The sequence below is a fragment of the Solanum stenotomum genome, chromosome 7 (assembly GCF_019186545.1).
Source record: "Solanum stenotomum isolate F172 chromosome 7, ASM1918654v1, whole genome shotgun sequence".
Lineage (NCBI taxonomy): Eukaryota > Viridiplantae > Streptophyta > Magnoliopsida > Solanales > Solanaceae > Solanum > Solanum stenotomum.
The window spans coordinates 6,663,722-6,735,810 of record NC_064288.1 but is presented as its reverse complement, the minus strand read 5'-3'; the positions used below and the strand labels follow the sequence as shown (position 1 = coordinate 6,735,810).

General features: G+C 32.5%; 5 protein-coding genes and 1 long non-coding RNA gene across 12 annotated transcripts in view; 3 read left to right on the top strand and 3 right to left on the bottom strand.

Moving 5' to 3' along the window:
- Window positions 1-2,725: 2,725 nt before the first annotated feature.
- Window positions 2,726-7,197, top strand: LOC125870516 (vicilin Cor a 11.0101-like). The gene is made up of 6 exons (XM_049550965.1): window positions 2,726-3,164; window positions 5,079-5,254; window positions 5,350-5,433; window positions 5,728-5,994; window positions 6,282-6,597; window positions 6,929-7,197. The coding sequence occupies exons 1-6, from the start codon at window positions 2,726-2,728 to the stop codon at window positions 7,081-7,083; spliced, it is 1,437 nt and encodes a 478-aa protein (XP_049406922.1). The 3' UTR covers window positions 7,084-7,197.
- An 8,962-nt stretch (window positions 7,198-16,159) lies between these two features.
- LOC125870513 (type I inositol polyphosphate 5-phosphatase 4) lies at window positions 16,160-20,719 on the bottom strand. Of its 4 annotated transcripts, none has more exons than XM_049550963.1 (14): window positions 20,215-20,719; window positions 20,039-20,126; window positions 19,564-19,632; window positions 19,308-19,395; window positions 19,105-19,209; window positions 18,386-19,013; window positions 18,111-18,304; window positions 17,853-17,961; window positions 17,592-17,740; window positions 17,189-17,460; window positions 17,024-17,105; window positions 16,867-16,944; window positions 16,532-16,700; window positions 16,160-16,406 (listed from the first exon to the last, which is right to left on the bottom strand). In XM_049550963.1, exons 1-10 carry the CDS (start codon window positions 20,242-20,244, stop codon window positions 17,238-17,240), a joined length of 1,683 nt encoding a protein of 560 aa, XP_049406920.1. In that variant the 5' UTR covers window positions 20,245-20,719; the 3' UTR covers window positions 16,160-16,406; window positions 16,532-16,700; window positions 16,867-16,944; window positions 17,024-17,105; window positions 17,189-17,237. The 4 variants fall into 4 exon arrangements, with proteins under 4 accessions (XP_049406920.1, XP_049406919.1, XP_049406917.1 ...); XM_049550962.1 differs by having other exon boundaries at window positions 17,024-17,102; XM_049550960.1 differs by having other exon boundaries at window positions 17,024-17,099; window positions 20,215-20,718.
- Window positions 20,720-31,297: 10,578 nt separating this feature from the next.
- LOC125870544 (uncharacterized) lies at window positions 31,298-40,931 on the bottom strand. The gene is made up of 5 exons (XR_007446907.1): window positions 40,785-40,931; window positions 39,804-39,946; window positions 34,756-34,858; window positions 34,121-34,514; window positions 31,298-31,342 (listed from the first exon to the last, which is right to left on the bottom strand). It is a non-coding gene; the product is annotated as an uncharacterized LOC125870544 (long non-coding RNA).
- A 3,790-nt stretch (window positions 40,932-44,721) lies between these two features.
- On the top strand, window positions 44,722-47,195 carry LOC125870533 (uncharacterized). The gene is made up of 3 exons (XM_049550991.1): window positions 44,722-44,822; window positions 44,910-45,072; window positions 46,748-47,195. Exons 2-3 carry the CDS (start codon window positions 44,922-44,924, stop codon window positions 47,128-47,130), a joined length of 534 nt encoding a protein of 177 aa, XP_049406948.1. The 5' UTR covers window positions 44,722-44,822; window positions 44,910-44,921; the 3' UTR covers window positions 47,131-47,195.
- A 626-nt stretch (window positions 47,196-47,821) lies between these two features.
- LOC125870520 (homocysteine S-methyltransferase 2) lies at window positions 47,822-58,322 on the bottom strand. Of its 3 annotated transcripts, none has more exons than XM_049550975.1 (7): window positions 57,847-58,322; window positions 55,900-55,956; window positions 55,539-55,768; window positions 54,477-54,606; window positions 54,020-54,223; window positions 49,346-49,417; window positions 47,822-48,353 (listed from the first exon to the last, which is right to left on the bottom strand). In XM_049550975.1, exons 1-7 carry the CDS (start codon window positions 58,033-58,035, stop codon window positions 48,204-48,206), a joined length of 1,032 nt encoding a protein of 343 aa, XP_049406932.1. In that variant the 5' UTR covers window positions 58,036-58,322; the 3' UTR covers window positions 47,822-48,203. The 3 variants fall into 3 exon arrangements, with proteins under 3 accessions (XP_049406932.1, XP_049406933.1, XP_049406934.1); XM_049550976.1 differs by having other exon boundaries at window positions 49,349-49,417; window positions 57,847-58,224; XM_049550977.1 differs by having other exon boundaries at window positions 48,187-48,436; window positions 57,847-58,225.
- Window positions 58,323-71,221: 12,899 nt separating this feature from the next.
- The window catches only part of LOC125870512 (methylcrotonoyl-CoA carboxylase subunit alpha, mitochondrial), a 14,671-nt gene continuing 13,803 nt past the window's right edge, over window positions 71,222-72,089 (top strand). The window contains exon 1 of one of the 2 annotated variants that reach the window (XR_007446902.1): window positions 71,222-71,608. Coding sequence is in view for 1 of the 2 variants with exons in the window: in XM_049550959.1 (XP_049406916.1) it covers window positions 71,270-71,608 (339 nt within the window). In the remaining variant the exon portion in view is untranslated. The remainder of the gene's footprint in view (window positions 71,609-72,089) is intronic. The other variant, XM_049550959.1, reaches the window with a different exon arrangement.

The window sequence follows — 72,089 nt, the reverse complement described above, 5'->3', positions numbered from 1 at the left end:
ACATTTGTTCATGAAACACGACTCTTATGAAAAGTCATATGTTCATGAAAAAACATGAGTCTTATGAAGAGTCATCTCTTAAGTCCTATAAATATATAGACTCTCTAGAAGTAGCCGAAGAAAAATCTGCATGTATAAACAAAAGACTTTATTGTATCTTTGAAGAGAATTATTTTTATTTACCCCAATATGTATATTGGCCAATATCTCTTTAAAGAAAGTGATTACACGCCTCAAAGTTATCTTTTTCTTTTATATTTCCTACTATTATTTTTCTAACTATTTTAAAGAAATATTGGGTTTGAAGAAGATAAACGAGACGAAATCTTTGAATTCTTGAGGATGTGAGGCAATAAGAAAAAAATATTTGAGTGATCTAAAGTAGGATTCTAAGGCACCAAGTCATATGCAAAAGTGAATCAACAATGGATCGCGAAGGAAATGATATATATTGGGTTCTGCTTTCTTAACTTCTCTTATTATTTATCCTTTGAAATTTTGAGAAATGATTTTTCATAATGTTAGAATAAATAATTCACTTGTAATGATCTTGAAATGTATTTTAAATAAGTTTTGAAATAACACATTTGATATACTTATTATAAATTTGTTATTTGAGCCAAAGAAAATCATTACGATATAATTGTGTTGCATAAAGATCATGTGAATTTTAATTTCATGTTATGGGATGATATATATGAATTCCTTTATTTTGATGGATAATATTTATACTTGAAAGTTATTAGAATAATTTGATATGAAGAGAAATGATCATTTTTGTTAGATCATTTTGCGTTCTGTAAAGGTTGAAAAGTTTGTATGCTTATTGAATGCTAATGTATTATAGTATTGAAACGCAATAAACTTGACAAAAAATAATTTATTGATGTTAATTAGATATTCAAACGAGTTACAAAAGGATGTTTGAAGCATTTAAAGTGTGGGGTGATTGGATTATGATTAATAATTAATAATATTTGAAAAAGTTTAATATATAAATTATTTCTTCATTACCTACAAGATATATCTTGGATGTATTTGATAAGGTGGCTATATTTATAACTTGACAATTTTAGCAATAGCTAGTTGATTACACTACTAATGTGACAATCAGGCTATAAGCCTTGATACAAATACTGTGTAATTTCGTGAAGTAGTACCATTTGAAATGCTACGACTTTTCATGAAAAAAAAAAGTATTTGTTGTAAGATAACTTTTTGTATAGACATGATCATTGATACATATAGGAATTGGTGTGTTGGTCTATAAATAGTAAATCTTCTAATGATAATGATAAAATTCATAAAAGTTAGATTTGTTACAAGCATGAAGGTACCATAAATTTTGCACCAAAATAGGCTTGAATTACATAGTGGAATAAGAATATACTTAGCGTATAAATGCTTGAAAAGAAATGAAATGAAATGGTTGCAAAATATGATTTTGAAATGTTGTGGTCACAACTGATGTAACCATTCTAAGCTATTCAAATAATGATGATAATTGATATCTATGATATGCCTAAGTAAAAGATTTGTTTATAATTTATATTATTCTTGTAAAATTTATTTTTAAAAGATGTAGTATAATAAATGTGTGAATGATTAAGGCTAAAATCCTTAAACTAAGCACAAGTGATGGGAACTCAACTTTGAGTTAGTATACACTCTAATAATACAGGTTCAACGGGTAATAAGAAGCTACTTTGTGTTGCTAAAACACGAGTCTTCTTTTTAGAGCCTTGATTCAAGTGTATTGCATGTTGTTACGTGAGAAGTTAAGGAGTTGTTATATGCTTGAAATAACAGGAGCATAGTAACAAACTCCATAGTGTAGACTGTTACATGAAAGTTAAATTAATTCTTAATGAAATAGTAAATGTCTACAATAACAGGGACATAGAAGCAAATTAATTTCACCTATATGTATATTGAAGTGGTGTCGCTTCAAGAAAAATCTAAAGAGCTGGTCTTGTAAATATCATGAAATCAAGATGAGCACATGGCAATATATAAACGTGCTAAAGTAAATACTGAGGTTTCTAAGCTATAAATAATATTATGTATGTGATATTTTCAATTATGACACAAAGAGTTGTAGTTCATATCTTTTAAGATACTCTCTCATATGCATGATATTTTGAGAAATATTACATGTTAAAATAAAATAAAAATTCCACCCATATAAACTTGAAGAGACTATATATTATTGATAGATGTGGTTACTTTTTTCTTAACTAAAAATTTTAAATTTAGGTATAAAAATTTTTAGATAGAAAGTATTTTTTCCTTAAATAAAACTATATACGATAGAAATTTAAAATAGTCATATATATGACGAGAGGGAGTTGCTCGGATGGTAAGCACCTCTCACTTTCAATCCAAAGGTTGCGAGTTTGAGTCACCAAGAAAGCAAAAGGGATGGAAGCTCCTAGGAAGGGTAAAAAAAAAAAATTTTAAAAAAAATCATATATCAGTATATTGGACATCAAATGAAAAAAAAATAGGCAATATTTGTTCTCCTCCTTTCTCACTTGTTGCGTTACGCGGCAATAAATCACTTCTTCTATTACCACGTAAGTTGTACCCAATTTGACACCCGTCTTCATGCATGTCTTTCTATCAAAATTTTCATCTCTATCTTCTTCAAACATTACACTATATATAATAATAATCCCTAGTCATGTTTCCATTCATATTAGATAGGAAAAAAAATTACAAAAAAATGATGGTAAGAGCAAAAGTATTACCTTTCTTATTTTGCTTAGTGGTTGTAGCTTTTGGTACCAAAGAATCGGACCTAAAACAATGTAAGCATCAATGCAAGGTGTTACAACAAATAGAAGAATATCAAAGGGAAAAATGTTATGAAATATGTGAGAAATTGTATCATGGTGAGAAACAGGAAAAAGAAGAAGAAGAAATTAATTCCTATGAAGGAAAAGAAGAGGGGAAAAATAATCCTTATGTATTTAACGAAGAGCATTTTATTACGGGAATTAAGACTGAACACGGTCGAATTCGTGTTCTTCCTAAGTTTAGTGAGAGGTCTAAGTTGCTTAAAGGAATTGAGAATTATCGTTTTGCAATTCTTGAAGCAAATCCAAAGACCTTTGTTGTTCCTAACCATTGGGATGCTGATGCTGTCTTGTTTGTTGCTCAAGGTATAATATAATTCTTTAATTTGTGTGTATTTTTAGACTATACAATTGTTTAAAATTATGTTGTAAATAATCATAAGCTATAACTACTTAAAATATTATGTTGATTGGTAAATTTTTAAAACCAAGTAATTTGGGTTAATTATCATTTCGATTTAGTGGGACATTTCTTATGTTGGGTACCATCTAGAGGTAGAGGCTCTGTGTTTGTTCATTTAAATGTTAGGGTAAATATACTAATTAGATTCTTAATAAATTATTTGAGTTTGATCAAATAAACTTGTTCCCTTCCTTTCATTGATGATCTTACTAAACAATAATTATTAGTTGTTTCATATTAATTGTCTACCTTACCAAGGATATGTTTGGATTGGCTTAAAAGTCATTTTAAGCTTTTGAAAGTATTTGATAAGGTTAAAAATAGTTTAAAATGACTTTAGAAAAGCTAAAAATTAAAAATAGGTCTATTTTTTTATTTTTTGACTTAAAAGTCATTTAAGTTGATTTTTTATTTTTTACCTTTTAAGGTACTTTTTTAAGTCAATCTAAATGGTTCTAAATCAAGAAATTATTAATTGAATTTATAATATGATAGATATGATCATTTTACTAAAAATTAATTGTTCCATATTAATTAGCTGTCTATCTTATTAAAGCATTAATTAAACTTTTCTTATATTATTCTTGCAATTAAAAAGTGTTCATATTTGTTTTTAAAAAGTTTTAAAAGGGGAATTAGTAAAATTAGTTTTTTGCTTATGATTTTTTAACATGTGTATAAAAAGAAAAATAATCAAGTAATATGAAACGGAGGGATCTAACAAGGGATAGATAGTACATCTATTAAGTGGAGTTGGAGTTTTGACCAAACAAACTTAGTTATAATTGGTACATTAATAATTTAATTTTAAATATTTTATTTTATTTTATTAGAAAAAATTCGAACAATGATATCAGAATAGACTTGTCGCTCGTTGAATTAACTTATTATTTGGGTGTTTATATGACTTTCAGTTTTGGACCTTTTTGGGAAGGTTATAAAATGTAGTATCCACTTTTAAAAGTTTTAAAATAAGTCATAAGTCAGAAGTAAGAAGTCAGAAAGAATATGATTACATCTATTTATGACTTTAATTTTTAACTTATAAGTTACTTTTATAAGCTCAATCAAACAAGTCGAATATACTTCATGTCTTGACTCCAAAGTCAATCCTCTGACTACTGAGGAAGCAAAGTTTTGACTTAAATTTTTAACTTATAAGTTACTTTTTATAAGTTCATTCAAACAAATCGAATATACGATATGTCTTGACTCCAAAGTCAATCCTCTGACCACTGAGGAAGCAAAGTTTTAAAATAAGTCAAAAGTCAAAAATAGGATTACATCTACTTATGATTTTTACTTTTGACTTATAGCTTATTTTTTATAAGCTTATTTAAACCGATCGAATATACTATTTGTCTATGACTCTTAACCCTCTGACCACAGAGGAAGCAACTCTGCTCCGTAGGGATGAAGTAAGAATTTGAAATTTAATGGGTTAAAAATTTTGAACTCTTTTTAAGTTGCTGGATTTCAAATTAATAAGCTATACACATTCAGTGAATTTTTCCTGCAAATTTGGAGTTCAAGTTGGACCTCTAGAGTTTGAACAGAACTCGGAGTTCAAACTCTGGCTTCGCCCTACCTATAGTGGGGTAACTTTTTTCCTTCACAATAATAAGAATTAATTGGAACAAAATTAATTTTTTTGTTTTATTACATGATCGAACAGGGCTAGAATAGGAAGGATATGCGCTATGCTATGATTTTGAATTAGAAATAATATGAATTCCAAATATGATTTGTTTTAAACCACAATTACAAAGTCTTTCATCCATTATTAGACTATATACTAAATTAGTAACATTGTGCAGGGAGAGGAACGTTGAGCTTGGTTCGTAAGGGGAAGAGGAATAGCTTCAATATTGGACGTGGGGATGTTATCAAGGTTTGTGCTGGAACAACTGCTTACTTGATCAACAGGGACGATAATGAAAAACTTCTCATAGCCAAGCTTCTCCGCCCTGTCTCCACTCCCGGACAATTTGAGGTACCCAACTCTCCGAATTATTGAGTGCTTAAGATGAAGTATTCAATTCTTCCACTAGACACCGTGAATAATGTCTATTCGTTTGATGCATGCAGCACTTCTTTGGGCCAGGAGGACGAGAAAATCCAGAATCTTTTTATAGCGCCTTTAGCTCGGAAATACTTGAAGCCGCACTCAATGTGAGCTAATATTTCATTCAGATATATACATACTCCCTTCATTCCGATTATTGTACTATCATTTTTCACACTTCCTGGAGTCGATTTGAAGCTTGGAGATTGGATTAAATTAATTTAATATTATTAAGACATACATTTGAAAATGTGTGAAACTTGTACCATTTGAATCTCGAAAAATAGAAAGTAAAGTAGACATCAATTACAACATAGTGAGTAGTTTAATTTAGGGATTGACATACAATCGGTATTATTTTGGTATGTTTTGACTATTAATTAAATATTTTGTTGAAACAGACTAGGAAGGATAGATTGCAGAGGCTGTTCGGGCAGCCGAGGGAAGGCGTGATAATAAGAGCTTCAGAAGAGCAAATCAGGGTAATGAGCCAGCACGAAGAAGGCGGAATTTGGCCTTTTCGAGGAGAATCAAAGGGCTCCGTCAATATTTATAAGCAACGGCCATTGCAATCCAACCAGTATGGACAATTCTATCAAGTAGATGATAGCAACTACAAGCAACTAGAGGACCTTGATATTTCCCTCAATTTCGCCAACATCACCGAGGTGAGCAAATTATACCAAATATAACATGTGTTTTACTAATTTTGTTCAATTTTATACTAGTTTAAGTGTCTATTTATGCACTTGAGAATATAGTATCGATTATGATTAAATATATATTACCACTTTTACACTATCAAAGTTACTTTTTGTATTTTTAGGTTTTACTTATTTTGATTCTCTTTTTGATAGTTACTTCACGGAGATTAATTTTTTCCATATATATAGTTGATTACTACTCGGCATGCAAGCTGACAATTCTCCTCTGCTTGTTCAATTTGTATACATAGGGTGGCATGTTAGGTCCAATTTACAGCTCAAGGGCAACAAAGATAGCAGTAGTTGTGGAGGGTGAAGGTTACTTTGAGATGGCATGCCCACACTTGGCGTCCGAGTCCGAGTCCGAGTCGGGTAGACGCCAAGGAAGCAAAGAAACGGAAACGAGAATTGGACCTTACCAAAAGGTACATTCAAAGTTGAGGCGTGGGATGGTGCTGGTCATCCCTGCTGGCCATCCATTCGTCGCTGTAGCTTCCACCAATCAGAATTTGCAAATCGTTGGCTTCAACGTCAATGCCCGCAACAACGAAATTGTCCCTCTTGCAGGTGATTTTATGCATAAGAATTTAACTCGGTGGGTTACGGTTACAAACATATTATATATATTTGATTAACTTGCGCGGTAACAAATAATTTTAGATTTATATTCACTGTAATTGATCTTACCATCAGGTTGATTTTCACACACAAGGTAAGGTAACACATTGAGTAAAGTATCATTATAAATATGTTAAACGATAATTGACCAAATATGTAATGATACTCCCTAATTCATATCAATACATATTTGTTTCTGATTTTAATTTGACACAAAGTTAAAAAGAGTCGATTTCTTATGAGTGGAGTCAAAATTATTCATCTCATTTGTATTTGTTAGGGAGGAACAATGTGATGAGTCAACTGGAGAGGGAAGCACTGGAGTTGGGTTTCGGGCTACCAGCAAGAGAAGTGGAGCAAATATTCCAGAGCCAACAGGAGGAGTTCTTCTTCCAGGGACCTGGTGGTCGACAGAGTGGCCGAGCCGCTGCATGAATGGCGGGCTGTGGCTGATTCGACTCCAATGCGGGTTTATGTTGGCTACAAGAGATGGTGACAACAATGTTGTAGTTTTTGCACTAGTAATGTTGCTACTACTTCCTATCATGTAAATGGTTAATAAGTGAGTGATTATAAATAAGTAGTAGTGGCTTAGTTGGGTGCTGCTAATAAGACTTACCAACTTTAGTTGGGTTATGGCATATGAGGAAATGTAACATTATGGAGACAAAACTGCCAACAAGAATGAATAAAAGCGGTTTAGGTGATTAGTTATCTGAACTTTAATTTTATTTTGTTGACTATAAGGGTTCGATTTTCATTATTGTAATCCAAAAAAAAAAAAAAAAAATTGCAGAAATTCTGTCTTTTAGTTTACTTATTACCATTATCCCCTATAAGTTCAAATTTCCAAAATCTCTAATTTTCACACATCAGATTAGTGTATCTCGCGCGTCACATAGTGTATCATCAGATTAGTGTATCTCGCGCGTCACATAGTGTATCATGTATAAAATGTACATCAGATTAGTGTATCTCGCACATCAGATTAGTGTATCTCGTGCATCAGATAGTGTATCATATATAAAATGTATATCAGATTAGTGTATCATCTATAAAATGTAATGTATCTTACTTAATGACTACTGTATCTCGCACATCAGATTAATGAATCAGCGCTTATATTATTGTATCCGTTTTGAGAGATTTCTGTAATTAAAAAAAGTAATTAAAAAAAAGGACAAATTACTTAACTACACTCCTTTACTTACCTTAATATTCATTTATCCCTACTTATTTCAAAAATTTCGAAAATCCCTTATTTTATTTATGTATCCCGTGCACAACGCTATGTATCTCGCTATGTGGAATGTATCAAACGCTATGTATCCCGTGCACAACACTATGTATTCCGTGCACAACGCTATGTATCCCGCTATATGGAATGCATCAAACCTAATGTATCCCGTGCACAACGCTATGTATCCCGCTATGTGGAATGTGTCAAATCTAATGTATTCCGTGCACAATGCTATGTATCCTGCAAACATCATTTTTAAGGGATTTTTGATAAATAGAAAACTAGAAGGGATAGAATGTTATTTAGTACTTATAATATGTGGTTCCTATAATTTATACTAAAAAAAATAGAGGTGCATGCAAGCGATCCACTTAACATTTAGTCATGTGGGCTTTGATCTATGGCATGTGTCACTTGAAGGAGTCCAATTTTGTGACGTCCAAGTCTAGATTCCCAATTGAATTGTGTTTAAAAGCCCACAATAATCCATGTCGAAAGCCCAAAAAGAGAGAGTTGCTGAAAAGGTGTTTGAACCAATTGGCCAACTATGGTAACTTGTTTTCAGGCAACAAACTCTTCACTAATTTAATGAGTGGTGGTAAATAATAATATGTGGCAGGCCAAAACTTAGAAGTTGAGTAAGGGGGTGGAGCTTGAAGAGTGAAACGATATGAACTTTCCGACCATGTGGAATGAATTTATATTTATGTAATTTTACATAAATTTCATAGTGTTAAGAGCTAATTACACTGTATCTCTATTTTAAATTTTTTTTATAAAAATCGCTTAAAATTTAAGGATTTTTGATTTATTACTCAACGTTCCGATACAACGCATCTTGACTTCAGATACATCACTCAACGTTTTGATACATTGTGTTTCGATTTTGGATACATTATTCAACGTTCCGATACATCGCGTTTCGATTTTGGATACATCACTCAATGTCTGATATATCACTTTCCAATACATTACCTTTAATTTGTTGATGCAAGACACACATGTCTCGATACATCGCTCAATGTACCGATACATCGCATTTTGATATTTTACTTTTGTTGATACAAGACACACTTGTCCCAATATATCGCGTTCTGATATATCGTGTAAGAGTGATATATCCGAGAATAGGACAGAGTAGAAATTTTTATAATTTTTTTCAAATGATAGGGAATTTTAGAGAATATGGTAAAATAAATTATGTATTTAGGTAATTTTTCTCTATATTTAAACACAAAATTATTGGCTTTTAGATCATAAATTTCAAAAATCTTTCTTTCTTTCTTAAATTTTGTGTCAAATTAAACTAACTCACGTAAAATAAAATGAGACAGATGAGATAGTATTTAAAAAATATATATACACGTTTATATAGGCGCCCGTGAGGTAATGGCTCCGCCATGTGATTGATGTAGCATTGGTAGACTGGTAAGCTAAGGCAGTGGGAAAGAGTGGATCTTTCACCAAAATAAACCTATCGTAAGAAACGACATAATATGCATTTACTAATACTTACTCTTTATTTAATGATCTTCACTATATATCTCACCTCTGACACCACAGTTTACTACCACTTCTTTGTACTTATTACTACAAAATCATTATCTACTTTGAAACGCTATCACGCCCTAGGATATTAGTTGTGAGTTTTTTTAAAAAATATAGTATTGGCGTTAAGTAACTTTGTTCATTAAGATTGAGACACAATAGTGGATTCTAAAATATTTGGGTTTTCATGCTTATTAACTAACGTGCAATAATTGTTGGTGATGCATCTGTTATCTTCAAATTCTGGGTTTCGCCAAGACACGAAAAAAAATCACATAATATTTTTGTTTAAGTTGGAATTAGAACCCAAGACCTCATGGTTTTCTATCCACTTTATTGATTACTAGGTCACATCCATGGATTTTAGTTTGGAGGAGTTAAACTGGATAACAATCACCAGACTCCCAAAAGAATACAATTTTTCTAATCACGATTTTTCTTAAAATATTTTGTCTTAATTAAATATATCATTACATTTTTATTGTTATAAAAATATGTCATTAAGTTTAAATATAAAGTCTAAATTTAAAAAATTCAAATATAATATGTCATCCCATTTCTATATATTTGTAATTAAGAAGAAAAAAATGTCATAGGAGTAGTATTCTTACCAATGTGGATGCTTTAAGTAACTTTTAAATATGTAAACAATTTCATGGTTCAAATTTTCATCTTTTTCTTTGATAGCAACGGGTCAATTTAAGTGCACTCCACTATTCAATTAGACGTACATATCTTTTTCACGTATACAAGTACATTGTATATATAGAAACATAAAATTCACTTATTAGATTATTTCTATATTTCCTTATGAATTTAGGGATCATTTAGCTGGAAACAAGTTATTTCAGTATTAATTATCATAGAATTAGGTATTCTGAAATAAGTTATCACACTATGTATATATGATAATTTATCTCATTACTATGATATAAATGGTGAGATAAATTATCTCAAACTTGACAATCAAACAAAACACCAAAATTTTATCTCTCATATCAAACGATAGTATTATTTGTTTTTTTTATTATGTACAGATGATGCTAGAGAATGACATGAGAAATAGGTAGACCAAAGTGGAAATATAAATTAATTTTGTTGTGTAGTAGTTGACAAGAGGAATCATAGAGTCAAGCGTCTGTCTGCGTCAATGATGCTCGTGTGCTAAACGTTATTTGTGAGTCAGTACATATCTGATCACTCTGACGTTTTTACTTGCTTAACAAGACATCCAACCCTTTTTTTTAAATTCACCGGTATCTCAATTTACGTGACATTATTTGAATTTCAAGAGTTAAACTTTTATGAATTTAGATAAGTATTTTAAGTCGTAATAATTAACAATTTAAAATATATAAATAACATATTCTTATCAAAGAAAAACGTGTTTGACTCTCAAAGGATATCACATACATTAAGATGGGTAGAGTACCTTTTTGCGTTATTTCTTTTGTGATACACTTTTCTTTCTTAATTGGTTAAAAAGAGACATATTTTAAAATTTTGAAAAAGTAATTAAATATGTTTCACATTTTACCTTTAATTAAAAAGTTTTTATAATTATACACATGTTAATAATGTCATATTTCAAGTTACAATTTTTTATTAAAAAAATAGTTTTTTTTAATTGAACCCTATGTAAATAGAGTACTTCTTAAAAAAGAAATTGAGGGTACGAAAAGGGAAAATAAGAAGAAGGAATTACAAGATGAGAATAATCTTACCGTAAAAAAAATGAAAGTTCATGTAAATAATCAACTGATCGTATATTTATTTATATTTATATTAGATGAAAGAATCCCATGTGGTATGGTTGGTCTCCTCTTAATTACTGCACTTGAATTGTACTACTCATGTACTGTCAATTCCTGGGGTCTCTCTTATCTACGCTGATGTAATTGTAATATAAATGATTCCTTCTAATAATTCAACCACAAAAAAAAAAAAAAGATAAAAATCCAATTATTGATTTACGCAAAATTAATTTTTCAAGCAAATATTATTATTTTTTGGTGTATGTTTGATTTAAAACGAAAACATTTATTTTATGTCTCACACACCACTAACAATTCGTGTGGTATCTTTTTCTCTCACAAGCAAGTGGACCCAAAAAATATATATAAGATTTGAGTCTATTTAAAAACACTGAATTAGCTATGGAATTTGTTGGTAGTTCCTAGTTATCCGTAGCTATATAGATCCTAGCTAAATGAATTGTCTTATAATCCGTAGCTAAATCGGATTAGCATGGGATTATTGTTATATAGCTAGGGAAGTTTGTCCGTCGCTAATTCCTTATTTTCTAATAGCCGTAACTCTTACGTACATAACCTACACATCCAGAATAATGTATTGTTTTTACACGATAAATGATTGACTAATACAGATGAACATTTAGAAACATGGACAACATTATGTTACACTAGTATATCTTTCAAATAATTAACAAAGAAAATTAGTACTTAGTAATTCAACTAGAGTATAAAGGCAAAATTCATTTATATTGAATATGAATTGTGTATGTGGTGATAGTATCATGTAGGAAGTTATGTTTTGGCAAATATCAAGTGGACATGTTATGCTGAGATTGAGCATGTGTGATAACAGAGAAATCAGAGCAAGTGAAATTAATCATTGTGTAATGAATATTAATGTAATAGCAAATAGGAAGACAACATTATTTATCTTCCAAAAATATGGTACTCTTCCAAATGGACTATCAGATTCAACTATCTATTATGTATATATATAGTAACGGCAGAATCAAAATTTTCATTAAGAGGTATTAGTGATTGTTATAAAAAAAAATTATTATGAGACTAGCAAAGCTAAAACAATACGTGGCCTCAAGAAATTTTGTGACCCCTTAACCAGTGAACTAAATCTTCAATGGTAACCAAATATTTCCAAGGGTCATCCTCTTCTTTGGCTCCTCTCTGTACAATCAAGTAGTATTAAAGAAGGAGTTACTTGAAGTTCAGGAATTTTGATGTGAAAACAAATAATCTAGGCTACAAGATTTATTTAATTATTAATATGCATTATTGTCCTTAACAAGCTTATTTAACTACATATTTATATTTACTTGATTAATAACAAAATTACAAGTTGAGTTGATTCGTCTATTCTTGATCTCATATCAAATTCAATTGTACCGATTTTCAAATAAATAGATCATTAAGAAATCCTTTTCCAAAAAAGACACGCCCAAAACATTAAACCGAAAACTATTAAATTTATTTAACAAGAAATAATAATAATTATAATAATAAAAAAGTACTTTCTTTAGTTTATATCAAGTGAAATATTGGAGCGTTTTTCATATTTACTCTTAATTTAACTAGGTTCTTAATTACTTTATATTTTTTAAGAGAATAATCAAAAGAGTGTAATAGTGAAAAATAATTTTTAAAAGAATATATTATATGAAATATAAGGACAAAAGGTGTTGTATTATTAAATTAAATTAAATAATGCTCAAAAGAGTAGGCAAATCAATTTGATGCTGCAGAAAAAGGAACAGCTTGGACATCCCTCCACTTTCTTAATTTCTTCGGATTCTGTCTCTCTCTTTTTGTTTTTTTAATTTGAAAAACTTTTATTTGCATTTCAGAATGCACATGTCTATAATCAGATTTTTAAAAAAAATAAAAATAAAAAAATAAGATAAATAAATTAAAATGAAAGAAATATTGTATAGCCTCTTGAATCATAATTATCGAATATGCAATTGAGCCATGATGACTCAGATGTAAAAAGGCGACGAAAAATATATTTTACGTAATCTTTTGATAACTATTTATTTATTTAGTTATTGATATATAATAAATAAATAAATTATTATAAATGATTTGCAAATATTATGAGAACAATTTTTTTTTTACATAATTTACAGAATGAAATCAGGAGTAGGATCAATGGGGTAGAGGTGGTGGGGTTGGCGGAGTGTTTGGGTGAGAAAATTACTTGAAAAAATCCATCTTATTGCAGAAGAGTTTATTTTGTTGATTTTCAAGGAATATATTTGGAAAATATTTTTGAAAAATCAAACAAGAATTATTGTTTCCATACCAAATACATCATAAGTACTAACCTGGAATATATATATATATATGCCATACGATTTTAAATAACTATGTATCTATCACGAAATATAAATTAAAGGGATTCAAATTTAATATCAATGGTATTTTTTAAGAAAAACAAATGAAGGCCAGGGAAAGGGAAATGGGGAGGGGGTATTGCAAGGTGGAAAATTAAATCTCATTAACAATAAGATGAAAGTTTAGATAATCAAAAACAATTAATTTGAGGTCGCCCTAGAAAATCTCATTTTGAAAACTCCAATACTTCCTACTATCACAACTAGAAACAAAAGCTTTTTCCACCTCAAATTAACGGAAAATGTATGTTACAAAACATGATTTTTACCATCTCATTCTCGTCGAATCAATTCACTTAAGAAAATGCATGGTAAAAAATTGATTCTCGTTGAAATATTGGGAATAGCTAATGAACTTTTTTTTCTTTTTCACCGATCTAATCAAAATATCTATGGGAATAGCTGAATATTTTTTTTTGGAGAAACTACCTTATTATCCATACTATATATATTAATTCTACTTATACTTTCAATTAGTTACATATTTTACTTTTAATTAAGAATTTTCTACCATATATTGAAAAAATTCACCTAGATACATGTATTTTTTATGTCAGATACACTAAAATAGAGAAGGAGGCAAGCGAGATAGTCATGTATCCCAGATACATGCAAATTATACTAGATATTATGTATCTGGTGTGATTCGCATGTCTGAGATACCAAATACATAGGAAAATGGCGAGTGAGATTTGTTATGTATCCTATATACATGTGAATTCACTTGAAGACAATGTATCTAGAACAAAGTACACTTAAATTTGACTCATGTATCCTGAGATACATATATCTAGATGTATCTGAGCTCACCAAAATCTTATAAAATTCGTAATATTGCAAACTAGAATCTATCTCAATAATTAGCTCTTATACTAGTGAAATTTCTATAAGTTTCTCGTATTTTTTTCTGGAGTTCAAATCAAAAGATCACTACAAATAGTCATATAACATTTTTCATTAGAAAATTTCAATGAAAAAAATAGTGTTTGTTAGTAGTACAACAACTAATGTATTTTTTTCAAGGCTCAAACTCAAGAATTTTAATTGAAAATGAAGGAATACACTTATCACTCCACCATATCTTTGGGCATGTTTGAAAAAATAGGAATGTTGTAGAGACAGCGAAAAATGGCGAAAATGTCTCTTAGATTCTACGAACAACAATAAAAATAAAAAAAGGATGAATATATCTCCAAACTATCGTAAATGGTATGCAGATACCCTCTGTCATACTTTTGGAATATTAGTGCCTCTGCCATCTAAAAACTAGAGAATATATGTCCTTCACTCTAACGGAAGACTAAATAGGGACGCGTGACACTATCTTATTCATCGATCTGATATTTAATAAATGTCAAATCAATGAATAAAATTATGACACGTGTATGTCCGTATAAAGGTACAACAATAAAATAGAAAAACTTTGACTCGCCAAGAGAAAAAAAACAAGAAAAGAAAAGATGAGAATTCACAATTTCCCATGCAAAGTGAAAATTGACTAAAATGTGACGTGCGGTCTCTGCATGAAATGGACCTTGGCGTTTTGTAAGGATTCCCATACACTACTCTCAACACATTCAAACAAAGAATGATCCAAATATATATTAAAGTAAGAAAACTTACGTAAAGTTAAAGATAACATTAAACAAACTACTCCTACTATTTAGGTTTCCATTCTCCCTTCAATAAACCTATTTTCTAGATTTAGCTCTATTTTCCAAAATTCACACTTGCAATTCCATTAGTTAATATTTAAGAACAAAACTGAGTTTACATATGACAATAAAGAAGCAGTAGATAGACACAGAATTATCAAATAATGAATTTCCATGTTCTTAGTCTATGAAAAGAAATCAAGCTCGTATGTGAGTTTTGACAGAAAATTACACTATATATACAAGATTAGAATAATTATATGTATATAAAGTAGATGTTGAATCCACTTAGCTTTTTCGTGTGTTTACTTTCTCATATTTGAACCATCATATAGAATATTCTGGCTCCACCACTGACCTAAATGGCTTGCCAAAGACATAATTAAGTACATAGAAGAATGTTGTTTCTAATAGTTCAAGTTTTTAGATGAGATGATCACGCAGTTCAACATTACACGCACTTCAAATAGGAAGTGGAAACTAAAGATATATACAGAGCATGGACATGTCAATTTAGAGTGCTCCAATTCCGTATGTAATTACTGCTGCATTCCTTTATATGATGGCATTCCAATAAAGAAGCTGACAATTAATGCATATATGTGAGAGAAAGCACAAGTACTTCTGCTTTGTGCTTTCCACAGAAATTCAATAGTACTTGGTTTTTAAGTTGTAATCAACACTTGCTACCCTTTTGCCTTACTGAGCACAATCCACAAACATACAAACTCATGAATATTGAACAAAGAAAAAAAAGAGAACAGTAAAAAAAAGATATGTAGAGCAACAACAATAAGCATCCAAGCAAACTGTGATTCCTTTTTCTTTTCAGGAATTTTTTTTACTTTTCAGTAATGTCATTGATGTTTGATGCCCACNCCCCCCCCCCCCCCCCCCCAACAACTCAACATATCTTATTTGTCTGTGACAATGAGCACAAACCAAAGTTTCTTTTTCTCCAAATAGAACATAAAGGTCCACAAAAAATAAAGAGTGGAAGGACTCAATGCATCAACTTTCATCATTTTTTTGTATCAGGGTGTTCCTTTTAGTCCTCAAAAGAGATGAAGAACCTTGAGAAAGTTGATTTGCATCGGAGCGAATTCTTTGCTTAGCCATACCACCTTCTCAAGAGTTTCTCTCTGTGTGTCACCTGTATGAAAATGAATCAAGAGAAGAGTGAATAACGATAAAGTCTTTCGATTGTGAATCAAAATATTGAGAACTAGTGAATCATATTGATCGTGTATTACGTTCATTTTGTTACAGAATCATCACCTGATATATATAACCACATCCTTGTATTAAGAGTTATAACAACTGATCGATGCTGCATTTTGGAATAAGAAACCGGTCTCAACATTTCTAACAGCTCTGAATCTTTGCGTAATTACTTCTTGCTTGTCTGTAACCACATTATATCTGGCAGAACTGCTCTGCTCCACTCCTGAAATTATTTTCTAAGCAAATTAGCCTAGGATTCTTCAAATTTGAACATAAGTTCTTTCCATTACTCATACTACTGACACGACTGCATTGATCAGTTAAATTTTACACTCATGCGGCAGCACAAATGTAACATTATCTCAGCAAGATTCGGTATGAGGTTTTACCTGACTCGAGGCAGAAGAACTGCAGATATATCATATAGCAAAATTATCCCTTCTGAAGTCCTCTCATTTTGCAGTGTCCTGTTCAGCAGAGTTGAGCTTCAATTTTAAGTACTAAAACGAAAATTATCTCCATGTAAACTCAATTAAACAAACTCACTTGCTAAGAATTTTCCTCTAAATTTTGCAGCATAAAGTCCAAAACTCCAAGTCTTGACTTCCTGACCTAAAGGCATCTGCTGCTTCAGAAAGAGTAGATATGTTAGCTAATGGAAAATATTTAGTATGAAATCTAACAATCAGAATCCCGAATACAGAAGCATACCTGAATATGGAGTTCTGTGGATAGGATTCTTCATTGAAGATCTACATTCTTAGTAATAATATCCATCATATCCATATGAAGGGGGCAATAACTCTTCAACTTCAACCCTAGAGCTAGCACAACTCAAATTTTTCTTTATACGATGGCGGTTGATGGACTCGACCTCAGCCAAGAGTATACTATAAACTGGTCTATGATCCGAGAATCTGGACTCTCCACGAACATAAGATATTTGATATAGGCCTTGACCATACCATAATATGCGATCACACCTTCATTCACAAGTCATAAGTTTTAGATGTCCAACTATGTAACATGAACAAGATATGTATAACCATGCGAAAGGAGGGAACTTGTGCATAATGAACATAAAAACACAATGTGTTATTGTTAGAAAGATTACCAAGCAGGGGTTCTTCGTTTCTCTTTTGGGTGTGTATCCTCTCCTGCATATCTGTCTGAATTACTTGAGTACTTGTATGTCGGAGGGAAGTATATTCTTCCTTCACTCCATCCATTAAAAACACGTCCCATCATCTGCTCTATCCGTAGCTGTGACAAAAAAGACAAAGGTTACAATTGATGATTTGGTGTGACTTCAAAATTTGGTAAATAAGAAAATGAAGGAAAGAAGAAAAGGGCTTGTGGAATATGAATAACATACCTGATCATTTTCTAACAGCACCCTCCAATTGCGCATCTCCACCAGTGCCTTGGCAGTTCGGTAAGACAAGGCAATCCGATAGTTCAAATCCCCAAGCCATATAATCCGACTTCACAAGCGCAAAATCAAAGTTAGGACATAAAATAAGACAAGAACCAACTTCAGAGCAATGAACATCATCTTAAATATAAATAACAGGTCAGGTAGACTATGGTCAATATTAAAAATCAATGTAGATTTTATAAGCAAGGGTTTTACTCATGCTCAAGGATTGTTTGAGGAGAGTTGTCATCCCCAATGCCATGAACCCTTGGAAACCTTGTTTTCTTTAGAATCTCCAAGACATCAGAGTTTCTCCGTAGCTCATCTCCCTCTTTCTGTCCAGATGTTAAATGACTACAAATGAAGCAGAAGCTTGTTTGGTGCAGTGACATGCTAACTGAGATTGAGCCCTGCAAATACAGTGGGGATTAGGACTTCTGCACATATGCAAGCAATTAAAGCTTTTACAAGATACCGTAGAAGGAAAATACCTTGTTCCCAAGATAACCCATCAATCCTCTGCCAACACAAGATACTTTCAGGTTGCGAACATCGTCCCTTAGATCACTTCTAATCCAAATAGTAAGAAATATTCCCACCATTTGCTTACTCGCGACGAGACAATATCTTGATTTCGATGGCTGTCTGTCTTTGTCCTCTAAAGTGATGGAACCACTGTACGAAATTGGGGAATAGTGGGTTGTAACCGGTGAATAATCATCTGGACAATTTTCATCATCAGAGGAACCACCCCATTGCGCATATGGGTCATAATCACTTGGCCTTCCCCCAAAGACACCTCTATCACAAACACTAAATCGCCGATCAAGTTGAGCCCGTGGCATTGACATTTCACTCTCCATTGCTCTCATGCTACGGCTTAGCGTCTGAAATGAGCGGCGGTGGAAGAAAGATGGAGCTTCTTCTCTTACCGATCCCTCAAAGTCAGCATCTAGCTCAACAACAGGATTAGGAACTGGAGAGGGCGTACGATAACCCCCACTTGCTCCAGGAAGACTGTTCAGAGTTTTTCGAATGAGTGCTAGCCATTTTCTAGCTGGACCATTATCTTCTGTCCCCAAAACATTACCAGCATTCAAAGGAACAATTTCTTGAAACCTAACAACTCACCAAATAAGACTCATAAGTATAATCATTCTCAACGTAAAAGTATTTGTCTAAACATGACGATTAATCGGTTGTTACTCACCCCAGAACATAGATGTCAGCAGGAGGTGAGGTATGAAGCCAATCATCAAGACTTAAATTACTAGGTGGAGATTTTCCGGCCACATTCCATGTTGCTACAAAGACCCTGTGCAGGAAACAAATAAACATACATCCAGAGTTATGCAGACTTCATAAAAAGACAGCTCTCAATAAAACTGAACAGATTAAAAAAAAAAAACTTACCGGTAGTTATTCACATCTGTAACTTCTGAAGTGTCAAGGTCAATCTTACTTCGATGAAAACGATCAGCATTCCTTCTACTTGACTTATCTATAAGTTTTTTTCAATTAACCAAAACAAAAACACAAAATATACGATTCAGAAGACGGACAGCCAACCAGCAAAAAGAGGAAAATAAAATCATTGATTCCTTGCTTATGTTGTACAAAAACAAGTGGTTCGAAGAGTGTTGTGGTCCAAAGGGTAATTCTACTGAACCTGTTTTGCTTTTCTTAATAGTGGATGCCTGCCTCTCTGATAAGTTGTTCCTCCATTCATCATCAACACCTGAAAAAGCATGGACATAAAGTGGTTAAAGCTGTGCCATTTTGCTGTTACAGCATATAACTCACATATTTTGAAAAATGAAGCAAGAAAACACAACCTAAAACCTAGGAAAACAACAGGGAACCAAATTTCAGAAAACAACAAAACAAAGAGTAGATCTCAAAGAAGAACATGAAAATGGCAGACTTATTAGATTCCAAAGACTACTATACAAAAACATGCAGTGATTATTGCAGAATCAACCAACCAATCAACCAGGACAATTACAGTCAGTGAAAGTTTAACTTTAATTAAACCTCCATTACTTTACTTGTTAATTAATTACAAAGTAAAAACTCCAAGAACCTCAAACTCAAAATGCAATTTTTAGATTTAACCCTTCAAAAGTAAAGACTGATTCAATTACCTCCATAGACAATATCATCAGCTTGAAAATCCTCAGCTTTGCTCCTGATATTAAACCATTTCTTCACCAGACTCTTAGGCCACGAGAGCTTCATCAAAAACACACACACTAATTAAGGTAAATTTTGGGAACAAAAAAAATGCAGAAAACATCTTCACATTCTTGAAAAAACAAACCTTGGTTTTCTTAGAGCTTTCATCTCTCATTGTTTCAGAACTTCATACGAGAAGAATGCCCAGTAATTGTGGGTAATAAAGATCAAATCTTTCTGCTTTTTTTTTGTCCAAAAATGGATTTCAATGAGATCAAGAATCAAAACAAATTTCTCCAAGAATCACTCAACTTTGGGATTTTCTTTTCAATTCAATGAAATGGGGTTGTTGGGTATGAGTTTAAAGATCAAGAATCAACAAAAAGAAGCAATCTTGAAGCATAAAAACAAAGAACATTTAGGAGATTATAGTAAAATAGGCCCCAGAAGTAAAGAAAAGAAAATAATTCTGGATAAGGAAGATGTGACAGTTGGTGTGCATTGTATGCAAAGTATAAAAGGAAGCAAGAATCTCAAAGGGGCAAAACACAGAATTAATGACTGTTGGATTCAAGAACCATAGAAGAAGAAAATGTTAGAGAAAGAGAGAGAAGAAGAGGGTCTTTGTGGGGACTAAGTAAAATGTTGTATTTTCTATACCTCGTTCTTGTTAACAAGGCAAATTTGAAGGGGAATAAAGTGCAGGGGAGCAACAACAAAAAAAAAAATACTATTCTTACCAGTCTCTCACTTTAATATAAATCCAATAAAAGTGCCCGGGAAAAAACAGTAAGAAAAAATAGCTCACATTAAAAAGAATTTTTTTAGTTGGAGTGATATAGGAGGTAGTCCTATATATATGAGCTAAAATAGTATTTTTCAACGCATACAAATTAGGGGCGGAGTCACGTAGGATCGATACGGTCGAGGAGTTTCGACTGAATTATCTTTGGTGGAAAATTAAGTTTATATATATGAGCTAAATTAGTATTTTTCAACGGCATACAGACTAGAGGCGGAGTTACGTAGGATCGATAGGGTCGAGGAGTTTCAACTGAATATATTGTTAAAATTATTTTTTATGTGTTTATATAGTAGATGTTAAACCTCCTTCGATTTCTTTGTATGTTTGCTTACCTCTTCATATTTTGATTCTCTAGTGAAAATTCTGATTTTGCTACTAATAAGAAAGGGGCTCCTTATTGGGTCTCGGAGGAACTAAGATAGGCTTTTTTTTTGTCATTTGATTACCTTTGGCAGAAAATTACGTTGTTTATATATTATTAAAATGATTTATTATGTGTATATATAGTAGATGTTAAATCCCCTTCGATTTCTTTGTATGTTTACTTCTCTCATATTTTGACTCTCTTAGATGAAAATTCTAACTCCATTACTGATACTAAAAGGGCTCCTTGTTGGGTCTCGGAGGAGCTAAGATAAGCTTTTTTTTTGTCGTTTGATTACCTTTGGCAAAACATTACGTTGTTTATATATTGTTAAAAAGATTTCTTATGTATATATAGTAGATGTTAAACTCCTTTCAATTTCTTTGTATGTTTACTTCTTCATATTTTGACTCTTTTAGTGAAAATTCTGACTTTGTTTCTTCTACGAAAAGGGCTCTTTATTGGGTTTTGGAGGAGCTAAGATAGGCTTCTTTCCCTATTGTTGGATACTAATATGGGAATTGTTTTGAGTCTCCCATGTTGTTTTTTGGGTTTTAGGAAAATTGAAGAATGTATTTTTTTTTTCTCTCTCTCTCTCAACTTGGTTTATATTAAACTCAACACAAAAGAACAATGTGTTGGTTTGTTGCTTTGTTAAACAAAACCAGAGGGGTATGTATTGGCTCAAACTAAACTTTGTGTCTTGAGAAGCAAAGGCATTTGTCCCTATATTAGGGTCTTTGTTCTTTAAAACATTTCATAGATATAATTGCAAGTTTTTTCTGTTTTTTTTTCTTGTCATTAGATGCATGGACTCGGTAATTTAGATGATTTTTTGTCTAAGTGGTCCATCAATTTTAAGTGATTTATTTTTGTCCAATTTAAGCCATTTGACAATCTTAAATTACACTTATATATGTTGAGTGACAGCAAAAGTAACTTATGTGTTAACTTTTCTACTAAAAGTTAAATTGTGTGTTATATAAAGTTGATAGAATACGATAAATTATTAAATTTGAGTTTACTGATTATATAATCGATATTGACCATAATTCAAATTAGTTTGTAGTCAAAATTACAAATTTACTACCTAAATTTCAATCATAGATTGTTGTACAAAATTTATACGATTATATACATATTTTATATAATTTTTATCCGAGTTTTACTCTTCGAAGTCACTTCCAATTACAAGTAATAATAGTAGTTTTTTCGTATACAAATTAATGGTATTTTTCTTATGCTTTTTTTCCTTTTTATCAGATTTATATTAATTGTGTTCGTTGTCATGACTTTTGATGGAATATGTTCATTATAATAAAATGATGATACAAGTATTGTTAATAATTTTTAGAACTTATGAGCATAACTGTATAAATCATATTTTTTATAAATAAAAAAAAGTCAAAAATTTCTCTCAAAATTTATGGCTAAACTCATGGTGAAATGACTTGCCAAATATATATGAGAATTTGTAGCCAAACACTAGCTACGTAATCTCTTCTCACAAGTTCTACTAAATTACTTCTTATTTGTTGTTGGTGGGAGTTGACAAATATTCCGTGAAATTAATCAAAATATGTGTAAGTTAATCCATACATGAACACTATTAAAAAAAAAAGATACATGAAATCTTTTTAAGTCAATTACTTAAGTCTTTTTTACTTTTTAGTCCTCTTATAATAAAAAATGATGAATCTTGGGAAGTCAGAAGTGATTAGAAGTAGTTGGATATGATTAATTGTTGCAAATCTTGAAGAAAATTAAACAGTTGGTGAGTCTCCATCGTATTAAAATCATGGGAAATTTGCAAGTGATAGTGAAATTAAACTATGAAAAGGTCCCAAGCCAAAGATAAAGTCATAGTTGAACAAGTTTGTACAAAAAAGAAGTTAAGCACGTTGAGGATCTTCCTTGTAGCATGGACAGGTCTACTCTTCCACCATAACTACTTTATCCCATTATTCATCAATTTATTATAACTATATTCTATAGTAGGACTATTTTTATCATATATATATAGGTACATGAAATTTCTTCAATTGATAGTTATATTAAATATTTTACACTCGCTCATTATAGTGTAGATACTCCCATAAAATATTTGTCTCATTTGTTTGTACATAAGGTTTTAATTTTTGTCTTAATTTTTATTTAATTATTCCTTCTTGCTACGAGTTTTCATTTTTTTTCTCTCGTGATAATTCGATCTCACAATTATAGAATTGAAAATGAGGATGTTTATCATTTGAGCAACTCGTTCTCATAATAAATGTCTTGAGTTTAATCTCATTTAAGTCTATTTATTTTTAAACTTGAATCTTAGTAAATACCTTTGTGTTAAATTAAATTTTGCAACCAGTTAATGGGCCTAAATAGATTTGAATGATGAAGATATATATCAATGTCTTAGAATTATGGAGAAACTATCTAATTACACGAATATTCCTACCATATTTATTAATTTTCTCTATAGTTCGAAATAAATACATTATATCTCACTATTTAATAATTTCATACCAGATTTTGAGTCAGATACATGTGAATCACACTAGATACACACTATATATATGTATCTAGGATACCAAATAGCCGAGCGAGTTATGAAAGTGGCGATCGATATGGGAAGGAGGCGAGAGAGGCAAGCAAGATTTGTCTATGTATCCCTGATACATGCGAATCTACTTGGATACAGTATATCTAGAACAAATTACACATAATTTTGACCCTCGTATATTCTAAGATATATGTATTTAGAGTCTAGACACACCAAAATTTTGTAAGATTCGTAATATTGCAAAATAGTGTGTATTTAAGTAATTATCTCCTAAACTAGTGAAATTTCTATAAGTTACCCTAAAATCATTAAAATAATTATTCAAGAATTTCTACAAAGATGACTGTTTATCGTTACTATATCCATTCAATTTGTATCAATCATCATCTCCCACCATAATCAATTATCGCCACCCACCATCTACAACTACCACCACAATTGATACAAATATATTTTGGAGGGTTTTCAGTAACAGTACAAATATAAGAATTGAATATAAGGGACATAGGATAGCAAGATCAAAGACCTTCTCAAGCAAGGAAACTAAGAAGATTTGGGAATGGGAAGTCAATTAGTAACATTTATACAATCAATTGCATATTAGTCTCATACAATTTCAACTAATCAAGGGTCAAATTAAACATGCCTTGGAATCTCAATTATCCATATATATCCTTTGATCGTAGGCAAATATTTCTCAACTAGCTCTTTCGAACCTAGTTAAGTGTCAACAAAAATAATTCAATTATGGCATTGCAAGAATTTTACTATTACAAACTCAAATCTAATAGATGAGGGATTAATCCTCAAATTAGCACAAATCAACCTTTTCCAACCTCAATTAACTATTTTAAGCTAAATCAAAATAGGTGGGCAATTTCTAGGAGTGATCAAATCTTTTGGAAAGCAGTTAAAGCATAAGATTAATTAGATAATTAAAGACTCATTTCATATATAAGAAAATATTCAATCAACTACAAAAGCATAAGACAGAAATTAACAACCCAAATATTATTTATTACCAACATAAAATCCAAATCAACAATTAACAACTACACGTAGTAATATCCATTACAAATCATAGAGTTAAAGAAAGGATGAAAAATAATCACAATTGAGTTATTTTAAGACCTAATGCTCAAACATCAATTAATAGGGGTAATGTGGTAAAATAATCATGTCAATCCTTGTTTTCTTAATAAGTGTTCCAAATCCAAATATGATAAGTAAAAGTGAACGAAAGGAGTATTTACCACTTTTAACATATCAAAAAAATAACTTTTTCATACTTTACCCTTAACGTAACATTAATTACTTATTCCACATATCATATTTCAAGACATATCAATTAATAGGAATAGTATAGTAAAATAGTAATGTTGATTATTATTTCTTAATAAATGTGTTAAATTCAAATATGAAAATGAACAAAATCTACTTCCTATCATAAAAAGTAAAGTGAAATGATAAATACTCCCTTCCCTATTTATATGTCACCATTTTAGATTTCACTTTCCTCAAAAAATTATGTAAGTTTATTATTGTACTCTTATTTAGTGATTTTTTGAAATCAAGTTTTCAATAAATGAACATAAATTAATTTATTTGATTAATTAAACTGGTCAAGGAACATGAATTAATCATTTAGTTTCCTATGTTGGTTAAATTCATACTTTCAGGGCTAATAACGTTCAATGATAAAATAAAAAAAATATTATTTATATTGATTTTATAAAATGACATATATTAATAAATATTTACTTTTAGTGAGGACGACATATAAATATAAACAAAGAAAGCAGTGTTTAGAGGTTGTGTTGAATTGGAACCCATGAGCGTAGCCCACGCGACCTCCTTGATTTTTGAGCCAACTCCATGTTAGTGTCAAGTGAAAATTGGAATCACTTATAAGCTCAAATTTTTATCATTTTGTTCTAAGTATTTGTAGGCCTAGATAAATACCAAATAAAGGGTTGGATTAAGCTCTCAAGGCATTGAAATTAGATTTGACTATTCTTAATACACATGCTACATGTGGGAGACTGTGTCTGTTACCCTACAAACCTCAGTCTTTTGTTTTCAAATTTCTATGTACTTTTTCTATACAATTAATAATACAGACCAGTTCCACTATTTCTTTTCCTTTATTTATCACTTCAACAATTAAACTATTACTCTTTCACAGCAAAACATGCTTATAATAAAATCTAATACTATATATATGCAGAATCCCAAACTCTTTAAACAGTGAAGCTTCCACTACTGCTACCAAATTTAGCCACCTTTTCTATGATTCCTTCTCCCATTCTTCATATCATTAAATTACATGTTCGTATATTGGCAAGCAAAATATATAAATTGAAGTTTTGAAAAATTACTAAATGTATAGATATAGAATTTGTATAAACTTACCCTAGTTATATATTCGCAAGCGAAATATACAAACTGTAACCTCCATAGCAAACAAAACTATAGTTATGAAGCGCAATTATCAAAACTATAGCTATAGAGCCTTCTTATGTCTATTATGTTTGTTATTTCTAAAACTTTCTCTTAAATTAAAGTGTTAATTAATACTAGTATAACTAATTAGAGTTGTGGTGGAGTGATATTTCTACATCCTTAATCAGAGGTATCAGATTTGAATCTCTTGTTTACAAAGTCACCTTTGTTATGGAACGTGTTACCCCCAATAGTACTTTCCGGCACAAATTCGATTTAGTCGGACTCTAATATAGATACCGAACTGAATGGGAAACCAAAATAAATAAATAATAGTACTAGCATTATTTTATTTTATTTTTAACAAAAAGAAGACCAAGATATGATAGGAGGGTGCAAAGTTATCTACTTGACATATCATAGTTTAATTTATTACTCTCATTTCATATAATAAAGTCAATTCTAAAATCAAGAAATGTTTTACGTTACTACTTTATGAAATAAAGTTTAGGTGTTTTACACTATTGGTCTAAAATACCAAGGTTTCGCTACATTATAGGATATGACTGAGTACTTCCAAAAAATTTAACGTTTATCTATATGTTATTAACTGAACTTATAATGGTAATATTAAACTCTCGAATATGTTCAAAGAATCAATATAGAAAAAAAAAAAAAAAAAAGATAGATAATCAAAAAAGCTATTCAACACCAGTAAACTAATCCAATTGAGGCATTTTTAATTTATTAAGACAAAAGGATTCCCTTTTAACCAACCAATGGTACTAAAAATAATATTAGACAAATCTAATAAACGCTGGAAGGCTAATTAGTTGAAGATTAATTATGAGGCTTGTCTAAATCCAAGCTAGTTGGCCAGCTAAAATTTCCATCTTAACACAAGTATTTATTGTACTAAAAACGTACGAAAATGCATATCCCACTAATTAATGAATATGTATTGTGGCCTCCCATTTTGTTAAACAAGAAAGTTGCCAGCAACGACGATTATGGTGGAGTGGTAAGTAATTCTTCATCCTTAATCAGGTTAAGGGGTTTTGGGTTTGAGTCGGGTATGAAGTCGCCTTTGTTAAGAAACGTATTACCCCTAATGTGGTACTTCCTTATGTGAATCTGGATTTCATCAGATTCTAATGTGGATACCGAACACGAATAGAAAAAAAAAGGCTGTCAATTTGTCTAATCAATCATTTGGATAAAATCCAATATAATATTTAATTAGTTGGTACATGTACTTACTCATCAAATAAGGAACCTGCTTTACTTATTGGTATGTTACCCATTTAATAAATGTCGCTTACTTAAAATTTAATGAACTATGAAAAGCAAATTCAAATAATTATTTGTAAAAATTGATGGCGAAATCATGATTTTTATGAAAACAATATAAGATATAATAAATTTATTGATTTAAAGCACTAAATTTTTGATGGGGGTATCATTTGACTTTCCTTTGACAAAGATGAATCCGCGACTAAGAGCATACCAATCAATACATCGCATGTATAAAAAATTATTTTAGACAATCGTATTTTCTTTGTATATAATATAATTATGATAAATTAACCTTTTACAATAAACATCAATCAATAAGATGAGCATCATAAGTTGAACTTCAAAAAATTTACACTATTGCATTTGTATATGTAATTTCAAGAGAATTTTACATTATAAGCGAGACAGTCAACGGATGTAATGGAACGAACCGTGACAATCAGGATTTGTGTGAAAGGAAGACAAAATCCCTAGTTTTATGGGATTATTTGGAGGTGTATATATTTCATAAAGAAACTATTGCTATGTTTTAAAATAAAATAACACCATTAATTATAGTAATTAGGATCCTATTTTATAATATTTAGGAAATTATTCCCAAAAGAAGCTGCAATATATTGAGAAAGGATAGGGTCCATTTACGAACCTTGGTCAAGTCTTTTCCCCCAAACAATAAGTGCAAGAATGTGGACAATACAACAATTGTTACTATTATTAAAGCTTCCTAAATATACATTAAATTACATTCAATAAGAACAAATGTTCTTCTCATAATTTCGAGACAAGCACTAAGCTAATCAAACAACAAAGTTTCTTATTTTAATTACCATTAATCGTGTCTTATATACCGACCATAATTAATAACCTAAGGCAAAATATCTGTATTCCGTTAATTATTTTTTTTATCTTTTCTGGATGATCATTTAAGATCGTAGGTATAAATAAGGTCATGAAAAAAATAATACTGGACGAATTAAACTTTTGTATATATATCCAAATTATTCAACCCTGCCAAATTTATCAGAAAAATTTCTAGCTTCATGCCAAGCACGTTCTACAACAATGGCCCATCTACCAGTTTTATAATTTGAAAAAACTATATTGTACAAGTCGCTATAATTAACCTTGAAACTTGAGTAAAATACATTTAGCCTTAGTATTCAATATGCTTCAACAAATTTTGTTATAGGATGATAAAAATCAGTAGTTTGTTAAACAATTTACTCGTTTTATATTTACACCAAATTATAATACATATTTTCGATACAAAATAATATATGTATTTAACTATCGAAAGTAATTATTTTGATCGACTGATTAGTATGTTTTGATATCTCTATGAGATCTGCACATCGGACTGGTTAAATAATAACTAATAAAACAAGAAATGGCAATATAATATGGTACGAATAGAATATAGTTTAGTTATCATAAAAGGATAAGGTCACCACGAATATGCTAACAAGTCAGCAAAATGGAAATTCTTTGTAAATTGTTACGACACTATAAGTTTCGCGTCTTATTTTTTTATTGTTGCGTGTCTAGTATTTATTTAGGTGCAGAGGCAGAGCAAAGTACATTTGGCCTTAGTATTCAATATGCTTCAATAAATTTTGTTAGTATATGATACTAAACATGAGTAATTTATTAAACAATGCACTCGCTCGGTATTTACGTTAAATTATATAAATTTATCATAGCTAAGGAAAACTAGTATGAGAAAATTACTTGAATTGACTTTGGTTGAGTGATAAAAATATATGTTAAAGACAAATATCATGCATTCATTTGTTGTTTGATGTGATTATCAATTTTTTAATATAAAAAAAAATTCCTTTTTTCCGTTTCTTTTCCGGCTTGCCAAATTTATAAATAAGCAAGTTGTTAACTATAACTAGATTCAATTCATAATCAAAGGCACTATATTGGAGATGGAATCGTAATGACCATACGTTTATGGTCTATCACACATTGTACGTCTCATAGTAGGTTTTATTCTTCTATCCTTTTCCGAAAGTATATGATTACTCATAGTTATTATCTTGCTATCAAAGAAGAGTAGACGGACTTTCAAATTTTCAAAAATGAGATGATCATGAGCTTAATATTATTTAAATCATGTTAATAAGAGGAACCAAATAAATGAAAAGATAATATGCAATAACAATTATATATCTTTTATTTGTTTTTCATTCAAGTTATTCTCATAGAGGAGGACAAATGAGAATATCATTGTCTTCCTTTATTTTCCAATTTAATTCTTAGATATAGCCTTTATTTCTTAATCAATCACGATGCCTGTCCATTTCGTTGCATTTATGATTTTTACTCTCTTTCAATTAATAACTACTCACAACCTTCCAACTTGAGATGTTGATCATTCATCTAACTTCTCAATCTCCCTTTGCCCCACTAAATGACGGAGCTATGAGCACAAGGGGTTCATATGATCCCCTCGTAGGAAATTTACACTATATATGTTGTCAAAATATTTCTTTAGTATATATAATTGAACGTTGAATCTCCTGCATTTACTTCTTTATATTTTGAATCCCTCTTATTGAAAATCATGACTCTGCGACTACTTATTGGAAGGAACATAAATATACATAATATCCTCATATGTCCATATATATATAAATTTGTAAGCAAGTCGTGATGGAGATGGACATTCTTGTCTTACAAAAGAAATCGACAATTAGTCACTTATCTAATTGATGTTTTTATGCAATAACATTTGATCCCTCATTTATGTTATGCTCAAAATGACTTTTGTCTTAACATTACATTGGTAACCACTAGTGTTCGTGTTTGATACTAAGGTAATTAAATTACAGCATGTTGGCCAAGTATCTAAAAAGTCAAAAGGTGATTAATTAATTTATTTTTACCTTTTTAGTGTTTATTTTAGAGAGTTGAAGCGTTTGGTCAAGTTTTTAGGGGTACAAACTCTCACTCTCCAAAAAAGAAAAAACTTTATCGAACTTGTCATTGTAAGTTGGTGGAGTTATTTTTCTGCATAATAATGTTAACGAACGAGACCTCAACCTACTAGCTAGCTAACTTAATAGGAATCAAATGAATAAACTAGTCAATAAGTTAAATCAATCACACATAATGTACTACGCCACATTGTTCCAATATGTACTCCAGATTTTCCGTCAGACACAATAAGATGAGAAATACTGGTCAATGATCAGAGGCATATATAAAGCAGGTTCTGTGAGTTTAACTGAACCATTACTTTCGACTCAAACAATGTACACACATGACCAAAAAAAGCTCAAAATATATATACATATAATGAGATCACACTTATATCGAACCTACAAACACGATAAATTTGTCAATGTAAATGATCTTAGCAAACAAGGTAAAGTGCACAAACTTGGCAGTAGTACTGGCTCTGTCAATCAGAAATCAAAAGACTCTCATTCCCACCTAAAGCAACACGTTACTCTAAAGAAACTGCAGATTATATTGAAGTTTTCATCTGACTGGTGTTTGCTGTAAAAGGCAAAAAGTCAGAAGAGTACTTACTGAGTGTTTGGCTAATTTTGTGTAAGCTCTTGCATCAGAATTCATCCCAACGTGTGACTTAAATTCACCACCAGTGTCACTAGCAACTTTAACTACATCTCAAAAAAAAAAAAAAAAAAATTAAGAATCAGAATCTTGTACTCACAATATTTGGGTAAATATGTGGACCTGGTATTGCGATTCCAGAATTGGCGTCATGCTCAAAGTTTGATCACCACTTGGCACATTGCACTAGTGAATGCACATCCAAGAGTGATGTGATGACTTCCCTATCAATGAAAACAAAGAATTCAGAGAGACAAAACAAAGAGAAATATTACAAATGGTGCCAAGAATATTACATCAACTTGTAAACTCACAATCGAGTCAGGATGTACTATTCTTTTTTACTTGATCAGGTAGTGCTAGTACCATAAGGTAAAACCCGTATGTAGTTTTTTAAATTTTATAGCCTAGTCAAAATAGCTCACAAGGAAAGAATAATATCAAAGATTAAAAGCGACATGGAGAAGTGAAATCTCTCAATCAAAGTTATTATATGGTTTTTACTTAAGTTTTAATGAGTAAATAATCAAACAGATACAGCTTAACTCCTAACTCAAAACACAACGAAATGAGATCAAACAATATAGGACAACAAGAAAATCCAACCTCTTTTGGCTTTCTTCCTCTCTTTTTTTTTTTATAATTTCCAGTATATTCCAACATCAAATCCAAAGAAACCCGACAATGTTCAGAGCAGCACATTTGAGAGAGTTGCAAAAGAGCTCAAGCGTTTATTAGGGGAAATTAGAAATAACAATAGGAAAGTATATCAAATACTATAGGACACTTATTTTGAGTTGAGGATCTACTAAAAACAACTTCTCTACCCCACAAAGGTCTTTAAGGTCCGCATACATCATACTCTCCCCAAACCCCACTTGTGGAATTACACTACATATGTCATTGTTGTTGAATCACATACTATAGCAGTGCATTTAATTGCACTCTAAGGACCACAGTTGTAGTTCAATTGTACTGCTTCACATGCAGTCACATGGCATGAAAAATGTTGTGTTTATAATGTACAGCCTTCTGGGCTCATAAAATGTAAATATGCTGCCAACCAAAAGACATTTTAGAACACCGATCACCACGTATGAACAGAAAATTTGTAATTCTGGGCAACTCTAAATGAGTTAGAACCACAATAAAACCTCAACTTTGCAACCGAAACATATTTGTCAGTGCTCCAAGCATTCTGTTTCTCCTGCCCCTAACGTTGATATTTAATGTAAAGCAATTGGAAAACTATTCATAAAAAACTAAGGGTACTCTTAATAAGCAAATGTATTGTAAAAATGCATAAACAGGATAATTGTGTGAAGAACAGTTCAAACAGGGAAAGTTGACAGGCATAGACAAAAACATTGTCCGCTCTAATTGTGACCAAACATTCTGCTGAGTCGCGGTCTCCACAACAGAGGAAAAATAAATTCCCGCAGCATAGAAATGTAACTTCAATCTCTGCACATAACTGTGGTCTGTTGTTTCTGAAAAGGATAGCTCAGATCTTCTATGCCTTAGAGAACATGACCCTGTATTAAGAACATCTGAAGAATATTTTTAAGTACACTATTGAATAATACTTTGAACGGGAATAAAGAGGTGCAAAGAGAAGAGGTGAATATTAAAGAATGCAGTTGTCCTAGGATCCACGAGACAAGCAAAGGACAGGCCAGATAACCATGATAGTACCATCCCTCTCTAAATTAATGGAAAGAACTGATGTATACCTCAGAAGAGAAAAATAGTTAAGAGGACGGCTTTGATGATTTAGTCATATAAGATTATACAGGCATCTGCAATTGAAAAGATGGAGTGATAGGCGGACACTTACCCTTTAGAGGAGACAAAGGCATATGAACTTAATTTTTTTGAAAAATAAAACAAAAAAGGTAATGGATGCACAGCAAGAACAAAGTTCAACTCTAACTGGGAAGCTAACAAATCATATTACGGTTTCTATCTCTCAGCCTCGCTGATATATCACAAAACCCAAAGCAGAAACACGGTAAGTTATAGTATTTGATATTTGACACCATTCATTTTTTCTGTGGAAAACGAGGTAGTTAACAGAAAGGGGCATATAGGAACAGAGGTTGCTCCTTGGGCTAGCTTGTTGAACAACAACAGCCGTTACTTTCAGTATTTCTTGTATGCAGCAATTATCTGGCCCATATGCTCACAGTTACAGGTCGAGACTAAAAGTAAAATCGCTATCTATGTTGGTTGCAAAAAATGAAGAGATCAGAGAATTGTATAGCTCAGTGACAATACACCAATGTGAAATGCCGTCCCAAGCAGCACTTGTATTCTCAAGAGCGAGCAAAATAGAAGTTAAAGATTCGCATTAAGTGCAACTTAATCCTTAGGGAGGCTTAGTCTATTATTAGAAAAAATTCTCATCAGAAGCATATGCCAGAAAAGAGCACTATCAGAGCAGTAGAAAACCATTAATACCACTAGAAATACTGCTTAGATGGAAGAACTGCATGTTTCTTACATAATATGACTTGAATGACATTAATACTTGGAACAAAGGAAAAAAATATTTGAAAAGCGTTACCAAAAGTTTGACACTCTCTTTCCCTGAAACAGATTATGATCTACTGTAGAGATTACATATCAGTAAAAAAAGTATAGATCAGAGAAGAACAAAACGCTTGAGGAGATGTTCATTCTAGAACATGTCAATAACATATAACATAGGTGATACAGCTGAGCTCATTAGATTTCAACAAGAAGAGTGAATAAAGAGCACTTCCAGTACATATAAATCCACTGCTTTATCATCTGGAAGTGTTAAGTAATGCTTAGTCAAAAGTCAATCAGTACCCGCAGAAAAAAAAAACTTGGATAGTACCTAATTTTACAAAAGGTGAATGCAGAACATCAGCCTATTCAAAGAGAAGAAAAATGCAAAACAGGAAACAAAGTTGAAAAAAAGACAATTATGAGAATTGAGACACTTATTAAGGATACAGAAACAGAATAATGCTCACTAGCTGATTGGCAGCAAACCTCATCAACATGTTGGATGCCACCAAATCCCATGGACAATGCCACCATTATGTAGTTTTCCAATAGCATCGCCAATCAGTTCATCTGCGATCATTTCTTCAATAATCTCAAGTAAACCAAACCAAGGAATATATTTTCATGAGGGACCTTCAACATACTCAAAAGTGAGATGCATAGCAGCGTCAATAGCATATTGCTTTGAGTATGCACCTGGTCTCCTACTCCGTTATTCAAAATTGTTAGCAGCACAACTTTGAGGTATGAAGAGACTAAAGAATACAACTGCTATCATTTACACCAACCCACTTAAGTCTTCACGAGTAAGCTTTGATTCCACAGTTAGATGCCTGTATTTCTTTGTAAACAATGGACGTCCTACCACAAAGTTGACATGAAAACTCTCAACATTAGATAAATCCCAATGTGAAATAACATCAGCGGAGAGACTAGCATATTATGGTTTGTGATCTTTACAGAGTAAATACATGAAGGAAAATAAACTTGCCGCACAGAGATAGGAGAGAGATAATATAAACACATTTGCAGGAAAGTTCTTTATCAAATGAAAAAACATTTGCAGGGAAGTTAAATGGCACATGAACCTTGGATAACTTACAGCCTCAGCTCCGTGCTTGACTACAACAAAGGATCCATCATTTCTGTCTGCCTTGATTTCCATCATATGAGATCTCCAGATAACTACTGCAACAAATATATACCTGGCAAGGTATCACTCGTGGGTAACCAAATTAGTTTTGATAAAGTAATGTTTCTTCCATAAAGAAGCAGCACACCAAAAAAAATAAAAAACTTACATAAAAACATGATTCTTTGTAAGAGAAACCCCATCTTCTATACAAGCAAGGACCTTATGGGTGCACGAAAAAGTAACTACAGACAAGAGGCTACTCCTCAAATGTACAAAATCATTGTCAACTCTTTCAAATTGTTCTCTTCTTTCTCTATTTTATATACTCACATGAAGGCTAAAAGGGGAAACATCCCATTCCTGGCGTCGTTTCCTTCTTCTAAAGTTCCAACTGTATATAATCTCTTCCTCTTCCCCTAGCAGCTAATATCATCGACCACAGTAATTCAAACCAACAGTACCGAAGGAGGTGACTTGTATATTCTCTCAAACATTTGCACATAAAGCACCAACCTACATGAGTGAATAAGTGATCCTCCTCTCCCTCAGTTCTCAACTCTCACTATCACTTCCTTACTGCCAACCAAACAAATAAGCACACATTCGAAGGAACACCTGCGGACCCAAACCTATAAGTTCAAGAAACCCGACTCTTCCCTTACTACTAGTTTCTAGCAGTATGATTTAACTGAGAAAAAACTAACTCTTCTCGTACTCCATCTTCACGAGTTCGGTAGTATGCGATAAGTTTTTGTAAAGTAGTTCCACCAAGTTTGGAAATCATACATCTCCTGTACATGTAGACTCCTCTTAAACCTCAAGTCACAATGACCTCACCATCTTGTATAATCAGGATCTATCGTACTGNTCTCTCAAACATTTGCACATAAAGCACCAACCTACATAAGTGAATAAGTGATCCTCCTCTCCCTCAGCTCTCAACTCTCACTATCACTTCCTTACTGCCAACCAAACAAATAAGCACACATTCAAAGGAACACCTGCGGACCCAGACCTATAAGTTCAAGAAACACGACTCTTCCCTTACTACTAGTTTCTAGCAGTATGATTTAACTGAGAACAAACTAACTCTTCTCGTACTCCATCTTCACGAGTTCGGTAGTATGCGATAAGTTTTTGTAAAGTAGTTCCACCAAGTTTGGAAATCATACATCTCCTGTACATGTAGACTCCTCTTAAACCTCAAGTCACAATGACCTCACCATCTTGTATAATCAGGATCTATCGTACTGTCATCTCTACTAGCTCAAAACACTACATATGCTATAGCATGCAAGTCACTGTGCATTCTCCTAGTACCACTTGTGAACCTAAAATCAAACATTCGTCCTACTCTGAATAAATGTAGTCATTGAAATCTTCTCATGCCTTCATGATCATCCTCCATAATTCGTACTCCGATGAAAGTGTGATATTTCCAATAATTCATCTTTCATTCACACTTTCACAGTGCCACACTTTTCCACTATCAGCTTTCTCCAAAAAGTCTGTTCCTTCTCCAAATCTCCATAATAGTTTCCCAAGCATGACTATGTCGAACAGTCTAAAGTCTTCCACCAAAATCCTTCAGTAAAACTTCATTCTTCTCTGCTTCCTAGAGTTTAAATCCGAGTTGTAATAAAAAACACACAATGTAGTTACCTCCTCTATATCTATCTTCCTCACATCACATAATAATAGGATGTCTTGCATTCCAAATTGTAGGAATCGAATCATACTTAATCCACCTTTTCCCCCACACACTTCTTACGATTGTGTTAGTTATAAAACTCAATTAGTTTTCTAAAAACACTATATCCACCTTTTATTTGGTCAATTCACTATCTCACATCCTAAGAAAAGATCTTAACATCTATAAACGATATATGATATATCTATCCCTTATCTCTCACCTTCTTCAACACTTCTCTTTCCCTCATGCCGAGCCTTCTACCATACACCACAATATTACCTCTTGCTCCAATCTCTTTTTTTTTTTTTTTTTGGAAACGGGTAACTTGTATTCCACAGCATTAAGGGCTATGCTGGCCACCTCCAAAAAGTATTAACAGAGAAGAGAGGAAAAAAGATGAAAAACCTAAGGATGTAATTACCTAATTGGATTTCCTCTTCTATATTTTGTCTTTTACACCAAAAACCTAAGGATGTAATTACTTTCCATTTAATCTTTTGTATTGAGCATTCTTTTCCTTAAAAAATCCTCTGATTCCTTTCCTTCCAAATATTCCACCAGATACAAGCAGGTACTGTCGTCCACCCACTTCTTTTGACTCTTGCTGCCCTCCCCCCTTCTGATCCAACAACTCAATAAATCTGCCGTGTGTTCTACCATACACCAATTTAGGCTAGCTAAATTGAAGAATAAAGCCCATACTTGTATTGTTACATTACCATGCAAAAATAAGTGCTTGTTGGTTCCAGTGCCTCTTTGCATAGTAAGCACCTAGAGGCTATGTTGATGCCCCAGCTCCAGTCTCTTTTCTCACCCCACCCATCTCGTTCTTTCATCACAACTAACCCTTTTAAACTTGTTCTATGTCAGCTAACAATTCGATGACTTATCTTCCTTTCCATCTCTCCCAAACTTGAAAGTATTTTTTATTTTTTTTTCAATCTCCTCCATCCTTTGGTGATTGCCACACACACAAAACATTTTTTGGTGCCAAGGTTTAAACAATCTTTTACCTAGTTTTTTTGTTTCTTATTCATATATATAGTTTCTTGCTTTTGTTATCTATCTGTTGTTTATCATGTTTAGGTGATTGCACTATTTGGTTGATGTTACTGTTCCTTGTATGTATGTTCTACACTACTTTTCTATTAGTTGTCATGTTTTCTTCACCATCGTTTTTCCTTTTCATTACTTCTTTGTTTTGCTGCAGTTGAGCCGAGAGTCTTTTGGAAAGAGCCTCTCTACCTCTACGAGATAGGGGTAAGGTTCACGTACACTCTATCCATCCCGGATCCCATTTTGTTCCCACACTAGGTATGTTGTTGTTTAGTTTGGTGCACCACCTTGGTCCCCTTCGTGAACATTTCATCTAGTTCCTAAGCCTTTTGGGACGATACCAGAAGTACCGGAGGGATGCAAATCCTTTATTGATATTGGAAAGATGACTAGTGTAATTGGCTCTTCCTTTCTAGCCTTATCTAAGAATTTTGACCACCCACCCACCCTATCTCCTTTAGATGGGAAATTGCCAAAGTTGTTTTTCCTGCCATCTGCTTCATTGGATATATGATGGAAGAAAGCAAGAGCCCTTTACCGTCCCACTCCAATTATGAGTCTAGACTTAAGTTCAAGCCTATTGGTGTTTTAAATCATCGCCTTCTAACTCATTTTCGGTTTTGAAAATGGAGTTTCCGACATCTTGATCACCTACTCAATGACATTGGTTCGATCCGATAGTTATTTACTGGAACATATAATTCAGTAAACTGAATCCAATTTGTTCTCCTACCAAGTTCATTTAAGAGCATCCACCACCTTATTTGTTTGCTTCTTTCCATCATGTTGAATTGCCGGTTGAGCAACCCCTCCTCCTTAGTTATTTCAGACTGCATCACTATTTTTCTGCCCGATCTTTTTTGTTAAGTATCGCACATATGTTGAAGGACAAGTGGTGTACTTATGAGGTCTTAGATAATTCTTGCCTCATGACCAAGCTTCAGGGATTGAATTAGGCCCAAACATAGGACCCATTATGTTATATTGTCAACACTTCTGATGTTCTTCATATCAGTGTGTATAGGTGTGTTAAGTATCTCACATGAGTAATGTTTTCTCTTTATAAGGTATTCAAAATCTTCACCTTCTAAGCTATTTTTGGAGCTGAATTAGGTGCAAGAACCATTTTCTGAAACATTTCCCACTTCATAATAGGCTTTTCCTGTCCCTCTTTTGCCCTTTCTCTTCCCTCCTCCTCATTTCTCCAATCATGTCCTCGTTTCCCAAGTTTCAGGGATAACTTTTGGTGTTAATCTCACCCTGAAACTCATGTCACCCCTCTCTGGTGCTATAGACACTGGCACCCTATTTCTCTTCTTTCACAGACAACCTAACTCTAAACCTGGAAAGTTAAAATCCAATTTAACAAAAAAGTTTCAAGGATAAATTTCAGAGTGTTCCCCGAAACTCATGTCGCCCCTCTCCACTGTTATAGACACTGGCACCCCTTTTCCTCTTCTTTTAGGGACAGCCTAACTCTAGCAAAACTCGGTTAGTTACAATCCACATCAATGAAAATTTACACACTTCCCCTCCTTTTTGAGCAATTCATTACATCATAGATGAGTCAGTACACTGGTGATGTTACCACCACTGCCCCCTCGCTACTTCATTTTTTTTTAGAACATGTTCTCTCAGACCACCTTCCAACCGTCACCTGGTACATGCAATGCTTTCACATCCCTTCACATTAAAGGGGCTACTGACTGGATGATCCCACACTCGTACAAACCTCCCAATCAAATATGTCTTAACTCTTAAGGAACTCCTTCCTCCTCAATATGTGGTCCCCAGATAACCTGAATCCGGGAATAGCACAGTCTCCACTTTCCACATTTCCTAATCATGATCCAAGCTGGCCCGGCCAAAACTTCCTTGAAGGGGTGATTGTTAATGTTCTTTGGTTCTAGAAAGGAGTCTCCCTCTAAAAGCCATTCTCATACAATAAGTAGGTCACTTAAGGAGCTGTTCTATCTTCACTAAACCAAAGTGGTTATTAAGAAAACTATTGAGAAAAGGAAACGAACCAGTCTTGTCAAAGACGGAAATCACTCCAGGTCTATAGGGGCTTTAAGCGCAAAGCGCAATTGAGGTGTGGATTTTAGTTAAAGGCGCAACGAAGAAAAAATAAAGAAGTATATGTAATGCAAGAAAAAAGTAACAACTTTATTCATAATCATATCCTTAATCAGTTTTTTCTTATCAACATCATTATAGTTTAGTCCCACTTTTACAAGATAGAACTTGTGGGCAATGAGTCACACACCTTCGTGCCTTGCATACACTGAAACGCAGCCAAAGTGAAGCGAAGCACCTAGCCTGAGCTTCAAAACTTAAGTGTGTCATAAATGAGCCTTTGACAACACTGAAATGAACACGATTAAAAATGTTTCATTTGACAATCACCTCCTGCAACATCAATACATAAGAGAGCAGTGAGAGTTCAATAAAATATTAAGCATTGTACCCACATTTCAACAAAGAAAATCTACTAATCACTGAAAATACTGAACTTTGTTTAAATGTGTTTTCGGCATAGCTTAATAACTGCAGAAGAAAATCCACGAACAAGTATTCTTAAGCCCATTCGTTCTCTTAGAAGAATGCAATTTTTCTATTCTCATTCTCTTTTTGTTTTCTCAATGATCGAGGAATCCCCGAGGGACCATGGCGCTGAGTTTCGAACTCATGGATAATGGATTCGCCCTGCTACCCTTATCCACTTAAATACCAAACTTCTGTCTACAGTAGGGTCCAAACTCATGACGCACACCTAACTCACACTTCTTATTCTAATTTATTCATTTTAGAGAACCTCTTGTTTCAATTAAAAGACAAGTTATAGTTTAAAATGAGATGGGCTTGATTAATGTGAATCTAATTCATATAACAAGGACTCCAACTAGTTATAATTGAGGATAGTCACTGTTTATCACTAGAACCTCCTAACCAAGAGGACTGAAATATCACCATCCTTCAACAATAAATAAGTACTGTTTATTGTATAAAGGCCAACTTTTTGAGGTTGGGCTGAGTCAATCAAAATCACCAATTTTCACTGTATTGATAGATGCATGATTTTGGGTCAGAAATCATGAAAGAGGGGAACTCCAACCAACTAAAATGTAAAGCAAGATTGATTACAAATGTCAAATCCCTATAAAGATCAAGATTGAAAAGAACAAAAAATAAACAGAAACCTAGAAACGTTAATGCAATTTGTGAGTTGTAAGGGAATCAAAAATACCTTACGGGCACCACAACAAATCGTTACAGCAGCAATTAGTGAAGAAAAAGAGCCACAAACTCAACTTTTATTTGTTTCAGAACAAGAAGAAAAAAATATATGGAGCCAAGAAACTCGCATCAACTACATCTGAACAATTAAAATGAATCTGCATTTGTCATCAAATGCTCAAGAAAATTTCAGGAACAACAAAGATAATAACCATATTAGTACTTGATAGTTAAATTTTTGGTAATGGTGTTATATAGCTATAGTTTTATTTGCTTCCAAGGGCATCTGATTTGTATAGTTCCCGAAATACTTAAATTTGTATACAATTTTTAAAAAAAATAAATTAACTAAAAAGAAGCTAATTTCTGCTACTAAAAAAAGGTAAATAATCTCATAACTCACACATATTATATTTTAATAGGATTTGTTTCATACAATGACTTCTTTAACAACAAGAACATCATTTTAATTTGGTTTATCAAATCGAATAAGCTTGAGCAATACAAACATTAGAGACCAATTTGATTTTCGAGTAAATAACAACAGCTAAATGTATTTAATGCTGGAAATTATTTTGATTTGACTTTTTTCTGAACGAAATTGATGTTTTTATCTGGTGTTTTCAAACTCATATTTGGTTTTGAGCATCCAGAAATTGATTTAATTGTATATTACGATAATATTCTGTAATTATAATTCGAATTGTATATTTTTGGAGTTTTTTATTACATATTTAGTTTTTTGACATTCATAAAGTGTTTGGATTGTAAATTATGATAGTAATCAATGATTTCGTTTTGATTTGTATATTTTTTCTTTTCAATTTGTATATATGAACCAGCAAGGAAATTGTATTATGATTGTTAAATCATTTATACATTACGTGAAATTATATGAATTAATCAGTTCTGTATAAATTTATTTGAACACTTGAACAATTCCTACATGAAATGTTTTAGTTTTTTTTCTATATATATATATATATAAAAAAAAACAATTATTGAATGGAGGCAACAATCAATAAAATGCAAGATAAATTCATTTTTCAAGTATACTCTATAGGCTTTTAAATCAAACATTAAAGGATTCAAAAATTACAAATCGATCATCTCAACAATTCTCATATCTAAAATAAAACTATTACTTAAAAAAAAAAACTCATGCAAACAATAATAATTTGTAGATACTACTTAATTAAATTTAAACCAGCCAAATCAAGCCTAGATTGATTCCACTAGGAATCATCTGTCAAACAAAAATTTAAGAGATATTCGATGTGGAATCCTCTTTGCTAGCCCTTGCTTTCAATATTTCTTTCATTTGTTTGAAATTTTCTCTCACCACGTACAACAAATCGTTGACATCTTTAGGGTCCATGTTAACAGAAAAATCTTCCCTTTTCATTTCATACACCTTAATTGTCAACTCCTTGAACTTGTTCTCTTCTCTTAGCTTTTGAAGTTCCTTCATCTTCTTAATTATTAATTGCTTGGTGACTTCTTCTTGTGTCACCATGTTTTTGGGTTGCTCCTGCACAAATAACTTTCTAAATTTTTCAAAGGTTTTGATAGCAGCAACATGATTTGGATATATCAGAGGTTTTTTGTGGTAATCACTATAGAAGACGCCAGCAATCTCAACACCATGAGAGGCGTTGAGTTCTCAAGCCATTTTGAAAAACTCGTTTCGTGCTTTTTGGTATGCAATTTTTCTTTCAGTGCTCATTTCCTTTGTCATGGAAAAAAAGAAGTAGGAGAATATATTTTAGTAAATATCAAGGCTGATCAAATGGCTTTGTTGAAGTTGTTATTGTGTGTTTCTTTGCCTAGGATTGACTTCTATTTATAGGGGAAATTTAGATTTTAATTATTTTTTTAATAAGTTGAAATAGAAAATGTGTAATTGTCATACATAAATTATTTTGGGATAAAATTAAATTATGATAGATTTGATGCCAAGTTAAGTCTAAAGAGACGTGGAAACAAGGGAGATATTTTACACAACACGGGTGAAGTGTAAATCTTGAAGTACGGGTCGGTTCATATGTCCCATAAACTTATGGGACTTAAATTTCATGTATCTTTAAATTTATAATTTTATTTTTGAGAAAATAAGCAAGAGTTGTAACAACAAAAAATGATAATAGACAAGATGATTGTTAAAATGATTTCATTATTGATTTTAGCATTAGCTAGTCCTTCTCGGCTCAACAAATATTTGCAATTTTTTTTTACATATTTTAAAGGCAAAAAATAAAAACCGTAAGAGCAATAAAACTAAAAAGGTGTCATAAATAGTGACGAATTTAGAATTTTAAATAAAAAGGTTCATTATTTTAAAAAAATGAATTGTAAAAAAAATTGTATTCTTAAAAAAAAATTGTAATTTGAAATGAGCGCATAATACAATTCACTTCTTTAAAATAATATAAACTATAAAATTAAAATTAACAATATATTAAATAAAAGAGAATACATTTACGTTATTTTTAATTTTTTTCTCTCAAAAAATAATAATTAATATGCTAGTGCAAATGGCTTTTAAAGGAAGAAAAGGTATAAAAAGAATAAGAAAATTTGAGAAATAGCAAACATAATAAATATAATAAGGCTCTAAAGTTATAATTTCGATAATTGTGCTCTATAACTATAATTTTGCTTGCTATGGAGGCTACTGTTTGTATATTTCACTTGTAAATATACAAACAGGGTAAATATATTACAAATGGAGATTGTTGTTTGTATATTTCGCTTGTGAATATATACAAATAGGGTAAGTATATACAAATTTTGTAGGAAAAATTACTTGAATAAATACTTTTTTATATATAATTACTGATTTTAGCGATACTTTTTATTTATTACCATTCATAACAATATATAGCAATACTATGATAAATTTGCAATATGTATTAAAAGTGAATTATGTATGCATTATATATGTATTATAAATGTTTCAAAATATATTATGCTTGTTTGGTAAAAAAAAATTGACACATTGTATTATAAGTGTATTAAAATGTGTGATAAATGTATTATTCATCAATAAAACTTATATTATATGTGTTTTATAAATTATTCTCCGTAATTTGTATTAAAACTGTATTATACATGTATTAAAAGTGATCAAGTGAAAAAAAATATTATTTCTAGAAATGATAAATATTTTCTTAATATAGTATATTGATGTAAGTTTTCCAATTTTGTATTTATACATTTGAGAATTTTACAGAACTCCGTTTGTATATTTCGATTGTCAATATACAAACATAGTAATTTATTATGAATTTTTCATAAATCGTATACAAATAGCTAGGGTAAGCATATACAGATTCTGGATTTATACAATCAGAAATCGAATTATACAAATTCTTGATTTATATAATCATGCGAATTATACAAATTATAGATTTATACAATTAGAAAACTAAATAACAAGAATTAAGAAAATTATAGCCGCGAATTACAATTTCCTTAAACTCAAGCTAAAGTACATAATATAGGCTAAAGATTTGCTATTGTACAAAATTTTCCCTCAGAAGACCCACATATTATAGGTTCTTAAACTTTAAACATAAAACAACACACACAAAAAAAAGTTATGTTTTGATGCAATTTTAGGATAAAATGATCAAAATGATCCTTAATGTATAGGAGTTGCTTTATTTTGATCCTTAATATATTATAGGTAATTGAAATAGTCCTTTATATATAACAAAAATGTTCAATTTAGTCATTTATCCTATACTTAATATATTTGTCCCCGAAATCTATTAAATATAACGATTAACCCTATATAACTTACAAAATCTGTCATTTTTACCTTTTTTTATTAGCTCAAAGAAAGAGTTCCCCTTCTATTTTTTTTTTAATTACAAACCCCCACCCCACGCCCTCTCAACCCCCAACCCCCCTTTGAATAATCAACATTGCATATTTACCTGTATATATTGTGAAGACACAAAAGCCCTAACCAATTCAATTATTCAATTCGATTCGATTCCTTTGTGCTTCACTCTCTCGAGTTCGTCCCTGTGAGTGCTACAAGGTAATTCTTTTCCTTAATTAATACCCAAGCTTCGATTAACGTTAAGGCTATTTTGTTAATCAAGATTCTTTTTTGTGGGTTTTGCAGTTTGTTGAGAGGATGAAAAGGGCAATGCCATGGAGTGATGATGAAGAAGACGATTCATCCTCCGATGATGAATCTTCAGCACTTGATACTGATAATGAAGACAATTCGGGGTCTACCAACATCAAACCTAAACTTAATAATGCTTCTTTCTCCAAACATAAAGGTAACTCTTTTCTTTCATTTTGTCTCTCCAAAAATCCATTTTCTTGAAAATATCAACCGCAGTTGTCCAGGCCAACTTGTGAGACCCTCTACTAGATGAAGATGTTTTTGCTATCAAAGAAAAGGTTTAATTTTTTTCACTGCTTACATGGTTAGAAATGTAAAACAGAGAAAGTAATCTGCTATAATTGTTTACCCGATATGGGTAGTTGTGTTTACTGTTAGTTATATAGCTTAAATTGGAAAAGAAGTATGATCATTTGTGTTCATTGGTTTCGATAGAAATAGAATACTGATACTACCACTTGCTTATTACTAGAATTTTTGGTTCCAGTTAGAAGTGTTCCCTGTTCCTTCATTGGGAAGTCTAAGGAATTATGTTTTTTTTTAAAATTCTAGCATAGTTTATTATGGTGATGGAGATCAACATAGATGCATGGAATAAATCCCCAAGGAGTAGGCTTCCCTATGCTGAACTCTATTCCTTAGGTTCGGAGGTTCATAGGTTCGTAGGTGGAGCCTTATGTCGTAGGGCATAGTTTACTATTTTGATGCTTATGCTACTACTGAATTGAATATGATAATATAGTCAAACAAAGGGGCCTTCAAGACCTCCTTCTTCTTACTACTCGCTCCAAGTATTCGACTAGTTGGGTCGGGTACATCAAGAGTTCTTATGCATTTCCACACCCCTTTGAGACTCCGAGAAATGGACAAATTCCTTTTCTTAGGAACACATACAACTTTCATCACTACAAAAAGGATAATTCACCACAATCCATGAATTTAAATTTATAGAGTCTCAAATTCGACCCGGGGATCTTAATTCAAGCCATTTTTTGTATTCTAGCATCAATATAGTTCTGGTTCTATAGCTTATTAAGTCGGTGTATATGGGATGCTACTGTACTTACTGGTTATTTGTGACAATGGGTGCTAAGTAGAGTATAATGTATGATCATTTGGGGATCCTTTGCTTTTGATAGAATACTGTAACTCTAATATGATACTACAGCTTGTTCATGTTCTTAAGTTCTTAGGTACAGTTAGAGTTGCTCCCATATCCGTATTTAGGAATGGTAAGCAATTATCTTGTTGTAGTTCTAATTTATTCTAGCGTCTATCAAAAACAGTTTTTCTCCTATGAGGTAGTAGGGGTAAGGTCTGCGTCCACACTCTATACTCCCCAAACCCCACTTTTTGGGACTACACTATGTTGTTGTAATTTATTCTAGTGATGGAGAACCACAGATTCATGGAATAAATCACAAGACACTCGATGATATCTGTGAATTTGCATAGGCTTAAGTACTAGGATTCAAACAATTAATTTCAAGTGTAGCCTTAATATAGTTCTGGTTTTATAGCTTATTAGGCAGTTTAAGTCGGTGTGTATGAGATACCGCTGTACTTACGAATCATTTGTGACAAATGACAAAGGGTGCAGAGTAAGTATGAACATGCTATATTTTCAAAAGTAATATCAATGTGTATATAAGGTTCAAGCAGAAGGCCACATACTGCTGAAGGCTATATGTAGCACTGTATAAATAACTTAGGATAGTACCTTTGTTGTTGGACTGCTTCCCCCAGTTTTCAAAGTAGTTTGTCGTCCTGTATACCAGCAAAAAATATCAATTACTTGATGCTTAACTGTTAATTTTGCCTAAGCTCAGCTGAATCTGCAAAGCGGAAGAGCAAAGGTGTGGACTTTGACGCTCTAAGCCGCCATGGGTACAGAGGTGGATTATCTGTCTTGAAAGTTCCACCACCCAAGGAACCGGATCAGGAACAGAATTGGTCTTGGTCAAGTGGGAAGGAAACCCGGGAAAAAGAGAAGGAAGAAAGTTATGAGGAGCGTCAGAAGACGAGGGCTGCACTTGCGGAAGCAGAGGAACTTGTTCACGCACGAACTCAAAAAGAGAGGAAGAACTTTTCTTTCTCACAGAAGGAGAAGAGGAAGAGAGATCTTGGTCAGGCTAGTAGAGGGAAGAGTTACGTTGAAGAGGAAAAGAGGCTGCTTAGGGATAATGGTGTTTACTCTGGATTTGATTCTTGATTCACAAGCTGTTCTTTTTAGTAGTGTTATCTAGTAAAAGGTTGTAAAAGTTAGTTATGACTATTGGGCAGACGCTATATCCATTAATATTGTTGTCAGCATCAAAACGAATGTATGATACCTCCATTGTCATTGCACGAGTATCAACAGATAAATCTAATCAAACTTGATGGTCCAATATCCATCTCATGTTCAAGATGTTGTACTTTTTCCAGTGGCTTTGCCTTTGCTTGTTAAGTTCTCAAGTCCTAAGTTTTGAAAAATATGTTAATGCTAACTTCCTATAGTTTACCTATTATACGCAAAAATGTGTTCATGCCAAAGTATTCTTCAAAAATAGCTACTCCCTTGGCTCAATTTGTATAATACTGCTCTTTTCATTTCGAAACAACTGTTTCCCCTAAAGCAGTATTTTCTGACTAGCATTTTTGGGCATCTTATATTATTAGACAATTAACATCATTTTAATGTTCACAAATGAAGTTACATTCTTTAAATCTGATACGGTATCTTTCTGCTAAACTGACTTTCTAACAATTATTTTAATATTTTTCACCACTACTGCTACAATATAATCAAGTTAAAAGGTTTTAACAATCCCAGCTCCGTCACTGCGTACAATGGAGCATTTTGTTTCACAAGTACAGAAGGTAACAGTTGCCATGGTGGCCATAACTCATAGTTGGTAAGATTAAGGTTCAAATCTCAGAACTTCCAATTTGGAAAATTGAAGTTCTAAACACAACAGCAAATACTTAAATAGCTATGGTTCCGTGGTTGGTGGTAAAATAGAGAACCCACAAACTACAATGTGGCGTAATACTAAAAAGTTCTCAAAAACCAAAAATTTCATAGATTTTTCGTACATCTCCACGTACCAAAAATATGATACACCACCAATAAACAGCCTAGGTTGATCAGTAGATCCTCTCTTGCCCTGAACTCCAGTCAAGCAGAAACCTCTTCTGAAACGTAGGCCATCCAGGTTTACAAGAGACGGAAACAATCCTTTCGACCCAGGCACAAAATCTTGTCTCGTTTTTAAGTTAGATGCCCCTATTTTGTTCTCCAGATTAGACAGTACGTTTTCCGGAGAGTGATTTGTGAATTGCTCTGATGGTATTTGGAGTAGTTCTGCAGCAACCTCCTACCAGGGATGCTCCTGCCTCACACCATTTATTAACATAAGGAACAAAATCTTCATCTGTCACCCCGGTATTACTCTGCAACATAGAAAAAAAGACTATTAGGAGGATAGATTTGAAGTAATTAGTCCTTAATCTTCATCTGTTATCCCAGTATTACTCTGCAACATAGAGAAAACCAATATTAGGAGGATAAATTTGAAGTAATTACAGCATGGATATTAGTAAGAACATCTTAAAACCACAGGACTACACAGCTGATGATTAATATTTCTAGATTTAATTAACTATACACAGGGCACAAAGTACTTTAAAATTCCTGGTTGTATTAAGCCCAAGGGCCTAAGCTGTTTTGTTTTGCTTTCCTCTTTTCTAAGGGAAAAAACACTGAAACTGAAGTGGCTCTTCTCCAGTTATTTCATGAGCAGAACATTAACTTCTAATTTCGGTTTACTTCATATTCAGTATTTAAATATCTTTTGCTGTCTTGAAATGACTTTCTTTTGTGCTTCAGGCAACATCTTTAGCTACCACATAAAGTAGAAATGGAATTTTTTCACATAAATGCTTGAATGTTGAGAATTACAAAGGTTGTAGACCATCATATTGATTAGCAAATGTGGAGCCTAAAGCAAAAGATGAAAGTGACTTTTTTCGAGTTCGTGTGTGAACAACTATCGCAGGGGTTAGCACAATTGCCAAAGGTTGTGGGTTTTGGGTCTTAGGTCACAAATTTGATCCCTGTGCCAAGCGAACTAAGTCCGGTATTTAAGTGGTGAAGGGTAGATGGTTGGGCCCCATCATCCCCGAGTGCTGAAGGTTGCGGCTGGCCCAAAGGGCAGGCTCACATGAATTTCTTGTTCATTAAAAATAAAAAAACTCATCAAGGTTTCTATTCATCATCCCAAGTTGTCTGCAAGAAAGGAAATGACATAGTTTCTTTCCTACAAGCCACTGACTAGGAATAAGCACATAAGTGTTGTGTTGTTAATCAAGAATCAACAAGCCTTTTCAGTGACACTCAATAGGTACAACTAAAAACCTGAAAGTCGATGAGGAGAAATACTCACCACCCACTCCTTCCGAATGCCATCGTAACTCTCACCACTGTTGGGATATATAAGGATTGGTTTTGTTGTTACCTGAGAAATGCAAGTGAAAAAGTAACAAGACTATATTAGAACAATAGATTTATACAGAGCTATTGTTAAGTATATAAGAAAAATAACCTAGGATAACAAGCAAACTAAGCTTCGCTTGAGAAATTTCCATTTGCTTGTCTAGACCCACTAGGTTTCTCCCTTATGGGGGGGAGAGAGTTAAGAGAAGAATTTGAACACTTATCACAATTTCCCTTGTTATTTTCCACCTATAATCCAAACAAGAGAAAAATAAAACAACACTTTCTCATCTTCTGCTGGTTTCTTTAGTGCCCAGAGGGAACTGAGGCAGGGAGACCCTTTTTCTCCTTTCCTTTTCCTACTTGCTATGGAAGGGCTGAACAATATGATCAAATCAGCTAAAGTGAGGGGATGGCTCAGAGGTATTGAGGTCAGTGGACCTGAAGTAGACAGTGTGGAACTTACCCATCTACAATATGTTGATGATACCTTGATACTGTGTGATGCTGAAGAAGGCCAACTAAAGATACTGAGGGTGATCCTAGTGTTGTTTGAAGGGTTTTCTGGTCTACACAATAATTGGAGGAAAAGCTACCTCTATCCAATTAATGAAGTACACAACATGAAGCCTTAAATGTTATTCTGGGAGGGGAAATTGGAGCACTGCCTACATCGTATCTTGGGATGCCTTTGGGGGATAAATCTGAGTCATATGAAATCTGGAACAATGTGGTTGAGAAAATGTGAAATGAAGCTGGCAAGATGGAAATCACAATATCTCTTCAGGGGTGGCAAGTTGACCTTGATTAATTCCGTTCTTGATTCACTACCAACCTATATAATGTCAGTATTCCCAATTCCCAAGAGGGTAATCAATAGGTTGGATAAAATTAGAAGAAAATCCCTCTGGCAAGGAAACAATGACAGAAAAAGCTACAACTTGGTTAAAAGTAATGATGTGATGGTGGGAAAGAAGCTTCAAACAACAATAACTATACTAATCCCAAGGCTTTTAAACTTGCCAGTTTTAAAAAAAAAAACATCGAGATCTGGGAATAAAGAACTTTATGAAACAGAGCAAAACCCTTAGGATGAAATGGTTGTGGAAGTTCAATAATGAAGAACATACCTACTGGAAGGAAATCACTAAGGTAAAATATGTAGAGGAAGACAACTGGATGACCAAAGAGGTGACTACACCATATGGGGTCAGTGTATAGAGATCCATTAGATCTTTGTGGCTTGAGTTTAAGGCTAACACAAAGATCAAAGTGGGGAATGCAGAGACAACAGAATTTTTGGAAGGATGTTTGGCATGAGACAGGTAGACTAGAGGCCTTGTATCTTGATATATATTCTCTAGTATCCCACCAACAGAAGACCATAGTAAATCACTAGACTCCTCAAGGGTGGAACTTCATCTTTAGAAGACAATTAAATGTCTGGGAGATTCAGAGGGTAGCAAATTCTTTCAACACCTCAGGATGAAATGATTATGGAAGTATTCCACAGAACAAAACCAGTTGTGGGGAAGAGTTATCAAATTTAAACATGAGCAGATGGACAACTGGATGACCAAGGAGGTCACTAGTCTTTATGTTGTAAGGCTATGGAAATTTATCAGAGTATTGTGGAGTGAAATGCAAGAACACTCCGAGATAAAAGTGTCTAATGGGAATAAGACTAGCTTCTGGAATGATAAATGGCATGAAGTTGGCATTTTGAAAGTGGTGTTTCCAGATATCTACAACCTAACTAATCATCATCTCAAAATAGTGGCAGAGATGTGGTCAGCCCAAGGATGGAATGTCAGCTTTAGAAGACAGATGAATGACTGGGAAATCAACAGAGTTGCTGATTTTTTCAACACTTTGAACCAGTTCTCAGGTCTCCAAACAAGAGAGGATACTCTTATGGTGGCAAAGTAATAATAAAGGGGTATACAAGGTTAATGTTGCTTATCATCAATTGAATCAGTCCAACTACCAGAATCTCAACTGAACATGGAAACTGATATGGGAAGTCAAAATTCAATATAAAGTCTCCTGTTTGTATGGCTATTAGCAAGAGGAGTTGAGTTGACACTTGATAATCTACTGAAGAGGGGAATCCCCATGTGCTCTAGATGTTTTTTGTGTAAAGAGACTGTTGAGACAGTCAACCACTTATTTCTACAATGCAAGTTCACAGGCAGGTTATAGAGTATTATTTTGAACCTTAAATACCTAACATGGGTCATGCCAGGCAAGGTTTCTGAAGTTCTGAGAAGCTGGGATGAAGTAGGAGTAATAGCTAAAAATAGGTGTAGGTGGAAACTCATCCCCACATGCATCTGATGGACAGTGTGGAAGGAGAGAAAATCCAGATGCTAAGAAGGTGTAGAAAATGAAGTGCAGGAGATCAAACTTAACTTTATCTTACTGCCCTGTTTTTAGTGTAACCAGACTTATACTATAATGAGTCTTCGTCTATTGTTGATGTACTTGATTCAATATAGATAGAGATATAAGCATTCTAGAGTCCCTTTTGTAATTATGGTTCAGTACTACCTAAGTATTGTTCTGGATAAAATACAATGTTACTGTTTATCAAAAAAGATTCTTTCGACACCATTGGGCAATTTAATGGACTGGAAGGGGGTCAAGACATTTTGTGGTGGAAAGGCAATCAGAAAGGCAGTTTTAGGTGGGTTGTGCATACAACTGGCTGAGCCACCCCAATCAGCCTCAAAGTCACTAGCCATAAAGAGGAATCTGGAAGTCAAAATCTCACTCAAAGTGGCTTGTTTTGTCTAGTTGCCAGCCAAAGAAGTTGTACTGACTCAAGACAACTTGAAGAGGAGGGGGATACCTTTATGTTCTAGATGTTTCTTTTATGGGAAAACTGTTAAGACAGTTAACCATCTCTTTATACATTGCAAGATCACTGGCCAAATATGGAGGTTATTCCTTAATCTTAAGGGTATGTCATGGACAATGCCTGCCAAGATCATGGAAGCAATCCAAAGTTGGGAGGAAGCAGGAAAGCAGTCCAAGAACAGAGACAAATGAAGAATTATCCCCGCTAGCATATGGAGGGCAATATGGAAGAAAAGGAACTCTAGAGCTTTTGATAGTATAGAGAATAGTATGCAAAAAGTCAAACTAAATTGTCTTATGCTACTATGTTTTTGGTGTAACTAGTTACACTCAAATGATACTATCTCCAAAATTGATGTACTAGACTCAATTTAGGAAATGATAGTAGGATTTGAACTACATGTTATACATATTGACCAGTACATTTTTAGTACAGTCTTTTGAGGAATATATAAAGTTACCAGTTTTAAAAAAAAAACACTTTCTCTCATTCTAATTTTCCTCCATTTCCTTTTTTGTCCCCTTTTCCAGATTAAAGTTAGAATCATTTGTTTTTTTCTTATCAAGAAAATTTCTTTAACATTTGTTCAATGTAGCTAGTTTTCACCTTTGAACTGCTAGCATTGCAAAAACTAACATGGGGCATCTGCAATTACCCCAAGCACCAAGAGGAGTTCTCTAACCACATGTATACATAGATAAAAAATGAGAATCATCCTAGTGTAGACCTTCAACAAGGACACACATATGGCTCCATGACCCCTGAATATGAAGGCATTATAGCCCAAGACAAGTAGGTTTTATAGGCCCAAAATTGCTGAATATGTTATCACCACAAGTGCAATATGACAGAAACTTGTGTTTCCACGTGTAAGTAAACCAGTTCTCTTTCCCAGTTCCTTCTTCCTTTCTGCTTATGGCTCTTGGTGGTCTGTGAATTAAGGGGTCGTTTGGTAGTGTGCAATAGAAAAAATAATGCATGCATTAGTATTACTAGTAACTTATTTGGTGCACTTTTACAACTAATGCAAGCATTAGTGATTTTTTTAAAAACTACTAGTGCAAGCATTAGTTATACATACTATTTGTTACTAAGGTATGTATGACTAATATATGGAAATCCATGGTATTAGTAATGCAAAGGGTTCTAATGCATGCATTATTATCATGGTTAAGGACACAATTACCCCTCAAAACCTCTTCAACATCCTTTCCACCATATTTGTGGAGGATATTTTTGTAAGCAAATATATTTTTAGAAACTATACAATGCATGTTATTTTTACTACACCAAACCAAACACTGCATAAGAAATAATCTCCCCATACCTAATGCGAGCATTACTATTGCCAACATCACTAACACACCACATGCAGCATTGACCTTATATGCCCTACCAAACGATCCCTAAGTGTAAGTCAACTAATGAACATGCAGACAGATGGGGATACAATAAGGAATGAACTAAAGACATGATTTTTTTTGAATTCTGACAAATATAAGGTTTCCTAAGATCGGGTTTAACTTGTTTTGATCATTTTACTTCTCTGGAAGGTCATCTTTTAACAAAGATTGAAAGATGTTCTTGATTGACCAGATTGTCCGGTTTGAGTTTTAAAAAAGCGATCAGAACAAGAAATAATCCAACTCATTTTTTCGTACAATATCCATCTTCTTTAGTAAGCATAAGCAGACACTAAAAGTCTCACTTTAAACCCACAAAGATAAACAGAATGAAGATCAGGAAAATGTAATGAAAAAGTACCTGCTTGATGGATAGAATAAGATCCAGAATAAATCTAGGAGGGGTACAGTTGATTCCAACAGCTAAAACTTTTTCACATGATTCGCCAATTGCAGCACATTCTGACAAGGAATCACCACTGACCACATTTACACCGTCTTTGGAGTTGAAGGATAACCAGGCAGGAGTCTTTATGTCTTCTTCCTTAAGAAGCTCAACAAAAGCCTGGACAGGTGCTAATAGCTGTCAATCTCAAGCTCTTAACAAAAGAATACAAACTACTACTCCAGAATAGACTGCTTCACAGAATTATACTGTGGTATTAACTTTTTCTATTGTCACAAACTGCTGTGTTTCAGATAATTATTGTCCATATAAAGAATGATAACAGAAGCATACCACTAATTTCTACAAGTAGTAAAGGCAATAAGTAGTATCAAAAGATCTCCTCAAAACTTACAACCAATAACGACCTTACCTGAGCTTCCAGTTTATTTGGCACGGTCTCAAAAGCTATTAGATCAGCACCAGAGTCTGCAAGAAGCTGAACCCTTCTACGATGAAAATCCTTTAGAAAGTTGAGATCAACCGCATCCCCATATTCCCCACTGCAAATTGATAAGCAAGTCAGTTTCAAATGCATGGAAGGCTAATAGTGGTTTGTGCTTAAGAGGCAAAGAAAATGTTAATGAGACCAGGAAAGAATTGTCAGAAGAATGTCATGGGTGTTAGTGAGACAATTTTTATGCTCTAACCTTAGGGACAGACCCACGTATTGAGTTATGGGTGCTTGAGCACCCATTGACCCCGAAGAAAATTTTATATATCTATATAGAAAATGCTAAAAAAGTTATATAATATATCCTTCAGCACCCTATAACCAAAATGTCCTGTAGGTGCGTTGGTCGTGAAGTTGAATGCAAGGATTGTTAAAGCATCACTTCGGAGGTCCGAACCCTGGTGTAACCCCATAATTTTTGTTGACAAAAATGAAACTTCTTTCATAGATTTTGTCTTCTTTTATATCTTTTCAGACTTTTTCTTATATTTCTTTCTACTTTTTTCATTTTCCTATTTTTTGTTCATTAACTAACTAAAAAATATTAGTAAGCCTCTATAAAAAAAAAAATCTTGACTAGCAACTTTAAGTTAAAGGAATTGAGCACCCACGACCATCAAATCCTGGATCCACCACTGTCTAACCTTGAGTTGACTACAAACTAAAGAGTAGTTTTGCAAATATTTGGAGCAATATTCCCAGAATACACTTTAATGCACAAAAATATCAATAGTTACAGGGATGACAGGGAGCTAAACAAGAAACAAGGTAAACAAAAACGCCTCTAACGAACAAGCAGATAAGCATCGTTACAGCCCATAAAAAATCCAATATTCCTTTATTTAATCAAGTAATAAAACTTTCATTAATTGGAACTGCAGCATACAAGTAGTACACAAAAAACCCTTACGTTCCTACCATAGAAATCACATCAGACCAGAGAAAGGAAGAAGAATAAAGTCCTAATTTTCTTAAAATTACCTGTATTCGGAACCATCAGCTAAATAGGCCCCATAACTCCCAACAGATGCTGCAACTAAGATAGGACGTTGTTTGAGAACCTTTCCATCAGTGCTATGATCAGCTGAAGACTCACGGCATCTATTATGGTAGACATCACGTGCTTCACATGCAATCTCGACACTTCTTTTGAGCAAGGATTCACTTTCTTCTATAGAATATCCTTTGGCCTTAAACCCCTGGATGGTTGCCTGTCCAAAAAATGAGAAACCATGAAACTAGTCGCAAGGACATAGATAGAACTTGAGATGCATTCATGCGCAATAGATCATGCATATGAGATACAGAGAGGAAGAATAATTGCAACTGACAAAAGTGGTACCTGATAAGATGAACTGAGTATTATATCTGCACCAGCTTCAAGGTAATCCAAGTGTACCTGCTCAATTTAGTACACCAATGAGCCATGTAATAGAACGAAGAGAAAAATTTCATGTACCTCAAATATTAAAGAGTGGTGATAATTGATATCACACTAGTTTCTCAAAATTTTCCAGCAAAGATTTTGATATGTGATAAAAGCATAGTCTAAACCATACAACAAAAGCCACAAAGGATACCGAAAAGGGAAAGAATCAAAGAGAAGATTGTCAGTTGCCAAATGTTGAGATCTACTGATTCATTTGAGTTGATTATGTCAAGAGCCAAGAACTTTTTAACTATTCAAGATGAGGATCATCACATTCAAAATTATATCGGAGATTGTAGACTTGGTAACACTTAATTGTTCACAATTCTGAACCACAGCGTTTCTGTTGAAATTTCACGCCTGTACCACATTAATATTTTCATCAAACAAATTCATGGGCATACCAACAATTCCGATCATATTATCGATATTGGTAATACTATATAGGATCTTTGCGATGTTGCATTCCATTATTCCAGAAACTGTTCTTATTTTCCCATTCCTATAATACATAATAAATAACAGTTCCAGCAATTTTTAATAATACTTCCTTCATTAAAAAAATTGTGAAAAATGCACATATTCAAAATTATCACAGTAATTTCTCTGATCCAGTGCCTCAATACCTATTTCACCATAAGGAATACAAATTGGCAAGAAGTGAAATCCATAAATGAAAATAGGAACTTCTCTAGCAACATGCATTTGTTGAAAGGTTTCAACCTCTACAAAGAAGAGATAAGTCACTATTCTACAGCAATTTTGTAACAATTGGAGCAACGAGAAGCAAAAGAGTATTAAAAGGAGAAAACAAGAAGAGGAGGAAGTGTTATGCTTTTACATTAGGTCTACTGAATGGTTAAGGGGGATTTCCAGACTTAAAAAAGATGGATAAAAGGTCTAAGGAAGCTGAATAAATGGATAAACTAGGGGTAAGTTTGTTCAAGTATCCTTTCTTTCTTTTTTTAAAAGGAAGTATAATGTAGAATTAATGATGCAGAATATTTACAGCCTTATTTTCTATTTTATCATCTATCATTTTTAGTTATTATCCCTTCATTCTTATTGGATTTGCCTTAGTGATACAGCAGATGAAGGAAAATTACTAGTATTTCCACCACCTCCTCCTTGGTTTCCCCAAGAAATTATTTGAGGCATAATTGTTGTTAAGAAAGAACTACTGTAGCTAGTTGTTTCATTAGCAGAATATAGTTTGACTCAAATGTCTCATTTTAAGATATTACATCTCTACTTATTTTTTTTGAAAATTGGGTATTCCTGGATCTTTCTTCTTTCCAAAAGACAGAGAGAGATAGAGAGAAGCTGAATCTTTGCTACTTGAAGAAGTATGAAATAGGTCAGTCTCTCCTATCGAGTCAGGTGAAGATGCAGAATCAAAAAAGAAGAGAGAGTCTCAAAAGGATTAGTTGTTCATAAAGTAAGCTACTTTTCATGCATTTGTTTAACAATATGTTCTATCAACTTGTATGAGATGGTTCCTAGAGAAGACAAAATCCCTGAGACATTTACCAGTATGCAAAACAAAGATGCTGCCAACAACCCCCACACCCTCACGCTTCTACAGAAAAGGGAAACCTAATAAAAAATCCATATGGTGGTCCAACTTATCCACATAACCCGTGCTGTAAAGCTAACATCCTAAAGAACTAATCTTGAAAAGATAACCCTTTTCGCTAAATCCACTAAATTGAATAAGCTAGTCAGTAACACGAAACAAGACAAGTGAAAATCTATTAGAATACAAAAAGGTTACTGAACTAATATTTTTTTTAAAAAACAAAATCTATTCAGCTTAGTATAATATGATAGAGTATTAAAGATATGGTTGAAGAAGCATACAGCGCGGACAAGGTGAGGGTCAGTGAGGAGACATTTAGCGCTCCAAAGAGGGTCATTAAGGTCCGCTCCATGACGTTCCAGCTCCGTCGCAAAGCCGCCGTCAATCACGGCAACGCCACCGCATTTGTGGAGGAATTCTTTGACGAGGGAAGAGGAGGAGGAGTTGGCATTAACGTCTGAAGTACCCATGGATTCTTATAAAAACAGCGACGGAGACGAAGAGAAGTCAATGCAAATTCGGCGTGGTAGTTCACAGGCGAGAAATCTCAATTGGTTGGGGATGTAGTAGTTGGTAAAAGAGATGGAGTAATAAATTGGGAAGATCCGAAATGTCTCAATACTTGGAATTACAAGTTACGAATAATTTTTTCATTTAAAAAAGACATTTAGATGCACTAAAATTCCCCCACTAGCATGTGTCAGAAGGAATTCGAATCATATGAATTTATTGGTGTGAACTCTGAACTATATGTGTGGCAATGGGTTGAGTCGAATATGAGTCTATTAAAAATGGGTTGAATAAAAATAGATAGAGTATTCCACTTGATTTATATTTTAAATGGTTAAAAATAAGTTACTCAATGAATAATATGAATACACATATTATAGTAGAGATCTTATTAAAAGCTTTTAAACAAAAAATCTTTTTAAAGTTTTTTTTTATCAATCCACACCTACCAGCACCCCTATTCCAAAAAAAATGTTTTAAAAAATAGTTTATTTTTACCCCATGCCCTCCCTATCCAAAAAAATGTAAAAAGAATTTAAATCTTTCTCATAAAAAAATAAAATTGAAGTGTGTTTTTTTATCACCCCATTACTCTAGCTATTGACATTCATTTTATTATTTTGAACTGAAACAAGTCTAATTAAAGAGAAAAATGGATGACTAGAATTTATATTTGGTCAATATCAATTATCTTGAAAATGAAGGTTGGTGTTTGATGTTAAATTAGGTTCAATTTAGTTTTCACACGTAAGTACAATGAGATACTGTAATAATAGGTGAGTTTTTATTGAAATTAAATAAAATATCACTTTCAAAAAGTTAAATTATTAATCCAAGGAAAACGAAAGCATTTAAATGAACCCCACGTTTTGCTCCAATGACTTAAATTAAGAAGAAATTATTTGATGGACTTTTTTTTAGAAATATGATCCTCCTTTTATTTTAGTTTATAGATGTAATTAAGCTTGGTTAGCATTGCTATTAAAAACTCCTTAGGTTTAGAAGCGCTTATTTAAAATAACTTTTTAGAAAAGTGCTTTTTTAAAAAAAAAAATTGTGTTTGGCATATTCATTTGAAAAGTGTTTTTGATAAGCAATTTATGTTTGACTAATTTTATTTTAAAAATGCTTTTGAGAGTCAAATTACAAAAAATGGCAAGTATCAATGTGCTTTTAATATTATGATTATTTTATAGAGATAAACTATTTTAAACACCTAATACATAAACTTTAATTACATTTTTAATTCAATTATTTAAAATGTACATATTCAAATTTTGAATCAATATTGTACATAGACAAATATTGAAAACATGAATCTTTTTGTTATTTGTTATCTATTTTTCGGATTCAATCTTAGCTATTATCCTTCTTTTATTTTTGTTATAATACTCTAAAAATAAAAATCTTGAATAAAAATCAACCAAACTTATGAGATAAGTTAATTAATTAACAAGGAATTTATTGATAAATATGTATACATCTGATCTCAAAAATACATTTTTGGCCTCCCAACAACAATGTCAAACAGACTCGTAGTTCGAAACGATATGATATTTGAGAAAAATGAGATTTAAAGATAATATTTTAAAATATTACATAGTGTGTATATGATTATATCATTTTGAGACTTGTGACCTTAACTACATTAATATTTGATTGAATATAAAAAATTTCATTGGTGATAAAATGAAGTTTCTTAGTATTTAAAATTAAAATGAAAAGTGTAAAGTAAATTGATTTATTTGGTAATATATCATATTCTTAGAAAGAAATTAAAAAAAAAACTAAGTCAATTAAGGAAGTAACAACTTTTTTTACTTTAAAAAACAACTTATTTTGCGTAGCAAACTAACTTTTTTGTTTTTTTTTTAATAAGATAAAATAAAATATTCAACATATTCCATTTTTAAAAGTACAAAAAATAAAAATATAAGAACGAAAATAAATATATACTTAAAAGTAACAAGAAAACACAACTAACAAAGGGTGAAACGGACAAAATTGTCATCTTATTTTTTCTTTATCTTATGGTATCTTTGGTTAAACGGACAAAATTGTCATCTTATTTTTTCTTTATCTTATGGTATCTTTGGTTCTAACTAGTATATAGTAATTGTGATATACGAGGTTAATATTAAAATAACTAATTGTACCATATGGATATTATATTTAATTTATAATATTATATTTAATTTAATTGCTTCAATACTAAAACAGACATTTTTATTAAGGTTACTTTATTCTAGTATATAGTAATTGTGATATACGAGGTTAATATTAAAATAACTAATTGTACCATATGGATAATATATTTAATTTATAATATTATATTTAATTAATTGCTTCAATACTAAAACAGACATTTTTATTAAGGTTATTTTATTTCTCTTTGTAAGTTTATTCTAAGGTCTGCACATGAAATATAAATTAAGGATTACTAATGTGGATTTTAGCAAGTTTTTATTACAGTATTATTTTTGTTTCTCATTCGGTGTATGCATTTATTTTAAAGCTCGATTAATTTGAAATTATCGTAAAATATTCTACATCGTATTCCATGGATTCGAATCCAAAACAATTGATTAAAAATAAATAAATATTTACTTTTTATAGATTAGGTAAGACGAATTCTGTATTTTCAAGTCAAAGACAAATTGAATGGGTAGGTAAGAACAGGTAATGGGTTAGCTACTTAGCTTATCTCACGCGTAAAGTACACTTTTCCTGCCATGTAAGCTACATGAGGGGAAATAAATCATTTCTGAACCAAGAACAAAGGGGTTGTTGAAATAGTGCAAAATTTAAATTTTTATTTATTTTCATTGAGATAAAGACGTGATGTATATTTGAACAATTAAAATATTATCTTTAGATTTCAATACTAAATGATAACTTACATAAATTCCTAAGACCTAAATTACATCATATTCCTATTCTTTTTTATTTTACAAAAATCCCTTTTAAATATCAGTCATCTGGATACATAAATTTCATCCGAATACATTAATTGCAATACAGTATAAAACTTGTATGTTGCGTTTAATATGCGTAAAATTGATTTTCTTTCCCACAAATCACGCATAACTGATTGATATCAATCCATTCCAATTTGTAATAACTTCACAAAATTCAAAATTCAAATCTCAATTCATCAAAGATCCTTTCAATTTTGATTCAAAATTTTGAGATTCAAAATTCTTCTCCCAGTTTATCGAAGTTCCTTTCAATAAGTTTCTTTGCACAAATATTAGTATTTGTTAAAGCTTCTTATGCGGATGACGAGGAACAGTTTCTTGCTACACTTTGTGTAGAATTGATGAGAGTGAGGATTTGTACTTATTGTTCATTTGTTCCCCTACAGTGGAACAAATATTATGTTGTCACTCTCTTTTCCTTGCATGGATGGTGAGATTGAGAAGCTGCGTAATTTCACGTGAATTTATTGTTCCTTATAATATCATTAAATTTAGGAACCGAGTTGTAATTTTGTGAAAAAGAAATAATTGTGATAGTATATGGCTTTCTCATTTCGATCCAAAAGCTTCAACAAAATTGGTGGAATGATTTCAACTACTACTGTAGTACCTGTCTTTTGTTTTTGCTCCTGCTTTTTTTATGACAGTACTTTTAGCTTTTTTCTTTTTTTTTTTTGTTATCTTCTTTTGTTGTCAATCTGATTTATCTTTATCATCCCTGAAAACTTACTTGGTTAAGTACAAAACAAGTTGTCAATCTATTCAATATTTGACTATATATTTGTATATTAAATGCCGAACTCAAATTCTCGTTGCTTCTGCAGGGTAAAAGAAATAGAAAAAGTAGAAGAACACAATATTGATAGAGCAACTGGATGGATTTACATGTATCAGCTTTTATGTATTTATGTATCATGCCCATAAAATTGTGCATGATACATTCCTTTTTAGACGATACATTATATAACTTGATACATTTTGTAGTGTTTATGAATCAAGTACATTTATATTGAACATGATAAGCACTAATTGAAGATTCAACAACATTAAAGTTATGTATCAAAACTTTAAATAGGAACATGATACATTGCATAAAACAAAGACTATTATAGCAGTGATGTATCGGATCAGTAATAACACTAACAAAGACTAATTTAAGAATCAAAATAAACGAGATACATTGACGATTTGTATCTTTGGTAGTGATGATCGCGTAATGATAGATCCAACTTTTTCCCTTCTTTTTTGAGCATTTTTTCAACAATAGATTTAGAACTCGAGCATACATCCTTTTTTTTACTTCTCCGCTCTCAAATTCTTCATGATTAACGGAACGTTTCGTTGATTAGATCTATTTTCATGAAAGTGTTTGTCATCAGAATCAAATACACAAGGCACCATATCTCTAGTAAGTGAAACTAATTTGGGTAAACTCAATACTAAAAGATGGAGAAGAATCCATATGTATCAGAAAATTGTAGATGAAAAAACTTTTAAAAAAAAACAAGAAAAAAAAAACAATTGAAGTGGAAAAGAAAAAAAAATTGATGAAGAAATAGTCCTACCTCTTTAGGAACTTGAAATTGATGAACTGGAGAGAGAGTAGATTTGAAATTCAAAAATGGAGTGTTGGATGTAACTGCCGATATATGAGAGTGATTTTTAGGCGTGAAAATAGGAACAGAATTGTTGGGTTGGAAGGGCTGTGAATAATGTATCTTGAGAAGGAGAGAAAAAGAGGGATTTTTGTAATATTTTGAAATGGTAGGAAATTTTAGTGAATATGGAAAGAAAGGTTGTGTAGTTAGGTAATTTTTTAAATATTTAAATATGCATAATTTATATATTTTTAAATATAATAAATATACAATTTAAACAAAACCAATCAAACATTAGATAAAATGTAAATTTAATAATTAAAAAAATGATTATTTTTGTTGTTGATGATAAAGATGGTTGATGATAGGTGCTAGTTACTAGTAAGGCAATACATAAATACGACCCTTAACTTGACTTCAGCGGACAACTATGCCCTCCAACTTTGAGTGTGTACAAGTAGACACTTAAACATACATGAAATTGAACAAGTAGACACACGGTGTCCTTCATGGCATAATACACATAGGACGTCGCGTAGGACACAAAATTGTCATGTAGGGTGTCATGTAGGATAAAAGTGTCTATTTGTTCAAATTTATATAAGTTTAAGTGTCTACTCGTGCACACTCAAAGTTAAAGTTCATAGTTGTCAATTGAAGCCAAGTTAAAGGTCATGTTTATGTATTATGTCTACTAGTAATGGTGGTAGTAAAACTATGATGGGGAAGAAAGTTGTATTGTATTGATTCATGTGATGTAATAGTTGATAGTGATGGTAATGATTGTTGATGTTAGTAGTTGGCAGTTCTCGTGATGTTGACCGAGGAAAATGTAGTAGTTGATGATGGTATGAAGGGTGCGGTGATTGGGAATAGGCATTGGCCGCGGTGATGTTAGTAGTGATCGATGTGGTGACAACGATGATTATTAATGTCGTGGATATAGTTATAATGATGAAAGTGATAATTGTGGTTGCAATTGACAAATATGAAATAGAAAATTTCTTAATAATTCAAGGGGACAGTTAGAAAGAAGCTTTTTGTATGTAGAATTTTAATCCAAACACAAGATGAGATGGAAACAATGAACCAAACAATTGATAAAAAATAAATCATATATTACTAATATCTGCACTAAATCACTGCATTACTATCCTTGCGTTACCAATCTCTCCCTTATTAATCTTTGTTCCAAACAACCTTTTAGTGAAGTTATCCATGGTATGCATGATTGTTATACTCCCTCTTGAACAATAGTTTTCCACTATAGACTTGACACACTATAAGAGTGTCAAAATGAGTCCAAATATAGGTAACTGTCCGAAATTTTATGGGTTGGGCTCAAGATAATTTGAATTGAATTCTATCTCAACTCATTCGAGCTTTAGCATATTTTAAATGAATCTTCAATTGAGTCTAATCTCCAACTGCAACCTATTTTAAGACTTTCTATTTGCATTGATGTAATGCATGCTCCTATATATTGAAGGTATGAATTATATCTTCTATGATTTGTCTATTCATTTGTAACTTTTTATTTTATTTTCTTGAGTTGAAATTTAAATTGTAATTGTAAAAGTTAAATGACAATATGTTGAAATTATTGAGATTAAGTGGGTCAAATTGGACGGATCATGATCCAACCCGATTTTTAGTCAATTTGAACCCAATCTATTTGATCCCAAAGTAAACTTGAGTAGGTCATGACCTAATCTGATTTCTATTTCAACTCAATTGCCATTTTGACACCCCTATGACACATTGATTACAGAACAATAAATGATAGGGGTAATTTTACTAAATCGCCCCAATAAAATATAAGTCATCTAAATATTGAAAAATGAATATTATTTAATAGCAAGAGTAAAATAAACACAAAATGATAAATTATTTATTGATTTTAAATTGATAAAAAATTATAAAATAGTATAGTGAACAAGTAAATATGGACAAAGGGAGAAAAAATTAATAAATGATATATTTACAAAATAATTTATGTATTCCGTAAATCAGAGTATATACAGGAATATTGATCTTACATTGATTCTATAAATTTGTGTGTCAAATTTTTAATAAAAAATTATAAGTCAAAAAATTATAAATCTTACATTGTCTCAGTTGGAAAAATGAAAAATCACAATAATAATATAATTATTATTTAGTAAATAATAATATTAAAAATTAGATAAATACTATCATGATTCATGGTAATATCTTAAATGAAAAAGGATAAAAATATCCTTTTAAACTATATGAAATGAATAAAAATGTCTTTCGTTATAGTTTGATTCAAAAATATCCTTACCGTTAATATTTTGATCCAAAAATGCTTTTGTTATTGATAGTTTGGTAAAGAAACACCCCTATAGTTACTAAATGAATAAAAAATGTTTATTTTCCAATAAATAAAATATTTCTTTTTTTTTTAAGCACACTGTGTTCCTAATAAAAATCACTAAAGAACCATATTCTTGTTTCCTTTCTTTTAGAATCACTTTAGCTAATAAATATGTAGGAAATATTTTTTTTCTTCTTAATCTCATTTTATCAATTAAAATATAATAACTTCATTAACCCTTTTAACGGATAATACATGTCATATATATAACTTATAAGATCGTAGTAAATTCATCATTATTTTTTATTTATATAACGATAAAATAATTATAATAAAATAAGAAGTAATTTTTTTCTATTTACCCGAATTGAAGTAAGATAAACATTTGCTAATAAAAAATTTTATTAGAAAAAATGTGTTAAAAAGAAAATAAATAATATATTTATTTTGAAAAAAAGACATTTTTAACCTATTAAGTAACAACAAGGGCATTTTTGGACCAAGATATTGACGACAAGGGTATTTTTAGACCAAACTATAAATGGAGGGCATTTATGTTAATTTAGCATAGTTTAAATGTATTTTGACCATTTTTCGTATTTTAAATAGTACACTATCAATACTTGAATCGTGTTGAGCAGGGACGAAGTTGCATGGAGCGAAGGGGGTTCTGTCACGACCTGATTTCTCGAGTCATGATGACACCTACTATAACCTACCAGTAGGTAAGCCAACCCGTAACCCGGAACAACAAGTACTGGGTTTGAGGGCAGAAACTAAACAAAAGTAGGCAAAATTTAAGATAACAATATAAATAGGTAGAAGCAACCCAAAAACATATATACAAATAAAGATCCCTCCTAGAACTTGGAAATCACTAGTACAGAGCTATTAACAAAATGAGTACAAGTCCCAAAAGTGGACCACAGAGACTAGATTGTCTCGAAAGTTAAAAGACAAGTCCATATATATAGATGGAGACTGAAATAGTACAAAACATCGTGTGCTCACCCCCGTCTCCGGATCAGAGTGCTCCAAACTTGATCAATGCTGACTACTGGTACTCGAACCTGCATCACGAAAACAGATCCAGAGCGTAGCATGAGTACCAAAACAACAAGTACCCAGTAGGCATTATAGGCCGACTGAACTTGAAAAGTAAAGGCAATAAGAAAAGAAGGAATAACACAAACAGAGGTCAAGAACGGAAATCTAACTAACAATGGAATGCACACGAGTGTAGAAAGAACTAACTAAAGTAATCTATAAGCTAACTACACCTAACTGGGCCCCCATAAGCCCAGAAGGTACACTTGTGCGCAAGTTTAATTAAAAACCTGAACGGACCCCCATAAGCCCGACGAGTACACAGAATAACTATAACTAAAGAGAATCGCATATGAGAACCCAAGAACGGAGAACACGAACCATAACCTCAACCCTAATTAGTAGAATCTGACAGTACGGAGGCCGGACCTCGAATCGGATGCTCACCAAAAGTACCCAAGTAACCAATCACAAGTATCAAGTATCTGAGGCCAGAACTCTAGCCGGATGCTCTATATAGGTATCTGGGCAATAGAGGCCGGACCTTAAACCGGATGCTCTATATAAGTATCTGGGCAATAGAGGTCGGACTTTAAATCGGATGCTCCATATAAGTATCTGGGCAATAGAGGTCGGACCTTAAACCGGATGCTCCATATAAGTGCCAATGTAGCTGCTGAAAGAGTCCCAATCGATCCATGCTCATAAATGTATGTGGAATGCCGTCCACACTTAGCCAATCAATGTAAGTCCTTGGAATCGAATCGACAATCAAATTTAAATCGTGAAGCAGAACTAGCGTCGCCGACTTAACTCGTGAAGCCGTAACATCGGGGAAATAAGGATAACTATCGTCGGAGCAAGCGTATCGCCTAGCTAAGGCCCAAACTATCAGACTCAAGTCTGCTACTCCAGTCTACAGAGATCTAAGCCGGTCGAGCGACGTCAAGGCAAAACTAAGGCCTATCGGATCCGAATCATGTATTTCTAAGGCAAGCCCTAGTTAAACCTAAACTAAGGCCCAACATGCTTCAGATAAACAGTAATCAAACATACAAGCACTTCACATAGCAAGGAGGGTCAATTAGTAACACATAGCATGCTCACAGTTACCCGATAATTCTTAAAATAAGCCGAAAACATGATTTTTAAACACCTATACGTGATTCAATAACTACCCAACCCAAATCACAACTAATCAATATGCATTCACATTCTCGAACTCAATTTAAGAGAGGGAAACCGTAGCCTACCTGTAGGCCGATCACACTCACTCCAAAATCACTTCTCCAAAGCTTTCCCTATCCGAACGGCCTCGAAACCCTGCCCCGCTATAAAAAATAGAGTCACAACGTTATTATGGTCGTTTAGACACCAAAATCACAACAAACGGAGACGGGTCAATTTTTGGGTCAAAACGGGAATCATGGGACCCACACCGAACTGTCTGAATTTGACTCCGTCAAGATACCCTAAACAGCACCCCAAACATGTGTTCCAAAATGGAACACAATTCGGGGCTCAAAACGCAGCAAAATCCAATAAGCAAGAAAACCACACTTTAATCACTTAAAATAAAACATTGCAGCAGTCTAAACTCGAAATATACAAGGATCTAATGGTGCCCAACACTCCTTGAATACTCTACGACGAAGCCACGACAATTCTCAACACGTGGGACTTCGAATCACCCAAAACCGAGCTAAAATGAGTGAGATATGACCAAAACAAGAATGCAAAAAACAAAGGTTTCAAAAAGGGTACAACAGTCAAGTTAATCGCGAAATTTACCTCGAACTACGCGCACCCGACAACTTCCAAACACTCTACAGTGATGCCACCAAAAATATGAAGCTCCCGCACTTTGAATCGCCTAATTCGGATGAAATATGAGAGAGTTATGAGGGTTTTATGTTTGGGAATGTTTGCTGATATATCTGCATTATATAACAGATTTTCTGCAATTTTTTTCCAAAATTAAAACCTCTGACGGGGTGCTCCGAACTCGTTCGGAACCCCGTGTATGCAAACGAGATATGCAACCATACCAAATTTGATATTCCGGACTCAATGACACAGTCAAAATTTTCATACGAGGTCATCTTGACAAAAAGTGGGTCCCACACTCAAATGTCATTTTAAGTCAAAAACCACAAAAGAGCTCAGAAAAATATCGAAAACCTTGAGATACAAAAGAAAGGTCAATCTAGACCAAACTTGACATTCCAGAACTAACCGCGTTGACGGAATTCTCATCCGAGCGCGTTTACTCAGAATGTTGACCAAAGTCAAACTTAGGCTTAAACTTAAAGTTAAAACGCCTAATAGCACCGACTCACACTGAAAATTTCGGGAGTCATGCCGACCATGCTACTAGCCTAAAATGACCCTTTCGGAGCTGATGGAATCGTCAGAAATGGATTCCGATGTCATCTTCTTGAATTTTTGATCGAAAATGATTATTCAAGGTTCATAAGCTTCAAAACACAAAAACTTGCACCATAACCAAATGAACTAGGTGACCGAACTGTCAGTCCCAGCAAGTCATAAATGACTTGGGGTCGCTACAGGAACACTCTAAATGACACACAGAAGGCAAGACACAAAAATGACCAGGAGGGTCATTATAGGTTCATCCGAACCCCTTTCGTCAAAAAATTACCCTATATATATATATATATATATATGATCGATTTATTGATTTTACATGTATAAATTTAATAATGAACCCCCCTTGACATAAGCTAAAAACTTGGTTCAGTGGTAGCGAGTTCAAGTCTGGTAGCCTCCTTTGTTTTTATCACATTAGGTTGTTGCTTATTGGTGTTGAGCACATTCATAAGAAATCATTTCAACAATGTGAGGAGAGAAGAGGGAAAGGTGAGAGATGGTAGGTTAATAGGGGAAATAATGGTTTTAGTCCTTGTATTATTGTATAGTTTTAATTTTAGTTCATGTGTCATTTGACTATGTACATTTGATCTTCAATTATTTGAAGCATGTGATTTTGGTCCTTAAAGTTAACAAAAGTTAACTAAGTATTTAACAAAATTGTTATTTTAAAATATATAAAATATAATAATTTGCAGGGTTGATGACTCTAAATGCTTGAAGAATTGGCTTGCCCGCGGAGTTAAACTCAATCCACTAATTAAAATAAATTCAAGATCATGTCCTAAATTTGATTAAATCTGACTCAACTTTTAGGCTTTCTATTGCTGCGGTCGTTGAGTATCAATGGTCTGATGTGATAGAGTAGGAGACTATCGTGAATTTTAATTTATGTTTTTTGGTTGCTTTATAAGATGGGTTAATAGAGTTGAACATAAGAATGGATATTGCAGAGCTTCCATGGATTGATTAAGAAAATTTGAGAGGACAGAGAACATATACGTCTGGAGTTGACAATTTGTTTCATCTCTTCATCACTAAACATGTTCGATCAATTTTGAAACCACAGTGTAATCGTCAAATCTTTGCCACCGTCGAAAAACTGAAACATCCTCTTAAACCATCGAAACATATCCACCAATAAATATATCCCTAACAATATTAAATATTTTAGATATATAAAAGCATTTTGTTGATTGCATTAAATTTAACCGCGTATTCTTCCCGTTCATCACCAATAACCACCTCGTAACAATCATACAACTTTCATAAACCAACTCGAATTTTCCATCTCCATTGTTGAACCTCACCTCACCTTCTCCATTAGTTGAAACCATTGATAAAATATGCACGTGTAGAATGTTTGTAAAAAAGTCTACCTATTTTTGAATAAAATACTTGATGAATTTTGTGAGTTAAAATTAGAGATAAAAATTGGATGAGTGTTAAAATCTGTATTAGTTCTTAATATATCGTCATCTAATGTGAAAGAGGATGTATATAATTTTTCATGTTTGTTTGTATAGAAACGATTGCATAGAGAAAATTTAAACATAGGAATCACAGGATAAATATAACCTTAAAGTTGGATGATAATATAAAAAAGAGAAAAGACATAAAGACACAATCAAAGTTGTCCCGTATTTGCATAAAGACACCTTAACTTTCAAAGTGTCCTATCACCCCACAAAACTATTTAATATCGTTGTAAATGGGCCATTTTGACCCATTCCCTCGTCTGGGTTGTTACCACGCACATGAAGCGCGTCATTCCGTGTTTTTACTGCCATGGACCAATTTAAAAGTGCCACGTGTCATTTTCTTTCTTTATTATTAATTATATAATCAATTTATGTCATCTTCCCCAATTTTAAACCCAAAATAGCCCTAATTTTTTGATTCCATGATTTTTTCCATAGCAAAATCAACCTGTAACAACGAAAAACTATTATATCCTAACAATATCTTAACAATGGCAACAATAGGAGCTCGATTCCAACACTTTTACAAGAAAATTTTAATAATCCCTAAAATCATAATAATCAAAAAAAGAGAAGATTTTTATCATATGATGTAGAGCCCTAACATGTTAGAACTTCAATCTCCAAGAATCTTCACGAAGACACATAAACAACAAGATTATCAACAACAACACGACGAGAAAACTTTTCTATTTCTTTAGATTTTAGGGAAAGTTGAGAAATAAGAAAAGAAAAGGAGAAATGACTTTCTTCAAAGAACAGGGTCGGGTCGGGTCTTTTCTCATCATAGGGAGTGCGCTACACGCGCCACTAAATAGACGAGGGAATGGGTCAAAATGGCCCATTTACAACGATATTAAATAGTTTTGTGGGGTGATAGGACACTTTGAAAGTTAATGTGTCTTTATGCAAATACGGGACAACTTTGATTGTGTCTCTATGTCTTTACTCTATAAAAAATGATAAATATAATTTTTTTTGAGAGTACAAAAATAAACATGACCCGAATACTTTGCCCATGTTTACATGTTTGATTTGATATATCTTTAATAAGTACTTAATAAATTTAAAAATAATTTTAAAATATCATTTTAAATTATTAATATATAAAAAATTTAAATAAAATACATATAAAATAATTATTTATTTATTTATTCGTAGAAGCAGAACAATATCGTTGTCAAATCTTATCCCATTCGCCAGTACTCTGAATTTAAAACGAGCACGGCAATCGCCACAACATCTCCGCGTCATATTGGATTAAACTTCTTTCTTAAATTAGTAAAGAAATAAAATTCATCTTTAAATTCTCTTTCACCGTCATTTTCCTTTAGGAAAGCTAACCATTTCTCTTCATAACAATGTCGATGGTGGCGTTCATACTCCGGCGAAAAGTACACACAAAACCCTACATTTCTCAACAATCATCGCTTTACGCCACGACGCCGGCGATAAAGAGTTCGAATAATCAACGGATTGAGAAAATACTCATAGCTAATAGAGGTGAAATTGCTTGTAGAATTATTAGAACTGCTAAGAGATTAGGGATTCGTACTGTTGCAGTTTACAGTGATGCGGATAGAGATAGCTTACATGTGAAATCCGCCGATGAGGCTTTTCGTATCGGCCCTCCTCCTGCTCGTTTGAGCTATTTGAATTCTTCTGCTATTATTGAAGTTGCTAATAAATCTGGAGCTCAGGTATATGATAATGCTCTTTCGATTCTCTTACTCGATTATGTAATGAATTGATTGAGTATTTTTGGACACTTTCATTGGCTTCTAATTGAAATGTGAAGTGTGTGGTCAGTTTGTGTGGTACAGTTGGAATTTTGAGATTCAAACTTCTAAATCATTAATTTGGACAAAGAAGCTTTAAATTTTTTGTAATAAAATTTGTATATTTGAAAACTATGTAAAAAGTGCTACGAATCATCATAATTAATAACTTAAAATATATATAAAAAAGTTATGGTCAAAGAGAAACTTGGTTCACTATTGAAATTTATATCCTGCCACATAAATTGAGACACAGGGAGTAATAATAATAATAATGTGTTCTCGCTAATATTTATGGGTTCTGTGCTGTTAAGACACTAGAGTCATCATTTATGCTAATATTTACTATTAATTTTGCAATGATTGATATGTATATATAGGTCTGTTATATGACAGCACTATG

What these genes read in the sequence shown, in the direction of transcription:
- LOC125870533 (XM_049550991.1), top strand. Translation starts at nt 44,922, where the DNA reads ATGAAAAGGGCAATGCCATGGAGTGATGATGAAGAAGACGATTCATCC. An exon ending in TTCTTTCTCCAAACATAAAG is followed by an intron (nt 45,073 to 46,747) that starts GTAACTCTTTTC and finishes GCCTAAGCTCAG; the next exon opens with CTGAATCTGCAAAGCGGAAG.
- LOC125870516 (XM_049550965.1), top strand. Translation starts at nt 2,726, where the DNA reads ATGATGGTAAGAGCAAAAGTATTACCTTTCTTATTTTGCTTAGTGGTT. An exon ending in CCACTCCCGGACAATTTGAG is followed by an intron (nt 5,255 to 5,349) that starts GTACCCAACTCT and finishes TGATGCATGCAG; the next exon opens with CACTTCTTTGGGCCAGGAGG. An exon ending in TACTTGAAGCCGCACTCAAT is followed by an intron (nt 5,434 to 5,727) that starts GTGAGCTAATAT and finishes TTGTTGAAACAG; the next exon opens with ACTAGGAAGGATAGATTGCA.
- LOC125870513 (XM_049550963.1), bottom strand. Translation starts at nt 20,244, where the DNA reads ATGAGAGATGAAAGCTCTAAGAAAACCAAG. An exon ending in AAAGCTCTAAGAAAACCAAG is followed by an intron (nt 20,127 to 20,214) that starts GTTTGTTTTTTC and finishes TTTTTGATGAAG; the next exon opens with CTCTCGTGGCCTAAGAGTCT. An exon ending in TGCTGTTAGAAAATGATCAG is followed by an intron (nt 17,741 to 17,852) that starts GTATGTTATTCA and finishes TTTTTGTCACAG; the next exon opens with CTACGGATAGAGCAGATGAT.
- LOC125870520 (XM_049550975.1), bottom strand. Translation starts at nt 58,035, where the DNA reads ATGGGTACTTCAGACGTTAATGCCAACTCCTCCTCCTCTTCCCTCGTC. An exon ending in TACTCAGTTCATCTTATCAG is followed by an intron (nt 55,769 to 55,899) that starts GTACCACTTTTG and finishes TTTTTTGGACAG; the next exon opens with GCAACCATCCAGGGGTTTAA. An exon ending in CAAATAAACTGGAAGCTCAG is followed by an intron (nt 54,224 to 54,476) that starts GTAAGGTCGTTA and finishes GCACCTGTCCAG; the next exon opens with GCTTTTGTTGAGCTTCTTAA.